Source organism: Triticum dicoccoides, chromosome 3B, assembly GCF_002162155.2.
Source record: "Triticum dicoccoides isolate Atlit2015 ecotype Zavitan chromosome 3B, WEW_v2.0, whole genome shotgun sequence".
NCBI lineage: Eukaryota > Viridiplantae > Streptophyta > Magnoliopsida > Poales > Poaceae > Triticum > Triticum dicoccoides.
Window position 1 is genome coordinate 180,779,594 of NC_041385.1, and position 70,701 is coordinate 180,850,294.

The following is a 70,701-nucleotide window of genomic DNA, read 5'->3' on the forward strand; positions in this document are numbered from 1 at the left end:
GGGAGCTTCAGCGGCAAGTGGTTTGCGTTCTGCTGCGGCTGCTGCTTCCCGGTAGATCTTGTCGGTACAGATAAGGGCATCTTTCTTGTCGCCATGGACAGAAATGACACTTATCGGACCGGGCATCTTGAGCATGTTGTAAGCGTAATGAGAGGCTGCCATGAACTTGGCGAGCGCTGGACGGCCAAGTATCCCATTGTAGGGCAATGGGAAATCAGCAACGTCAAATGTAACTCTCTCTGTCCTGAAGTTCAGCTCGCTGCCAAACGTTACTGGCAGTGTGATCTTCCCCTTCGGCTTGCTCCTTCCCGGGTTAATTCCTTGAAAAGAGCCGGTCTCTTCGAGCTCGCTGTCGGGGATCTGGAGCTTCTTGAGTACCGCTGAGGAGATCAGATTCAGGCCGGCCCCGCCGTCAACCAGCATCTTTGTGACCTTGAGGTTGCGGATAGTTGGTGAAACCAACATCGGCAAGCACCCGACCGCAGTTATGCGATCAGGGTGATCCTCGACATCAAAGATGATGGGCGTGCTGGACCACTTTAGGGGCTTGCGCGACGCAACGGACGGTTCTGCTGCATTTACTTCCCGCACCCACTGTTTGAGTTGGCGGTGCGAGGTATGCAGAGAAGCACCGCCGTCGACGCACAAAACCTCCATTGCCTTCTGAAACTCCTGCTCGTCGGCCTCATCCTCATCCATTTCTTCATCTTCATCCTCATCTTCATCCTTGTCACGGCCGCGGGGAGGCCTGTCTCCTTGCCGCTGCTTGGCCTTGCCGCGGCGCCCTTCCCGGGCGGGACGCTTCTTGCCGGATCCTCCCCCACCTTCCTGGGCCTTCTCCTTGTCGCGGCGCTCGTACTCAGCTTTCTGCAGCTCCACGAGCTGCTCAACCTTCTTGCAGGCCTGGAGGTCATGGCCCTTGGTTCGGTGGATCTTGCAGTACTGCTTGCCGGAGCCGTCCTGCTTGTCGGCGGCCACCACAGCCTCGCCGGAGTCACCAGCTTTGGCCTTCTCGGCGCCACCTCCGTTGCCGGACTACTCGACAACTAGCACATCCTTGGCTTTCCTCTTTCTGTTATTCCGCCTCCGGTTCTTCTTTGCCGGAGCGGCATCCTCACTGTCAGATCCTTCTGCTCCTACGTTCTCTCTGGGGAGTTTCCCCCCCTCCTCAGCACGTGCACATTTGTCGGCTAGAGCATATAGCTCGCTGACATCCCTGATTTTGCACATCGCCATCTCCTCCCTCATCCTGCGGTTATGCCCGTTCTGATGGAACGCGCTGATAACCGCGGCGGGGTGGACGTCTGGGATGTTGCGCTGCACCTGGCTGAATCTTTGGATGTACTTGCGCAGGGGTTCTCCTTCCTTCTGGGCGAGCAGACGAAGATCGCTCTCCTGGCCATGGGGTTTGTGGCCGCCTGTGAAGGCGCTGACAAACTGATGACACAGGTCCGCCCACGAAGAGATGGAGTTGTCCGGCAAGTGCATGAGCCAAGATCTGACGTTGGGCTTGAGCACCAGCGGGAAGTAGTTGGCGAGGATCTTCTCGTCGCGCCCCCCGGCAGCCTGCACCGCGATGATGTAGACGCTGAGGAACTCCGATGGATGTATCCTGTCGTCGTACTTCTCGGGTACATCTGGCTTGAAGTTCTTGGTACTGGGCCACTAGACCTGCCGCAGCTCACGGTTGAACGCAGGGCAACCTACCGCGTACGGCAAGTCGCCGGGTTCCCCTGGCGCATGCATATCAACAGTGGGCCCAGTGCGCTGGTCTGACTGACGCCGCGCTTCTCTTTGAAGCTCGATGCGAGTACGAGCGTCTTCTTGTCGTCGTTCTTGGAGAACTTGGCGCTGATCGCGACGAGCTCGCGAGTCCGACGACGCGGTGGAGTCGGTGTCGAGGTTAGCCCGGCGAGCTGGCGATCTTGGCCTTCGGGGCGGGGAGTGCACGGTAGTGGAACCCCCAGCGGTCTTGTTGGCGTCGGCTTGCGCCTGGGCGTCTTGTCGGGGCTTCGATGTGCTCGGTTGCCGGGGCTTGTCGCCGTTGGCGAAGACGATGAGGCTCTGAATGGTGGCCCTCCAGGCGTCAATCTTGTCTGGCGCTGGAGGGTAGTCTAGAAGCAGCTGGGCTCGGGCCAGCACTTCCTCTGGAGTCTTGGGCGGTGGCGGCGAACGACGCGAGGAGCGAGATATGCTCAGACTTCTAACATTGTTAGAAGGAGCAACATCTCGTCCAGGCGACCGTCCCGCGCTCGTGGCAGCATGTTGACGCGCATGTTGGCCTTGAGCGTCCCGCGATCCACCAGCTCGGCCTTGCTCTAATGCGAGTACGGTGCTAGGAGCACCATGGCGTTGTCGATCCTGCACCTCCTGGGAGGGGTGCGGTGTATGTACAGACGCCGAAGCTTGCGGGGCCTTGTCCTTGGACCTGGTGACGATGTGAGTCCCCCCATCGGCGCCCGCTCCTCCGCCGGTGTCCACCCCACCGCCCGTTTGCTCCGGTGACGGTAGGATCGACGTGGATGGAGCGGCCACCTCCAAAGTCTTCTTCTTCGGTGGCATGTCGATGAAGATGTTGAGGTAGCGCGCACGAACGCCGGATCAGGTTCGCACAACCTCGACGCCCCCCTACCTGGCGCGCCAAAGATGTCGTGGGAAACGAGCACCTATGGGGCAGGGCCCCTTTTGGTCTGGCAAGGGAGCGGAGAGCGCACGAAGAGCAGATCGACGCGAAGCACGCGAGGGATTTTACCCAGCTTCGGAGCTCTCCGGAGAGATAAAACTCCTACTGCTGCTTTGTGTTGGTATTCTGTTCTTGCTCGAGAGCGTAGGTGTGTTGTAGTTTCGAATGGGTCGAACCCCTTCTACGTGCGCATGGGCCTCCTTTTTATAGGTTAAAGGGGTCACCGACAGGTGGCAACGCAGGGAGAGGGATAAAAACGTAAAAAGAGGGGTTGGTACAACCGCTATCCACAGTGTATCCTACCTAACTCTGACGGCAGGAGACAAGCGCATTTAATGCCCGTCCGCCTCACCCAACAGTGGAGGGAAGCGACCGTTAGGGGCGCCACCGCCTGCCACGATGGCCTTCTCGTCATCTCCACTTGCCACCTCGCACCGCTTGGCTGCACAGCGCCCCGCCACGTGCTCCTGGGATGGTCCTGGGGCGACACGTCGTCGGATGCGCTGGAGCGTGGGTGCAGAGTGGCAGCCTCGCCGCAGCAAGCGCCTTGCCGCGGTCGTTGTCTTGCCGCACCCGAGAGCTTGTCGCTCGTCGGGTCTTGCCGGGACGCGCGGCGCGTCGCGGCAAGTTCTTTGTAGTGCCTTGGTTGGCCTTCCCGGCAAGCTCCTCTTGCCGAGGCCTTGTCCTTCCCGGCGAGTTACTCTTGCCGGGGCCTCATCTTCTTAGTTAAAATATTTTGTTCTTGAATGGCATCAACATGAGCTACGGAGGATCTTGGCAGACGCCCGGCAAGCCCTGCCACTGGGTGTTGCGACTGCCCGTGAACAAGTTCGGGATACTAAGGTACCCCTACTTTAGTACACCGACACCGATACTATAACCGCAAGGTGAAGCCAAGGTCCTTCCTGGAGGGAGATCTTGTGCTCCGGCTGATCCCGCGAACATCCGGACAGCACAAGCTCTCGGTACCTTGGGAAGGCCCTTTCATCATCAGTAAGGTGTTAGGCAATGATGCCTACTATGTGATCGTTGCACAGAAGCCCAGGGCGCGCAAGAGAGATGATTCAGGCAAAGAAACGGAGAGGTTGTGGAACGCAAACCTCCTCCGAAGGTTTTACAGTTGAAAGGAGTATGTATCACGCTACCTTTTGTACTATGTATAAAGACTCCGGGTCCCCCGAGAAGAGCTCGGGGACTGCCCTCTTTTTACCTATATGATAAGTGTCATGCCTATGAGAATGTATATTCTATTCTTTCCGCCTGGCACCAGGTTCGACCAGTCGGCCCGGAGCCTCACCGCCTTCTACTATATGCCGCCTCCTGCAGCCGGACAAGTAGTGTGTCGGCACCAAAGCTTCCTTTGTCAGAAGCCGCAGCTTGCAGAGCGGCTGCATGGCAGGCAAAGGTTGCAAAGAGGTGCCCCGCATGAAAAAACGACTAAGGAGGAAAACGCATATGGTAGCAGGCGGCCTCGCACCTTGCCGTCTGGCTGCTTGGCAGCCAGATGGCCGGCCTCCACCTCACTGCCCAAAACTCCGAATGGCTAAGTCCTAGCCCCCTTCACAAATGGCTAGAAAGCTCAAACCAGCCACGGTTCACAGAGCGGCCGTCTGGCTGGTAAAGACAAAGCCAAAGGGTCGGCGGCAAAGGAAAGAACTCCAAGGAAGAAAAAGGAAAAAAGGTTGGAGGTCGGCACAGCAAGCATGAGCAATGATAAATATTTTACATAGATAAAGGCCTCTGGCCAGCATTCAAACAAAGTTTGATATACACCCCGCGGGTGGAATTGCGCGAATTTAACAAAGTGTTCAGAGCATAAACAGAAAGTAGGTAAAAAGCCTAAGGAGCAGCAGAAGGCTCCGGCTGGGCGGTGCCGGTTGGCGCAGCAGAGGACTCCGGCTGGGCGGTGCCGAATGGCGCGGCAGGCGGCTCCGTCTGGGCAGAGGGGTCGCCGGCGGCAGGCGGGGCGTCGGAGTTCTGGACGATGGAGTCGGTGGCATCCGTCAGAGGAATGGGCGGCGGGTCCGCCCCCACCTGAGCGCCTCCAGTAGCAGGCGGCGCCTCAGCGCGCGGCTCGTTGCTTGAGGCTCAGTTAGGTTGGGGATGACCGTCCTCCCCGACCTCCGGCATGTCGACGTCGCTCTCGTCTTCCTCCTCCTGCTCCTCCTCTTCCTCCTCCCCGTCCTTCCCTTTGTCGCTGGAGTCGATAACTTCAGCAGAATCCTCGCTGTCCGCCGGGTTCAGCCCGAGAAACTCATGCGGAGCCTCGCCGCCTTCCTCGACCACCTCCGGCATGAAGACATTGGTGTCGGTGAAGTCGGCGATCGCCGCCGCCCTGTTGACGAGTTCGGCTTCCACCGCCGCCAGCTCCTCCTGCGCCTCCAGTCGGAACGTGGTTAACTGGGCTAGATCTAGCACAGGGTACCACGCCTTGACGAATTCTAAGGCCCAGCGCGCTCCTGTCCAGGCTGCTGAACCTTTCCAGGCCTCCAAGCGGCCGGTCGTCACCCCCAGCCAGTCGGCGGTCCGACTTGGGGTATGTGGAGCCGGTAGGCCCGGCCAGAGGGCGGAGACCGCCTGGGCTCCGGTGCGCTGGAGGCGGCGCAGCAGACGGTGGGCAAGCTGAGGACCTGTTTGCCAAGAGTCCGTGGGGCGTCTGCGGCGATCTGCGCGCCTCCTGCCCTTTGCTCCTCACGCTGGGCCTTGATCATCTGGATCGCGGCTACGGTATGGCCCGGGAAGAAGTCTGCATGGGCAGAAGAAGAAAAAAGGACAAGACCGTGAGCAGGGGCCGGCTGCTCAAAGCAAGAAATCAGGGGAACATAGCTTACCGTCAACCAAGTCCTCATTGCTGCCAAAGCAGGCTGTCACCTGGGCCTCCCTGTCGGCCCAGGCGGAGCGTTTGAGCTCGAACTCATCAAGGAGGCTGGTCTCCGCTGTCTCCGCTTTCTGCTGGGCCGCCTTCAGGGCTTCCGCCTGTTCGGCAAGTTGGGTAACCAGGCGATTCCGCTCCTCCACCAGCTTGCCGCACTCCACCTCCTTGCCGGGAAGGGCGGTCTGGGCCTCGCCCAGCTGCTGCTGTAGGGCGGCATTAGCCTCTGAAGAAAGAAAGAAGGGAAGAAGGCATTAGTCAAGCATAAAAGACAAAAGAAAGAAATGATCAAGGAGATTCGGCCCGACTGCTCAGCAGTCGGCCCGAACCTTGGGGACTACAGCCCGCGGGCATGCAAGCGCGCCCCCGCGGAAAAGAAGTAGCCGACAAAGGAAAAAGGGCAACTGAGGAGATTCGGCCCGAATGCTCAGCAGTCGGCCCAAACCTCGGGGACTACAGCCCGCGGGTGTGCCAACGCGCCCCCGTGAAGAAAGAAGAAGAAAGAGACTTACGCTGGCTTTCGGCGAGATGGGCCGTCTGCGCCTCCAGCTCCCGGACCTTGGAGTTGTAGGCGGTCGCCCGAAGGTTGTGGTAGTCCTGCAAAGGAAACATCAAAATAAAGTCAGCAATCGGCAATCACAAGTTAAAGTTCCGACCCGCCTGCTCAGCAGCCGGCCCGGAACTTGGGGACCACATCCAGTGGGTGCGCTTGCGCGCCCCCACGAAAGAGGAAAAGAAGAGCACTCGGAGAAGAAACTAAAAGACGGCTTACCCGGATGGCGGTGCGCGACTCCAAGTAGGCCTCGTTGCAGCGCTTGAGTGCCACTGCCTCCGCCCGGAGCTTGGCCTGGACGTCAAGTGACACCTCATTCAGGGCGCCAGTCCCGCCTCCGTGTACCCAGCCCACGGGCGAGGCACTGGTCGCCTCGGTGTCAAGGTCGGACGAGCTCGAGGCACCAATCTCCTGCGGCCGCGGCGCCGAGGCCGCCTTCTCCAGATAGCGGCACGTGGGAATGTGGACCGCGGGAACCAGGACCGTCACCATCGGAGTCCCGACCGGTGGCACAGGCGGCGCCACCGGCTGTTCGCCCTGCGGCTCGCTGGCTGGTGGTGGCGGGGTTGGCGGCACGAAGACGTCCGGCATGGCCACGTCACCGACCCCCTGCTCTCGGATTGGGTAGTCGCCGCTGGCTCCCCGGGCCGTCGCCTTAAAGTCAGGCGGAGGCAGCGTAGTATCCAAAGGGGTCACGAGTATAGGCTCCTGGCGGCGGGCGGCCTCCGCAAGTCGTTCCTTCTCCGCGGCCAAGGCCTCCGCCTGCGCCAGCGCCCTCTTGGCGGATGCCGTAGACAAGTCCGCTTGCTCCTTAGCCAGGTGGTCGGCCTCCGTCTCCTCACGCGCCTCCCGCGCGTTCCGCTCTGTCGCCTCCCGGAGGTCGGCAGCCGGGTCGATGCGCCGGCTGGTCGAAGAGGTCGCAGCCGACCTAAGGACCGAGCCGGCGCCCGAATTCTCAAGGGTCAGCGGGGCCCTGAAATCAGAAGACAAGTCAGAGTATTTTCACGACAGATTGATGAAGAACAAGGAGTAAGGAGACGATGCTTACGCTGACACCATGACAGGCACTTTTGGCTGCCTCTTGTACTGGGCCGCCTTGGTCGCGGTCTCTTTCCGCCTGGTCGCCGCGGCCGGATTCTTGGGCTTCTTGGGGGCGCTGCCGAACAGGGTCGAGCCCTATTTCCGTTTGCGTTTGCCGCCTGCGGCGGGTGGCCCAGAAGAGGGGCCGACATGTGGCAGAGCTCCGGGCGGGGCGCGGCTCGTCGTCATCTTCATCATCATCATGCCAGGCCTCCACGCCGCCGCTTCCCTCGGAGCCGCCTGCTCCGCTGCCGCTGTCCGCTCTGCCTCCGCCGCCTGTCGCATCGTCAACCAGGGCGGCTACCCCCAAGTCGGGGTCATCCACATCGCTCTCCGCCCTGTCCGCCTGGAGGTTATCACCCGACCAGGAGGGCGGCCGTTGCCTCGGACATATAAATCTGCAACCAAGAAGAAGTCAAGTCTCAAAGGGCGGCGCCGCGGAGAGAGACAAAGCAGAAGAGAGTGGCTCAAAAGATAAAGACAAGAAACTTACCGCAGGGGGCGGGTTGTGGCACGAGTACAGCCGCTTCCCGTACCGCCATTCCTTCTCCGACATCTTGAGGCCGGAGATCTCATTCACCATCCGCGAGACTTCGGTAGGCGGCATTCCCTTCGTGCACAGCCGGCACGGATCGCAGTGCCCACCCATCCGGAAGATCGGATGAGGGTGGCTCTAGAGCGGGAGGATCCGGCGCTCGATGAAGGCGACAAGGAGGTCGGAGGCCACGAGGCCCTCCGACTCCTGGAGCACCCGGAGTCGGCCGATAGCGGCGGCTGCGTCCGCCGACACCGGCTTCGGCTTGTACCCCCAGGTGGGCCGAGCCCTGGTAGGAGGGCTGGCCTCGTAGGCCCGCAGGTTGAGGAAGTCGGTAGCCGGGTCCATGTTCTCAACGTAGAAGTAGGACTGCTTCCACATCTTCACCGACTGTGCCAACTTGATGGTGGGAAAGGCGTTCCGCTTTGCGAGTCGGTGCACGGCGACATAGCCCCCGCACTCGGCCGCCGTCTCCCTGGCGGAGGTGCCGAGCTTCCCATAGAAAAACGCCGCCCACAATTCCACGGAGGGGAGGACGCCGAGGTAGCCCTTGCACGCCGTGACAAAGGCGGAAAGCAGGGTCACGGCGTTGGGCGTGAGACGATGGGGTTGGAGGTTGTAGAAGTCGAGGAAGGTGCGGAAGAAGTTGCTCGCCGGGAGGCCGAAGCCCCGTAGGAAATGCGAGCGGAAGACGACCCGCTCGCCTTCCTGCGGCGCTGGCCTGATCTCCGTCTCCAGCGGCACCCGCGCCTTGACGAAGGCCGCGCTGGGCATCCGGCGCGTGTCACGGAGGAAGGTGATGTGGTTGTCGATCACCGTTGACCCGTCCCAATCGCACATGGCCTCGGCTGGCGGCGCGGAGGGGAGAAACGCATCGGCAACGACGACAACGAACGACTACGACAGCGCTACGGTAGCGGCGGCGGAAGCAGAGAGAGAAGAAGAAGAGTGGGAGGGGGCGCATGAACTTTGCCGCACCTCCCCCCTCCCTACTTACAGCGCCCGAGCTGTGAAGCCGAGGGAGCGAGGCGTGGGATCGTGGGATTTACTGCGCCCACGTCCCCACGATCCCACCGTATCCTCGCGCATTTACCACGTCGTTAAGCGTCGTGGGGATGGCAACCGCCCCCTCTGGCGCAGTAAATCCGCCCGGTTGCCAAGGCGTGGTAGTGGCGGGCCCGGCCCGGTGTCACGTCCCATCCAGAGCGTGGGGTGGCAGGCCTACCAGGCTGACGCGCGCTGCGTGGCGCATCCGCGGCGGGCGGCTGCCTGGGAAGCATAACAGGCACGCCACTTGTTTCTCGCCTGGAAGTTCAAAAATCAACCGTGTGGCTCCGCCTGGCGGAGGCCGGCTGGAGCGGTCGGCGGGCCGCTAGGCGGACCAATATTTTTTCCAGAGCTCAGGAAGGGGAGAAGCCACTGAGACCTTGCGGCCCCTCGACCATGATGCATCACCGGCTTCGGGGACTACTATCGGAGTAATGGGCCACGGGTAGGCTCACCCGAGTCCCAAGATTTACCAAGACTTTGGGCTAGCTCTGCCTAGCTGAGCCCCAAGACGAAACTCCGCCCTCTGGGGCTGGCTGGCTCAGTGGCCGGCTGCCGGAGGGCGGGCGACCCAAGACCACGGCGCTCTGGGCGGCCGGTTCCTGGTAGCCACCCTCCAGAGAGGGCGGCTACAGGCAGGCCGCCGCCCCACGGCTGCGGCATGGCCGAGCCTCCTTTGAGAGTACGAGATGAAGCATGGCTACAGTAAGGCGCGTCGCCTCCAATACTCAGGACGAGCATGGCTACAGTGCTCCGTACAGATGGAGATCTCCGCACGATAGGGCACTATGCCATGTCTCCTCTGACGTCGCTCCGGGTAGGCGGAGTCCTGTTCCCCACGACGGCCTGTTGGTACGGCCTGCCAGAGGCGGGCCCTACCAGGCAGTGACTTCAAGGAATGCGGCGGAAGCTCGACCAAGCGGATTCAAGAGGAGCCGGCCTCCAGCAGGCGGCCATCCCTTGTCCCTACGCATGCATGCCATTAAGCTGATAAGACCAGATATGGCTACAGTAGCCCCCCGCCAGGCGGCGGGACTGTAGCCACGTAGAGGTGATCAAGCCTTCGTCACCAACGACATGGCTACAGTAAGCAGCCACCAACCAGTCGGCGGGGCCCCACCAGGCGGCAGGCCCCAGCGGTCGGCGGAGAAGCCGGAGGCCGGAGACACTGACAGCCAGGCTCGGCAGCTAGTCGGATTACCATTTTACCCCTGGGGGTAGGCCTATATAAACCCCCCAGGACACCCATGCAAAGGGTTCGACGCCATTAGCACTAGCCACCCCGTAGAGCAGGAAGAGAGCTGAGCCTTGCTCCCTCCTGCCTCTAGCATACAGCTCGAGGAGCATCCTTGTATCACTTGAGCATTAGTGATCATGCGGAGACCCCACAGAGCAGGACTAGGGGTGTTATATTCTAGGAGAGCCCCGAACCTGGGTAAAGTCTGCCGGCGTTCGTGTCTACGCCTTATCCCGCTTCCAGGCACCGGCGACGTTCTACTCGCTCCCACCATGATAAGCCATCCATTGGCATATGTCGCACCCAACCCCCGACAAACAGGAAGCCCCCAAATGACCTTGAGACTTTTTTAACAACTCTGATTCAAATACAATCAAAGTCGGACCCAAAAGGGGTTAAGCTATGATTCGAATACGATTAAGAATCCCCTAGTGGGTTTGGCATTGCGCCGATTAAGAGGGTACCGACAACTAATGACCTTGAGATTTTTTTAACGACTCTGATTCAAATACGATCAAAGTCGGACCAAAAGGGGTTAAGCTATGATTCGAATACGATCGAGCCCCCAAATGATCAATTGTTTTTTGATCATCTATGATTCGGATACGATCAAGAAGTTGTGCCAAAGAAGTTAAGCTAGATTCGAATACGATCAGCCCCCAATTGGTCTTTGGAATTATGATGATGAAGGCACATGATCATTGAGGATGAAAAGGACAGAGGTCCTGCTTTATTACTTATCATAATATATATACATCGTCAAAAATATGTACACCATCAGAGCCGGTGGCTCAAGTGTAGTAAGGCTGAAGATGAGCAATATTCCACGGCCGGCGGGTCTCCTCCTCCGACTTACGTGAGTATTTATGCTCTTGAACATCGATAAGGTAGTATGACCTGTTATTCAAGTTCTTGCTGACCACAAAGGGCCCTTCCCAAGGTGGGGATAACTTGTGTGCATCAGTTTGATCATGGCTGAGCCGGAGCACCAAATCACCTTCTTGAAAGGTTCTGGACTTAACCCGGCGGCTGTGATAACGGCGCAGGTCCTGTTGGTAAATCGCCGAGCGGGATGCTGCCAAGTCATGCTTTTCATCTAACAGGTCAAGTGCATCCTGATGTGCTTGTTCATTATCAGCTTCAACGTAAGCCGCCACGTTGGGCGAGTCATGACGGATGTCACTAGGAAGAACCGCCTCTGCTCCACAAACCATGAAGAAAGGACTGTAACCCGTAGATCTGTTGGGGGTAGTATTGATACTCCATAACACTGATGGTAACTCCTCCACCCAACAACCCGGCGTCCGTTGCAAGGGAACTAGAAGCTGGGGCTTGATGCCTTTCAAAATTTCCTCATTGGCTCTTTTAGCTTGACCATTGGATTGGAGGTGAGCTACTGATGAAACGTCAAGCCGAATATGCTCGCGTTGACAAAACTCCTCCATGGCACCCTTGGACAAGTTAGTACCATTATCAGTTATGATACTGTGGGGAAACCCAAAACGGAAAATCAGCTTTTTCATGAATTGAACCACCATTGCCGCGTCACACTTACTAACCGGATCTTGTAGGACCTTGAAGTATGTCTAGAGGGGGGGTGATTAGACTACTTGACCAATAAAAACTTAACCTTTTCCCAATTTTAGAGTTTGGCAGATTATAGCTACTTTAGGACAAGTCAAGCAATCATCACACTATTCAAGCAAGCATGCAAAGAGTATATAGGCGTGGTGCTATCGTACATCCACGTTGATGGAGACTTCAACCCACGAAGGGTAACGGCTGCGCGAGTCCACGGAGGGCTCCACCCATGAAGGGTCCACGAAGAAGCAACCTTGTCTATCCCACCATGGCCGTCGCCCACGAAGGACTTGCCTCACTAGTGGTAGATCTTCACAAAGTAGGCGATCTCCTTGCCCTTACAAACTCCTTGGTTTAACTCCACAATCTTGTCGGAGGCTCCCAAGTGACACCTAGCCAATCTAGGAGACACCACTCTCCAAGAAGTAACAAATGGTGCATTGATGATGAACTCCTTGCTCTTGTGCTTCAAATGATAGTCTCCCCAACACTCAACTCTCTGTCATAGGTTTTGGATCTGGTGGAAAGAAGATTTGAGTGGAAAGCAACTTGGGGAAGGCTAGAGATCAAGATTCATATGGTAGGAATGGAATATCTTGGCCTCAACACATGAGTAGGTGGTTCTCTTTCAGAAATGGTAAGTTGGAAGTGTAGGTTCGTTCTGATGGCTCTCTCCACGAATGAAGAGGAGGTGGAGGGGTATATATAGCCTCCACACAAAATCTAACCGTTACACACAATTTACCAAACTCGGTGGGACCGATTCAACAGACTCGGTCGGACCGATTTAGTAAACCTAGTGACCGTTAGTGATTTTCGGTGGGACTGACATGCATCTCGGTGAGACCGATTCGTTTAGGGTTAGGGCATAACGTAATCTCGGTAAGACCGATTACACAAACTCGGTGAGACCGATTTGGTAATAAGCTTTCCAGAGAGTTGGTCAGGTAAACTCGGTGGGAACGATTTGCTCTTTTCGGTGAGACCAAAATGTTACAAAAAGGAAACAGAGAGTTTACATTGCAATCTCGGTGGGACCGATCGCTCACTTCGGTTAGACCGAAATGTTACGAAGGGAAACAGAGAGATTACAACCCCATCTCGATGAGACCGAGATCCCTATCGGTAGGACCGATTTGCTTAGGGTTTGTGGCAGTGGCTATGACTTTTGGAATCGGTGGCGCCAGATAGGAAGAATCGGTGTGACCGATTTTGGCTTTGGGTTTAGGTCATTTGTGGATGTGGGAACGTAGCTGAGGGTTTTGGAGCATATCACAAAGCACATGAAGCAAGAGGCTCATTAAGCAACACCTCATCCCTCCTTTATAGTATTGGCTTTTCCTATAGACTCAATGTGATCTTGCATCACTAAAATATAAAATGAAGAGTCTTGAGATTTTGAGCTTGAGCCAATCCTTTGTCCTTAGTATTTTGAGGGATCCACTTTCATCATCCATGCCAAGCCATTCATTGAGCTTTCCTGAAATAATAGTCTTGGAATAGCATTAGCTCAATGAGCTATATGTTGTTATGAATTACCAAAACCACCTAGGGATAGTTGCACTTTCAATCTCCCCCTTTTTGGTAATTGATGACAACATATAGATCAAAGCTTTGACAAATGATAATAAGATTGAATAACATCGTCGCTTTGAGAAGTATGTGATAAGCAAGAGCTCCCCCTAAATTTGTGCATAGTTTAAGATTTGCTTTGGACTGCAAATGCACAATGAATTAGGCTCATGGGTTACTCTTCCATGTCACATACATCTTGGTGGAGCGCTCAAAATAATAAACATTGAATACATGCACTCATCACCAAGCAAAGTGAATGATCACATAAGATAGATAGGATAATATCATCAAACATGCATAAGTGTAGCTTATGATCAAACACATGATCATCAATGTCTCACAAGCATAGTATCTCAAACGATCAAAAGCAAACAAGTTTTAAACCAGCAAATAAAGCAAGAGAGAACAAAAGCAACACACTCTCTCTTGAAGCCTATGATCTATACATTTTTCAACCCCTTTGGCAACAAGTTACCAAAAAGTTCATACAAAATGCATAGTGCTAGATCAACTCTCAGGCTTGATCTTTTGGTGGTGGTGTCCGGATAACTCCAAGGACGAAGGCTTCAGTTGAAGTAGAGGGTGCTATAGTGGATGCTGGAGCTGGTTGCACTGGAGCTGAAGGGGCAGTAGCTGGTGCTGAAGTTGTTGCTCTAGTGTCTGTCACTGGCACTGCAACTGACCTCTGGGCTCTGGGCACTCTGGCAAACACATTTGTGGTAGTCTTGCCCTTCCTCTCCTGCATATCATCCTGCAGCTGCTCTACAACCGACTGAATCTTAGTTACTTTGACATCAAGGTCATGGAATTTGAGTTCCATGATTCTCTCCATGCTCTCCTGATTCTGAGTGAGGGTGGCCAGTCCCTTCTCAATCCTCAGTGTAGATGCTATCAAGTAACCAAGCTTCTCCTGCTTGCTCTTCAAGAAATAATCAGATGCCTCCTCTTGAGTTGGCATCCTTGCAGCCTTCTCCTTCTATGCCTTCTCCTTCTTCTCTTGAGCTTGAACTGATGTTGGATCATTTTCATTCATGACAACCTCATTGTCCTCAAAGTCTGGATAAAGTGGAAAGTGTTCCTTATCCAACTGATATTTCCCTGTACCCATCTTTGAGTTGATCAATTCCTGAATCTGAGGGGCATATCCACAGCTCCTCTTCTGATCTGCTGCAGTCCTCTTAATCGTTTCAATCATCAGGCTCATGACTTTGAACTTTTGTGGCACATCAAACACATGCAACATGTTGATGGCATGCCCTCTGATCATGTTATGGTCACCAGACTTGGGCAACAAAGTATGCCTCAGAATCCAATTAATGGTTGGCAGCCCTGATAGCAGAAAATGAACTGATCCAAACTTGTGAGTCTCTACTGCCTTGTCTGGGATTTCCTTGTACATGTCAGCCATGGAATTGTGATCCATATTCTTCTTTGCATAAATGTCTAGGTCATCCTCATTTTCCTTTGGGGCATTTATCAGACTTGCCCATTCTTCAACAGTTGACTGGTACCTTGTACCTTCAAACATCCAAACAATTCTTCCATCTGGGTAAAAATGTGTTCTGGAGTAGAATTGCATGATAAGCTCATCATTCCAGTGAGTGGACTTTTGTCCAACAAAATCAGCAACTCCACAAGCAACAAAGCTTTCTTGCACTCCAGGATAGTGCTCTTCATTGTCCTTGATGTAGGTCCAGTCGACCCACCTCATGTCACAAACTATGGGCTTCTTGTCCAACAAAATTGTTTCATAGAAGTCCTGATGTTCCTTTGTATGGAAACTATAGTCAACAGCAGTTCTTCTCCTTGAAGCATATGGATCTTCCATCCTCCACAGCCTCAGCCCTGAGTCCTTCCTGATCCTCATGTCCTCAGCCACAGGATGGGCATCACTGTGGTCTGGTATCTTGGGCTTGAGCTTTCTTAGGACCTGTCCTTCTTCATCTTCTTCTTCAGCAACATTTGGCACTGGGGCCTTGTTCTTCTCAGCAGCTGGAATACTCCTAGTATTCCTCTTTGGTACTTGCTTGGCCTTGGAGGCAGCTTTGGGTGCTTCCTTGGGCTTACATGTTGCAGCCCCTGATCTTATAGCATCACCCGTAAGCTTAGGTGCCTTAGGTGCTGGTGCAGCAACCTCTTCCTCTTCTTCAGAATCTCTTCTCATAGAGGGCTTTCCAAGGACCTTGGCAGTTGTGGTTCTTGCTCTCTTCTTTTTCTTGTCCTGAGCACCTTCATCCTCTGACTCTATGGTGAACTTCATAGTCTCTCCAGTTGGTACTTTCTTGGGTTTGGAAGAAGTGACTTTCTTCTCAGGTGCCTCTTTGGGTTCTGTCTGAGCTGGCACTTGAGTGGACTTTTTGGCTTTAGGCATTGGTGTCCTCTTGGCAGGAACTTTCTTCTTCAGTCCAGGCTTTGTGCTATGTGAAGAGCCATATTCCTTCTTGAGCACTACTTTCTTGGAAGTAGCCTCATCTTCTTCAGCTTTGTAGTCCTCATCCTCTGAGTCTGATGTTCTTTTCCTCCTTTGCCTGGTAGCAGCCTTAGGCAGGTTGCTAGGAGTGCTTCTACTTCCTTCATCTGTGGTTGATGGACCAGTGCCCTCACTCAAGTCCATCTGTGCTTCTGACCTGTTCTGGCTATCACTCTGGTCTGACATGCCGCAAAACGCTGACTGCTGATCCTGTGAAGAGTTATAGATGAGATAGAGTGGATGAGCATCACAAAATGCAGAGATTTTTGCAAAAGAATGATTCAAAATTCAGTTTTAGTTTTCCACAGAAAGCATTTTGGATCAACCGATTTCAAACTCGGTGATATCGAAGCAGTTTTGGAACCTAAACTAATGATCTCGGTTGGACCGAGTCACAGTTCGGTGGCACCGAGACTGCTAGGGTTTCACAGAATCCTCAAATTGGTCGCACCGATTAGTAATTCTCGGTCAGACCGAGAGTCACTAGTGCAATGGCATAAGCCAAATCGGTGAGACCGAGTTTTTCAACTCAGTGGGTCCGAGATGGTTTCGGCGGAAACCTAACCCTAAAAATTTGAATCTAATCTAATCTACAGACTACTTTGGCTGGATAGAAGTGTTTCAATCGTGGCAAGATTCAATAAGAATACAATGTGCTAGGAATCAGACGTGGATAGCACAAAGATCAAGTCCATACCCTAACTTAGCGGTGGACTCGCTACGGCGACAACGGCGGGGGCGAAATCCGTTGACGGCGGCGGAGACCAGCGACAGGAGGCTGCTGGCGACGAGGAGACGATCCGGAGACCTCCGATGGCAGAGCGAGCTATTGCGCGGGCGAAGGGTTTCGGAGAAATTTCCAAAATTTTGCCTGTGACTATATATAGCCCGGCCCTGTCGGTGTGACCAAGTGGAACAACTCGGTGGCACCGAGATGCATAACTGTGTACAGTTACAGCAAATCAGTGAGACCGAAAAGTTCAAATCGGTTGCACCGAGATTGAAAACTCAGATCAACTTAATGATCTCGGTAGGACCGAAATGGAGGAATCGGTCAGACCGAGAGTCACAAAGAGGTTTTGGAAGTTTAAGTCTATGACGAATCGGGGACTCCGAGTGCTCCTCACACAGAGTGGTTCGAATCTGACTTGATCAAATTTTGTGATGTAGCATGAATAGAGTTTGAGACGAGAAAAGCATAGATAGCTAAAGAAGGTTCTTAGGCATTCTTGTCCATCCACTTGGCAAAAAAATAAAAGAACCCAAAAAATCAAAACAACAAGTGGATGTCCTTGAATGAGTAAAATATGCATCAACATGCTCACATAATAAAATGGCAAATGAAATATGTGGCAAAGCATGCACAACCAATTCTAGCATCTATCAAACAATTGGCGATGACTAGGTCATCTATATATGAGTATATTGACTTAGGAGTCAAATGAGAACATTTGATCATAGGTCATACTCATCGTTTAAGCTCAAGTGGGGTTACCACTTTTACATAATGCATTGATATGTTCACATCATTAGAGTTGCTTTGACTCAATTCTTATAGTTAAGCTCCCCCTAGATGTGAGATCCCCCCTTAGAGGGATGAACTAACCTCGGGTTTTGTCGATGATGACTTCATGTAGGTGTTAAATATGTGGATGCTGAATGTTGATGTAGATCATTTGGAGCAATCCTTTGGAGTGTGTTGCACTTTCAACTTACCTACATGGGTTAGTCCCACAAGGAACAAACAAGAATATCCATAGACATCGAGTGATGCACACACAAGATGATGTCAATGAAATCATTAGGTTACCTTGTCCCTTGCCTTACCAACATGAGGGTTTGTGACTTCTTGAACTAGTGCAAGATGTGGAAGTTGATTTCACTCGTTCTTGCCATAATGATATGAGTGAAGAATGTTGGCTGAGTCACCCTCAAGAACTCTCTAGTTCTTCTTCTTCGGGATCCACATCATCTTGATGGGAATCCTTGGAGTTGTAGTTGTACTTGATGAAGTAGAACTTGACGTAGTCTTGGGAACCCACTTGAATGAGGCTTTAGGTTCTTCTTCAAATGCATCAATTTCTTCTTGAAGCTTGTCCTTGCCTTTGTTCTTGTGGTCTTGTGGTGGAAGATCATCTTGAGCTTGTGTTCCCTTGAAGGAAGTAGGATCATACTTGTATTGTTGAGGAACAAACTTCGTCTTGGGGTATTGATCTTCTTCCCACTCAACTCCATTGGCATTGAACTTGCGTTCAAAACCAAAACCTTGATTCTTTCGGTGCCTTCCTTGCTTGCGTACAATTTCCTCGAATTGCTTACTCCCGGCAAGGCTCTTGTAAACACCTTTCTCTATAATTCCCTTCAATAAGCTATTTTCTTGCTCAAGTGTAACTTGGCTAAGAGAATCATTAGTGGAATCAAGAGAACTACTAGAAGCAACAATATTAGACTTGACATTATTATTGTTACTACTAGAGGAAGTATCTTTCTTGTACTTGTTACTAGACTTGACTTGAGGCATGTAAGTAGATAAGAGTAAACGCTTGGCAATGTAAGAAGAACTTTTCTTGCAGAGATCATCATTGATTTCTTTTAAGAACTCATGCTCTTGCTCAAGATTGAGCTTTTCAAAACGTAACTTCTCATGAGCCCTTAAAAGTTCTCGATGATCTTAGAAGATAGTTTCATGAGCCAACTTAAGAGTGTTTAGTTCTTTAGTTAGAAGCTCAATGTTCTCCTTATCATTGTCATTCGTTTTATCTTGATTAGCATGATCAATTGACGTTTCATCATAGTATTCATCACTAGAGTTGTCAACAAGTAAATCATCATCCACAAGCAAGTCATCTTCATCACTATTGAAATCAACATACTCAGGATGTGTTACCTTTGGACCTTTGGCCATGAAGCATCTTCCAACACCTTCATTTGGTGAATCAAATATGTCGTAGGAGTTGGTTGACACAAGTGCTAGACCGGCAACACCTTCATCTTGAGTATATTCAGAGTCGGAATGATAGCTTCTCTCGGAGTGATTGTCGGAGTCGGAGCCGGATACCCATTCACCAACATGAGCTTGATGTCTTCGTTTCCGAATCCTTGCTTCTCCGTGAGGGTCTTCATTCATAACGATCATCTCTACTCCTCCTCTCTCTTGGTGGTGATTCTTCTCTTTTGCTTCTTCTTCTTGGAGAATCTTCTCTTCTTTTGTAGGGTGTCGTACACTCATTGGAATAGTGTCCGGGTCTCCCACAATTGTAGCAATTGCACTCTCGACTAGAAGATCTTTTGTCATTGTAAGACCTTGACTTGGAGCTTCTTTCTTTGCTTCTACTCTTGTAGAATTTGTTGAAGTTCTTCACCACTAAGCTCAATTCTTCATTGAAGGTTTGTTTCTCACTTGATGATGTGGGGGCTTCACTTGAGGCTTTGTAAGCACCACTTGACTTGTTGTGAAGTTCCTCTTTATCCTTGAGTGACATCTCATGAGCAACAATTCTTCCAATGACTTCCGTTGGCTAGAGATCTTTGTAGTTTGGCATCATTTGAATCAATGTGCACACGGTATCATACTTTCCATCCAATGCTCTTAGGATCTTCTTGATGATGAATTTGTCGGTCATCTCTTCACTCCCTAAGCCGGCAATCTCATTTGTGATAAGAGCAAGCCTAGAGTACATTTCAGTGACACCTTCACTATCCTTCATTTTGAACTTGTCAAGCTGACTTTGGAGCACATCCAACTTGGATTCCTTGACGGACTCGGTACCTTCATGCATATCAATCAAAGTATCCCAAATTTCCTTTGCATTCTCAAGACGGTTGATTTTGTTGAATTCTTCGGGGCATAATCCGTTGAAGATGATATCGCAAGCTTGAGCGTTGTATTGCAGCATCTTCAATTCTTCCGCATTAGCTTCACGGTTCGGTTCTCTCCCATCGAAAAATTCACCTTGCAAGCCAATACAAATAATTGCCCAAACAGCGGGGTTATGTCCGAGAATATGCATTTTCATCTTATGCTTCCAACTAGCAAAATCAGTACCATCAAAGTAAGGACCTCTACGGTGATAATTTCCCTCGCTAGACGCCATACTCTCCTATGTTGTGAAACCAAGTCTATGACCACCAAAAGCTATGGAAATCAAAGCAAATGGAGACCAAAGCTCTGATACCACTTGTAGGACCTTGAAGTGTGTCTAGAGGGGGGGTGATTAGACTACTTGACCAATAAAAACTTAACCTTTTCCCAATTTTAGAGTTTGGCAGATTCTAGCTACTTTAGGACAAGTCAAGCAATCATCACACTATTCAAGCAAGCATGCAAAGAGTATATAGGCAGCGGAAATTAAAGCATGCAACTTTCAAGAAAGTAAAGGGAAGGGTTTGGAGGATTCAAACGCAACTGGAGACATGGATGTTTTTGGCGTGGTTCCGATAGGTGGTGCTATCGTACATCCACGTTGATGGAGACTTCAACCCACGAAGGGTAACGGCTGTGCGAGTCCACGGAGGGCTCCACCCACGAAGGGTCCACGAAGAAGCAACCTTGTCTATCCCACCATGGCCATCGCCCACGAAGGACTTGCCTCACTAGCGGTAGATCTTCACGAAGTAGGCGATCTCCTTCCCCTTACAAACTCATTGGTTCAACTCCACAATCTTGTCGGAGGCTCCCAAGTGACACCTAGCCAATCTAGGAGACACCACTCTCCAAGAAGTAACAAATGGTGCGTTGATGATGAACTGCTTGCTCTTGTGCTTCAAATGATAGTCTCCCCAACACTCAACTCTCTGTCATAGGTTTTGGATCTGGTGGAAAGAAGATTTGAGTGGAAAGCAACTTGGGGAAGGCTAGAGATCAAGATTCATATGGTAGGAATGGAATATCTTGGCCTCAACACATGAGTAGGTGGTTCTCTTTCAGAAATGGTAAGTTGGAAGTGTAGGTTCGTTCTGATAGCTCTCTCCACGAATGAAGAGGAGGTGGAGGGGTATATATAACCTCCACACAAAATCTAATCGTTACACACAATTTACCAAACTCGGTGGGACCGATTCAACAGACTCGGTCGGACCGATTTAGTAAACCTAGTGACCGTTAGTGATTTTCGGTGGGACTGACATGCATCTCGGTGAGACCGATTCAGTTAGGGTTAGGGCATAACGTAATCTCGGTAAGACCGATTACACAAACTCGGTGAGACCGATTTGGTAATAAGCTTTCCAGAGAGTTGGTCAGGTAAACACGGTGGGACCGATTTGCTCTTTTCGGTGAGACCGAAATGTTACAAAAAGGAAACAGAGAGTTTACATTGCAATCTCGGTGGGACCGATCGCTCACTTCGGTTAGACCGAAATGTTACGAAGGGAAACAGAGAGATTACAACCCCATCTCGGTGAGACCGAGATCCCTATCGGTAGGACCAATTTGCTTAGGGTTTGTGGCAGTGGCTATGACTTTTGGAATCGGTGACGCCGGATAGGAAGAATCGGTGTGACCGATTTTGGCTTTGGGTTTAGGTCATTTGTGGATGTGGGAAAGTAGCTGAGGGTTTTGGACCATATCACAAAGCACATGAAGCAAGAGGCTCATTAAGCAACACCTCATCCCTCCTTGATAGTATTGGCTTTTCCTATAGACTCAATGTGATCTTGGATCACTAAAATATAAAATGAAGAGTCTTGAGCTTTTGAGCTTGAGCCAATCCTTTGTCCTTAGTATTTTGAGGGATCCACTTTCATAATCCATGCCATGTCATTCATTGAGCTTTCTTGAAATAATAGTCTTGGAATAGCATTAGCTCAATGAGCTATATGTTGTTATGAATTATCAAAACCACCTAGGGATAGTTGCACTTTCAGCTCTGCTTCAACCCACTTTGTGAATTTGTCAACCGCCACCAAAGAGGTGGGTCTTTTTATCCTTGGACCTTTTAAAAGGCCCAACCATGTCAAGTCCCCACACTGCAAACAGCCAAGTAATTGGAATCATCCTCAATTCTTGAGCCGGCACGTGAGCTCGCCGTGAGAATTTCTGACAACCATCACATTTACTGACCGGATCCTCTGTATCAGTGTGAGCCGACAGCCAATAAAATCCTTGACGAAAAGCTTTGGCCACAAGGGACTTTGAACCGGCATGATGGCCACAATCTCCTTCATGAATCTCATGAAGAATCTCTTGAACTTCCTCAGGAGAGACACAACGCTGAAACGCCCCAGTGACACTGCGATGATGCAACTCGCCATTGGCAATTGTCATTGACTTAGACCGTCGGGTTATCTGCCTAGCCAAGGTTTCATCCTCAGGCAACTAGCCCCGGGTCATGTAAGCCAAATATGGCACTGTCCAATCTAGGATGACGTGAAGAGCCGCCACCAATTGTGCTTCCATGTGAGGAACAACCAAGTCTTCCTCTGTAGGCAACTTGACAGAAGGGTTATGCAGAATATCCAAGAAAGTGTTACGTGGCACCGGCTTACACTGAGACCCCAACCGGCTTAAAGCATCAGCCACCTCATTCTTTCTGCGATCAATGTGCTCCACTTGATAACCCTTGAAGTGCCCAGCAACAGCATCAACTTCACGGCGATAAGCCGCCATGAGGGGATCCACTACAAAAAAAATACACTTCCGTGATGATACGTGTTTGTCACAGTAGGTCGCGTTTTTTGTCATGCATGTACATCCATGACAAATTTATGACAGAATCAAGATAGTCATACTTGTGCTATCGTAGAAGTGTTCCATGACATTACCAAAATTATCATCACGGAAGTGTCCACTTCCATGACGATAAATCGCGCGTCATAGAAGTGCTTTCGTCAAGGGTGACCGACATGTGGCATCCACCGTAACGGAACGCCGTTAAGATATCGGGTCGGGTTTTGGATCCGATAACCCGTTAACAGCCCCGACCAATGGGGATTTTGCACGTTCATTGGCTGGAGGAAACACTTGTCGGCTCATCATTGGGACAGATGTCATCCACTCATTGGACGGAAGGCGCCTATGATACGTCGACATGTGGCACGGCCCAACAGAGGCCCATTCCTGTGAAAAGGTCGGCCCAGTAAATATTAGCAGGACATCCCATATAAGGCCTACTTGTGTCAGGTCCATTTAAGCCCACGGCCCATACGAGATGTGCCAATTCGTCCCGTCAACGATCCGTTAAAGATTTGACACCATTGCAGCCCATCGTCAGTTCGAGCCCGTTAACAGCCCGCTATATATTTGGGCTCAATATCGGCCTGATGAGATTTCGGCCTGTTAACGGCCCATTTAATGGATGGGCCAATTTTCAGGATGTACATCTTTCGGCCTTTTAGCGACCCATTTAAATGTTGGGCTAGTTTCCGGCCTGGTGTGTCTTTCAGCCTGTTGACGGCCCATAAATCTGATGGGCCATTTGTTGTCGGACCTGAGTTTCGGCCTTTTAGCGTCCCATTTAAGTGTTGGGCCAATTTTCTGGCCCGGTGTCACTTTTAGCCTGTTGACGGCCCATAAATCAGTTGGGCCATTTGTAGTCAGACCTGAGTTTTGGCATTTTAGCGACCCATTTAAGTGTTGGGACAATTCCCGGCCCTGTGTGCCCTTCGGCCTGTTAACGGACCATAAATGAGTTGGGCCATTTGTAGTCGGACCTTAGTTTTGGCCTTTTAACGGCCCATGCCCTTCATGGTCCAATACCAGCCCGGTTTCTCTTTCGGCCTGCTAAAGGCCCACAACACAGTTGGGCCATTTACAATACGACCTGACTTTCGGCCTCTTAGCGGCCCATGGTCTTCATGGTCCAGTACAAGCCCGTTGTCTCTTTCGGCCTGCTAAAGGCCTACAGTATAGTTGGGCCATATGTATCAAACTTAGTAACGGCCTGTTAACGGCCCGTGAAATAAACTGGGGCCACCTGTTTCCCGCTTTGATGTCAGCCTGTTAACGACCCGGGAGGTAAGAGGCCGACCATTGACTTTCGGCCTAGTAACGGCCCATTAACTTAATGGGCCCACTAAAGTCCGTACATGTCTTTAGGCCAAATTAGATAATTTGAGCCCATTACGACGAGCAATTATGCACAGGACCAAAACCGATCACGCAAAGGTACGGCATACAGGGAATAACGTTGCACATCTAGCATATATTACAGGAAATTACATCCACTGGGCAATCAAAGATTGATGCCAGTGCAAATAAATGAGCAGAACCTAACCATCTACAACGTCACAATCTGCAACCTCAGCACAGATGACGCCCATAAGCATGTGGGCAAGTTCTTTCTGCTTTGCTACACTGTCTCTGAAAATATTGATCAGTTGTTGTGTCGCACGACTCTGCACCTCTGATTCATCCACCATTTCCATCATTGCTTGAGCAATTAATTGGTTCACAAACATACATTTATTACGTTGCATTCGAGACAGAGGATACTGAACAGATTGGGCAATTTTGGCAGGCTTGTATTATTGATAGTGGAGAGTGTCTCGACCACTGCATCATAACATAAATTAGGACGGGAACCAAACAGATTAATCATGAGTTATTGCCATATTACCTGGCCTAGATTTACTGGAAAGAAACAATGGGGTTGCCTTGCTGTTTTCAGAGTTTGTCTTCTTATCTTCAGCAGCCTGCACAAAATTAACACACAAGCATTGCTATCATTGGCCAAGTCAGATAATAGGAAAGCAACATTGACACAACGAACATTTGGGCAACTAGCCTACACCAAATTAACACAATATGGCACAGCTATCATTAGCCAGGTAAGGTAGTACGAAAACAACATTGACACAATGAATGAATGGGCAACCAGAGAAGCACTACAATTCAGTAATGTGCGTGATATGAGATAGTACATTCATGCAGCTAAGTATGCAAAACTACCAGGCAGTTTTCCTTACAAAAATCAACAATGTCGTGTTTAACATTTTGCTACAACTAATTTTAGATCAGATAAAGGTTAGATTCACGCTGATTAACAAAATACATGCTGATGTAAAACTATAGTGATATACAACAGGTACTTACATCAGCATTAGAGCATAGAGAATTCCCGCAAGATATTTTCCTCGAATACGATCCCAATGGAGGAAGTCTTCTATCATTTAGCCTTATTTTCTAAAAGAGAGATGGGTAAGAAACATGTAGAAAATATGGTCAGAATGCTATAAAATTTCATGATGCGAGGATACGCACACGCTTCCTAGAATGGAGTTGACATTCTTTTGCTGGACTGGAGCGGGCTAGTTCTTTGGCCACTGGAATCTGCTTATTATCAGTGGGAGTTGGGTTTCTCTGTGCTGGAGCAGTATCTATGAAAAATGGAGTTGGTTTATTATCTCCTGGCGTTTGGAACTTTTGCAAAGACCTGGTTTGTAACCCTTCAGATTCTAACATAGCCGTCTTCCCCTTGCATGCCTTATATAGAAGAATGGTGATTCAGTTATACAACATGCTACAGCAGAGATGGAATAGGTACTGAAGAATAGAAAGGCATGACATATTGACATGTATTCCCTCCATCCGGAAATAAATGGACGGGTCTAGGCGTATTTCAGTTCCAGATACATCCAGTTTTATCCATTTCTGCGACATTTAATCCGGACGGAGGGAGTATGATGTAAGAGCTAGGGATACGACAGGACAACACAGTAAAAAAACACTGAAAACCCCACTGCAGAACCAAAGTATTCAAACCCACTGATATGAGATAGTACACTTATGCAGCTCAGGATGCAAAACTACCAGGCAGTTTTCCTTACAAAAATTCAACATTGTGGCCTTTAATCATACATTTTGCTACAACTAAATTTAGATCAGATAAAGGTTGGATTCACGCCGATTAACAAAATACATGCTGATGTAAAAATATAGTGATATACAACAGGTACTTACATCTACATTGGAGCACAGAGAATTCCTGCAAGAATCATTCCTCATAAATGATACCATTGCAGAAATTCTTCTATCTGTTAAGCTTATTTTCTAAAAGAGAGATGGGTAAGAAACATGTAGAAAATATGATCAGCATGCTATAAAATTTCATGATGCAAGGATACGCACACGCTTCTTAGAATTGAGTTGACATATTTTTGCTAGACTGGAGCGGACTAGTTCTTTGGCCACTGGAATCTTCTTATTATCAGTAGGAGTTGGGTTTCTCTGTGCTGGAGCAGTATCTATAAAAACTAGAGTTGGTTTATTATCTCCTGGCATTTGGATCTTTTTCAAAGGCCTTGTTTGTAACCCATCAGATTCTAACATAGTCGTCTACCCCTTGCATGCCTTGTATAGAAGAATGGTGCTTTAATTATAAAACATGCGACAGCAGAGAGATGGAATAGGTACTGAAGAATAGAAAGGCATGACATATTGACATGTATTCCCTCCATCCGGAAAAAAATGGATGGGTCTAGGCGTATTTCAGTTCTAGATGCATCCTTTTTTATCCATTTCGGCAACATGTAACCCGGACGGAGGGAGTATGGTGTAAGAGCTAGGGATACGACAGGACAACACAGCAAACAAACTAGTTGAATGTAAAACTATATGCTAGCGGAATACATACAGAAATAACTAAGGAAACATACATGTGTATGAGTGGGAAAATAAGATGGCATTGCAACATAGCACTAGAACAGCACTTCAATGTAAAAAAACATGGTATGGCAGACAGATGAAGTACATACTGATGAATAACAATGCATAAGATATTCAGAAGCATGATGTCCAAATTAAGCAGATGGCATTGCGATAGAGTAGAATGACAGTACTTGAATTTGAAAACATGTTATCATGAATGGAATAGGTACTGAAAAATAGGAAGGCATGACATATTTACATGCATGATCAGCATGCTAAGCACATGGCATTGCAACAGAGTAGATACACTCCAGGACATTATATGCATGTTGTACCCATATCACAGGACAAGTTAGAGCAAGGACCTTGTGGGGTGAAGAGGATTCATCATCTTTCTGCAAGTCTTCTGAAGAACTGCCTTTACATGTTCCATCATATTGGGTATCATTGACATCAAGTTTATTGGCCTTTACATTGCTCCGTGAGGTTCTTGTGGATATATCAGTGTGTGCAATTATATCTAACATGCATGGAAGACAACTAGTAGTTAGATTTATGTAAATGAGTGCCTGTAGGAGACGACATAAATAGTAGGACTGGGGTTAACTAGCAACAACAGGTCTAATAAACTAAAGGGAGAACACAGATGAAAGCTACACAATATGTATCGTTTGTACTCGAGATTAACTAGATGGCACACAAAAGTATTAAAGAACAACATAGGTAATACTAGAAGTGGTATAATACTATAATCACTAGCCTGTGGGATAGCATTGGCTGATGGATGATAACTATGGAACAGCGTTACCTAAAGAACAAGTATCTTAGCTGAACTATGGAACAGCGTGAACTCCTGAACAAGACCCGTAAGAGATCAGCATGAATATACAATGAAATGTGATGATCTTTTTTCCGTGCTTAGATGAATAACGAAGCCGTAAATGTTGCACACAAGTAAGATGTCGGGGGTTGGGTGCGACATATGCCAAAGGATGGCTTGTCATGGTGGGGGCGAGTAGGACATCGCCCGCGCCTGGAAACGGGATGAGGCAAAGACATGCACGCCGGCGGATCTTACCCAGCTTCAGGGCTCTCCGAGGAGATAACACCCCTACTGCTGCTCTGCGGGGTCTCCGCATGGTCACTAAGGCAAAGTGGATACAAGCTTGCTCCTAGAGTTGTTTCTGGAGGTAGAAGAAGGCGAGGCTAGCTCTCTCCTTCCTGTGTAGTCTGTCTAATGCTAATGGATGTGAACCCTTTGCATGGGTGACCTGGGGGGTTTATATAGGCCTACTCCCCAGGGTTACAATGGTAAAACCGGCTGGGGCGGGTCCCAGCTGTCTGTCTCTCAGGTGTCGTCTTCTCCGCTGACTCCTGGGGCTCGCCGACTGGTGGGTCCCGCCGACTGGCCTGGTACGAGGGCGTCAGCCCGCGTCCGCCGCGGGCGGGTCTTGCCGGTTGCAGATTACTGTAGACGTGCTTCTAATGACGCGGGCTTGGTCATGGGGTCATGGCAACAGCGCCGCCTCCTGACGGGCGATCCCTGTAGCCACTCCCCCGTCGCATCTGGTTAATGGCGCGTGGGGCCCGTGGGAGGGGCCAACTGACTCCGGGGGGGGCGACTCTTGGCGTTCTCGCCATCTTCAGTACTCTCGCTGACTGGTAGGCCCCGCCGTCTCCAGGCCGTGCAGACAGGTCGTCGTGGGTACAGGGCCCCGCCCCAGGGGCTGATGTTAGGGCTAGCATGGCAACAATGCCGCGTCGGGCGGAGATCTCCATGGGTATGGCGCACGGTGGCCATGCCTGCCTTTAATTATCGGGGTGGTTGGAGTTGCAGGCCGACTTCCATAGTCGGCCCTCTTGGAGCCGCCTCTTGGACTCGGCTTTATCTGGAATCGCCTCTTGGACTCGGCTTTATCTGGAGTCGCCTCTTGGACTCGCGGGGCTTCATTGGTTGATATTTTCTACCATGAATTACAATGTTTAGTCGCTGCTTGAAATTTGGAGGTGCTCTGAATTTATGTTTGCAGCCTCAGAAAGGGCTAGCGAGATACCATTGTTGCCATATTATATCATGGTTGTTTTGACAAAGTGTTGTCATTTGAGATAGCTTATTATTGCTCGCTAGTTGCTTATGCTATTGATATGAGTTAACATAATTTTTAAGAGTTATTGTTGACATGGTAAGTCATAATCTTTGCTGAAAACCTGGATGCTACTTAAGCTTATTTATGTAAAAAAGAACAAAAGAGTTTGTAAAAGTTTTTTATTTATCACTTTCAGTTTGTCAACTAAATTGCTTGAGACAAGCAAAGGTTTAAGCTTGGGGGAGTTGATACATATCCATCGTATCTACTTTTCCTAACGTTTTTGCTCTTGTTTTGGACTCTAATTTGCATTATTTGAATAAAACTAACCCAGACTGACGCTGTTTCCAGCAGAACTACCTTGGTGTTGTTTTTGTACAAAAATAAAAATTCTCGGATTTGGATAAAACTTTTTGGAGAATTATTTCAGAATATATAAAAAATACTGGCACCAAGAACCACCAGAGGGGGGCCCGACTGGGGACAACACACTAGCCCCCCCCCCTCTGGCGTGCCCTAGTGGGTTGCGCCCACCTCATGGCCCCGCACACCCTAATTCCAACTCCATAAATAGCTATTTTTGGAGAAAAAAATATGATAGAAAGTTTCATCATGTTTTAAGATACGCAGTCGCTGCCACCTCCTGTTCTTCATCGGGAGGCCAGATCTGGAGCCTGTTCGGGGCTCCGGAGAGGGAATCTTCGGTCTTCATCATCACTAACCCTCCTTCATCGCCAATTCCATGATGCTCCCCACCGGGAGTGAGTAATTCCTTCATAGGCTCGCTGGTCGGTGAGGAGTTGGGTGAGATTCATCATGTAATCGAGTTAGTTTTGTTAGCGCTTGATCCCTAGTATCCACTATGTTCTGAGATAGATGTTGTTATGACTTTGCCATGCTTAATGCTTGTCACTAGGGCCCGAGTGCCATGATTTCAGATCTGAACCGTTTATGTTTCACCATTATATATATGTTCTAGATCCGATCTTGCAACTCATATTCACCTATTACGTGTTACGAACCCCAGGGTGACAGTAATTGAGGCACTTTTCGGTGATGACCGTAGTTTGAGGATTTCATGTATTCACTATGTGTTAATGCTTTGTTCCGGTTCTCTATTAAAAGGAGGTCTTAATATTCCTTATTTTCCTTATGGACCCTGCTGCCACGGGAGGGTAGGACAAAAGATGTCATGCAAGTTCTTTTCCATAAGCACGCATGACTATTTACGGAATACTGCCTACATTATATTTATGAAGTGGTGCTAGTTTTGTATCGCCCTAGGTTATGACTGTTATATGATGAATATCATCCAACGAATTCACCAATGCAATGCCTACGAATTTTCCACATATTGTTCTTGCTAAGTTACTATCGTTGCTGCTAGTGTTACACTTGGTACAAAATTATTGCTGTCACTATTACCGTTACTACTATTGTTACCACTGCTATCAAAACTATCATATTATTGTGCTACTGATCACTTTACTGCAGATATTTAATCTTCAGGTGTGGTTGAATTGACAACTCAACTGCTAATACTTGCAAATATTCTTTGGCTCCCCTTGTGTCGAATCTATAAATTTGGGTTGAATACTCTACCCTCGAAAAATGTTGTGATCGCCTATACTTGTGGGTTATCACTTTGCGAGATGAGGTAGCCGTGTTGATCATCCTCTCCCCGGCAACCTGTTGGTCCCTTCCTACCGACGGCGTCGTGTCCTCCGATCCAGGACGATATGGCAGGGGGCCTTGTTTAGAGGCAGACATGGATGGCGGAACAACTATGGTTGGCTTCATGGGAGTTGATAGAGCATGTCTTTTCTCCGACAACGGGCTACTACCTTGTCTTGGTCATGTCGATAGCAGGATATTGGCTCGCTGAGGGCCTTGATGCCCAAGCTTGTTCATGATGCATTCATAGCTTGTTAGCGGCTTGTTCGATATCAATGTATCTTTGCCATTTTTACATTCTGTTATAATGGTCGTGGTATATGGGTTGTGGCTTTATCTATAAAGCAGGGTGAATGTCTTTTGCGGTAACGTAACATCATAGATTCGTATTCACCAGAAATCCAGTTTGGCTCTTGCGAACATATACTCCTGCGCGCCAAAATGTATTTTGCGAATGTCCTTTTTTAAAAAAAAAATAGATGTGTTCATTGTACCCAAATGCTACAGGCAATTTTTTGGGGGGAAAGCTGAAGAATTTTGATCTGTGAAAAAAAAAGTCGAACATCAAATGTTACACTTAATTTTGTTTTTTCACCGGTGAAGCAATGATACTTCATTTCCCATGTAAATTGTCAAGCATACTTGTTACATTGACATGAACATCTACACACAAATTTTTAAATTTTTAAATTTCATTTATTATTTATTTTAAATTTACTGTTCATCTAGGAGCATAGCTCCCCAAAGCCAAAATGGCCATCCTATTCACATAATTTTTTTTGAAAGAACCGGTGTATCACCGGCATTCATATATTAGTAGGAAAGAGGCGGAAAATATGTTCATGATCAAGTTATCATGGTGGATTACAAGACTTAGGCATGAAAATTTGATATGTGATGGTCCTAGGCCGGATCGCCCAGAGGAGTCGCGAGGCATTTGGCTCCTGCCAGCTTCCAGCCTTCTGCATCTCTCCTGATTGCAGCGACGACATTGCATACTGGGCTTGTCTCGTGCCTGAAGGTGCGATTGTTCCTCTCCTGCCAGATGTGCCATGCAGTTAGGAAAATAATTGTCTTGAGCTTCTCTCTGAGCCTTGGTCCTTCGTGTTGGAGGATGTTTCGCAGCTGTGTGACAGAGGTGGTTGTGTCCTGGATGTTCTCTGAAATGAGCGCGAGCTTGTCGCAGTCATCCCAGGTTGCAATCTGCCTCCAAATTGCTCTGGAGACCGGGCAGTCCCAGAATAGGTGAGTTGAGGTCTCCAAGTTTCTTCTGCAAAGGGAGCAAAAGTAGTCATTTTCCCATCCTCTGCATTGCAATCTGTCATTGCACCATAAGCGGTTGCGAAGGAGCAGCCAGAAGAAGATTTTGATGTTTCCGAGAGCCTAGGTTTTCCATATGAGCTGCTTGTCATCTGTCTTCGGGCATTCCCTGAATTGCAGCTTGTACGCTGATTTGGCGCTGTAGCTGTCGGTGTTCTCAGTGTGCCATGTGATCTTGTCCTCCACCTGAGGTTGCAGCACCGGGCTTGCAGCTCGCAGCGCCCTCCATAGGACCAGGAAGCTGTGAACAAGGCCATCATTTGGGCGGAGGCTGATATCTTGCACCCAAGAGTCGTCTGCCAGGGCATCGGCTACGCATTTTTTCTTTCCTTTGGAGCGCTTGAACAGGCCTTGGAACAAAGTGGCCAGGTTGGGGATGGTGATCCATGGAGATAGCCAGAACAGAGCTGACTTTCCGTTGCCGAGGGTGACCATGGTCGCAGAATCAAAAAGAGCTCTATCGGTTTTGTCACATGGAAGTTCAGAGCCCTTCCATGGCCTTTCCTCACTTTGCCATGACAGCCATAACCATCGCTGGCACAATGCACTGGAGAATCTCTGCAAATCAAGAATGCCGATGCCACCGTTCTCCGTCGGGGTGCAAACATTTTTCCAGGCAACTTTGCATTTACCTCCGCTGAGCTCCTCATCTTGAGTCCAGAGGAACTTCCGTCTAGCTTTGTCAATTTCCTTGAACAGGAGCTTGGGAGGCCTAAGGACGAAGAGGGGGAACGTTGGGATTGCAGATAGAACTGAGCGGACGAGCACCCTCCTTCCAGCTATGGGCATGAGTCGCCCCTTCCAGCCAGCCAGTCGTGCACAGATACGGTCTAGGATGAACTGGAACAAAACCATCTTTGGCCTTCCCAGGCTTATCGGCAAGCCCAGATATTTGATGGGGAATTGGGTTATTTGGCCACCAAAGTTGTGGAGAACTTCCTGGAGGTTTATCTGCTCGCATCTGATGGGTGTGACCGAGCATTTGGTGATGTTGAGGCGCAGGCCAGATGCTTCTCCAAAGCGGGAAATGATCTCAAAAAGCTTGTCAAGGTTGGCAAAAATCACGGCATCGTCCGCGTACAGGCTAGTGCGCAGCTTTAGCTCTCTTCCTGGTAGACGTGCAAGGGTACCATCCTCGGCCGCTTTGGCAATCAACCGGTGAAGAACATCCATTGCTAGGATGAATAGCAGAGGCGATAAGGGATCTCCTTGCCTTAGTCCTCGACGGTGTATCAGTGGGGAGCCCGGGTCGCCATTCAGCGGGAAGGAGGACGAAGAGGATCGAAGCAGCAGAGCGATCCAGTCCCTCCAGCGAGAGCTAAAGCCCAGTTGCTGGAGCAGTTCAAGAATGAATTCCCATGACACGGAGTCAAAAGCTCTAGCAATATCCAATTTGATGAGCAGTGCCGGTTTCTTCTTGCGGTGCAGAGAGCGAACTGAATTCCTTACATACAAGAAATTGTCCTGCAGGCATCTTGATTTGATGAATGCACTCTGGGCAGGTGAGATTACAGCAGAGATCTTGTCAGCTAATCAGAGAGATAGCACCTTGGTGATTAGCTTGGCGAGGGAGTTGATGAGGTTGATTGTCCTGAAGTCGCCTACTGAATCAGCTCCGTCTTTTTTGGGTAGCAGCGCCACGAAAGCAGAGTTGATCTTGGCAAAGTTATCTCCTGATAAGGCATGGAATTGGTTGAAGACAGCCAACACCTCGTCTTTTATGATATCCCAGCAAGTTCTGAAAAACTGTCCGTTGAATCCATCCGGACCCGGAGCTTTCTCCGCTGGCGATGCCAGAACTGCAGCCCAGATTTCAGCTTCAGTAAAAGGGGCATCCATGCCTTCTATTTGAATAGAGGGCAGCTGAATTTCAGCCCAGTTGATGGTGCAGCCTCTTGTCTCTGCGGAGCCCATGATCTTGCTGAAGTGCTCATAGATGGTGTTGGACTTCTCATAATGCTCGATCGCCACCCGACCGTCGACACGCAGGGAGTGTATGAAGTTTTTCCTTCTCCTTGAGCAGATCTTGGCATTGAAGAATGTAGTTTTGGCATCTCCTGCTTTCAGCCATGTAATCCTAGAGGCCTGACGCCATCGAGCGCGCTCCACCGCGGCCAGCCCTACCACTTTTTGCTTGAGCAGTTTCCTTAAGCTGAATTCAGCCGGGGTTAGCTGCCGCTTCTCCATTGCCACATCAAATCTCAGAATGATCTCTGAAGCTATATGGAATTGTAGCTTGAAATCACTGAAGAGGCTTCCACTCCAAATCTTGAAGTCTCTGGCCACCCTGTCGAGCCTTGTTCTGATCCTGCTGAAGGCACAATTTTGCGTGGCCGGGCGTTGCCATGCCCTTTGCACTGTCTCCCTGAAGTGAGCGAATTTGACCCAGAAGCTCTCGAAGCGAAAACACGCTCGATGAGGGGGAGCGGTGGCGCTTGCCAGGATCAGAGGGCAGTGATTGGAGCATGATGTGGAGGCGGCTACTAGCATGAAGGAAGGGAAGAGGCCCTCCCATTCTAGGTTAACGAAAAATTTATCGATGCTAACTAGCGTTGGCGATCATCTCTCGTTGCTCCATGTAAATCTTCTGTTTTTACATTTGATTTCTTTCAGCGCCGCCGAATCTAGAGCAGTTCTAAACCTACTCATCATTGCTCTGTTCAGGTTGAGGTTATTTTTGTCTCTCGTTTCGTAGATGACGTTGAAGTCTCCGTTGATGAGCCATGGAGTACCTAATGGCGGGGCAGATCTAGCTAATTCGTCGAAGAAAGCCTCCTTGTTTGTGCCATCCGACGGGCCGTAGACCGTGGTGAGCACAAAACTTGTAGTCGAGTTCACAAGAGACACGATGACTGTGATCGAAAACTGGCCTACAGCTTGTGAAGATATGGAGACGATATCTCTGTTCCAGAAGATCGCAATGCCACCTCTAGATCCTATCGCCGGGAGAACTACGATGTCTCTCATCCAATTGCCTCCTATGTCACTAACCATGGCTTGAGACCAGATATCTATTTTTGTTTCCTGTAGACAGAGAATGGCTAGTCTATGTGCCGCGCAAACTTCTCTAACCATTTCTCGTTTTGCCGCCGAATTGAGGCCTCTAACATTCCATGACATGATAGCGCAGTTGATGTCATTCATGGGGGCACTAGAGGTTTCTCCAGAAGGCTAATACTAATATGAAGGAAGAACACATCAACTACATTCGTGGCATGTCGACGGCCACCAATAGGCCCCAACTTCCGTCGACATGGAAGCTTCTCCTCTAACCGAACACTAAACACCTGCCCTAACTCAAGCCAGTCGGAGACTGACCGCCTCTGGAGACTACAGATAAGTTGCAGTAACATAAACTAAGCTTTCTGGCCGGCGAGGCCGGCGGCAATGCGAAGGGCAGCCGGATCCTGGCATGTGAGCTTTGCCAGGCCGATGACGTCCTCCGTGAGTGGCTCGTCGAACTTCTTGATGAGGGCTTTGGCCGCTTGAGGTGTCATCTTGTCTTTTGGACCCAGCAGCCCGAGGTCGCGGATGATGCGAAGAGTGGCACGATGCGCCACCGGCACCTCCGTGCGGTTGCCTGCCTGGCGGGCGCTCTGACGCACTGGGGCTGAAACAGTCCTTGTCTTCTTGGGCGCTGACGGGCGTGGCGGAGGGAGCAGGGCGGGCTGGGCGTCAACGAAGAGGTGGCGAGGTGTAGCTGCGACGTCTTGGTCCTGGATGCCGAGCTGCTGCACCCTCTGGGTGACTGCGCCCAGCTGCAGCCCTACCGCAATGGCTGGAGCCGGGGCGCAGCAGGCCTGAGCGGAGAGAGCAGCAACTGCAGGCAGGGTGTTGCTGCTGGATGCGTTGTCGGGGAAGCAGAGCGGCTCCAACGTCGCCGCCTCGGCTTCAAGGTCGACGTCGTTAGCCACAGCAGGAGGGGGCATGGGAGGGGCCAGTGCTGGGGCGTCGTTGAAGAAGTCAGCCACTGGGTCGGATGGGTGCTTCTGGGTAGGGGAACGAGTCGACTGCACTTTCTTGCCCTTGGAGGAGTTTCGACGGTGCTGATGCTCGCGACGACTAGAGGGCGTGCGGCTGCGCTGACGTTGCTGGGGTTGGTCTGTCGCCTCACTGCCACGGGAGGAGCGCCCGCGCCCCAGCAGGGTGTCCTTCCAAGAGCGCCGGCCTCCTCCATCGTCGCCGTCGTGGCCGTGCTTGTGGCCTCCGAAGGGCATGCCGTGGCAGCCAGTGCTCACCACGGCCGGCCTGGAACGCTGAGATCGGCCATGGTCAGCAGTGGCTTGGCCATCTTCGACCTTGATGTACCAGGTGCCGGTGTAGACTGCTGGGAACGACCTGGTGTCGACCTCGGACTCGGAGGAGGGGAGGCCGCTTTGAGGCGAGGAGGAGGAGCGCGGGGACAGCGGCGTCCAGTCTTCGACGCGGTCGACGTGGATGAGCAGGTCCCGACGCCGAACCCACGATGGGGGGGCCACGTCGCGGCTCGGCGGGGAGAAGTCGTACATCTCTTCGGTCCGGCTGGCGCCGCGCTTGATGAACCAGAGGGCGCGCTTGGTCTGGATGTAGGAGACGTCCCACACCCAGACCCACACTCCGAAGGTCTTCGTGTGATCTTGCTCGAAGGTTCTGGAGTCGAGCCGATCCACCCTGCACCGGTCGCCAAGGGCCTCCTCGGCACCCTCGAGCGACCAGAGCTGCATCGGCAGGTCTTCAATCACCAGCCGCACGTGGAACTTGAAGTCGTCGTGGGTCATGTGATTATCCTCGTGCCAGGGCCTGATCCAGAGCGCGCCCCCGTCGACGATCAATGTGCCCTGGCGGACGGCCAGGTCGTGGTGCGCAGGGAGGTTGAAGCGAACGAGGAAATCCTCCGGGTGGTGGTATGTGACCCTCAGCAGGTGCGGTGGGATGCGCAGCTGCGCCTCGAGTGCCTTGACGACAGCCATGGGGTTGGTGGGGCGCGACTTGTCGACGGCAGACAGCAGAACAGCGTGGTGGCGAAGGATGGACTCCTGACGCTCCATGGCTGGGGTGGAGGTGATGATCTTGTGGCTCTCGCGGGGGCGACGCGAAGGGTCAACGTGGAAGTGGAGGCTAGCTGCCATGGCGGGTGGCGGCGGAGGGTGGTTCGGCGGCGGAGGGAAACGGAGACGCTGGTGCACCGGCGCCTTGGGGGCGCCGGGCCGCCGGCGGGGCGGTTACGGGGGTTGCGGCTACACTCTCTACCAAAATGGCCGGTGTTCTTGCAGTAGATGCAGCGGAGAGGGTCTCTACAATCGATCTGGCGATGCTCTGTGCTAAGGCAGCGGAAGCAGAGGCCATCGAAGCGCCTTAAGAAGGCAGCGCGACCCGCGGAGGCATTGAAGGCGGGGCGCCGGGGGGCGCGCCGGTGCGCTGGGGCGGCCAGTGGGGATTGAAGAGCACGCCGGCTTTTCCGCGAGCGATACGTGCTCCATCCCTCGTCATCTCCAGAAGGGGAATGGTGGCGGCCGGCGACGGAACAACCACGATGGATCTAAGCTGGGGTCGCCCAGAAGGGGGGGGGGCAGCAATATCCAGTGGAGAAACAAGTGGGGCGGCATGGGAGCACTCACCCCGGAGAAGGAGGCGTGGCGGATCCGGTGATGGGATGCGCGGCGACAGCTGCGAATCCGGGACCTCGGATGGACCGGAGGGCGTAGGGGTCGCACGCCCAGATCCAGGGGACGCCCATGCCGAACGGTCCGAAGGCGAGCCTACAGGCGTTGAAGGCAGCGGAGGGGAAGAGGCCATGGCCGTTGATGAGGCGCAGCTGCCCGAGCGGGCAGCCACGGGGGCTGGTGGCCGCCGCGGCCGGAGTGGCCCGCGGCCCGGAGGAGGGGCGGAGGAGCGGAGGAGCGAGGTTGGATCTGGTTGCAGCTCCCTCTTTTTCCTATTCACATAATTCACTCTCATCTTTCTCTGGAGCTATTTCCTCTCGTGAAATGCATATGTGTGCTTACTTTACCGACAGCAGGAGTTGTCCTTGTATGCATGCCCTTTGTGACTTCGTCTTGGGTCAAGGCATTGACACGAATTATCTGATAAATCGAGAGAAATTCAACTACTGTTTTCGTGAGTCCTTGGCTGCGAAGCAAAAGGGCGAGAATGTAAGAGCCTGAAGTAACTTGACGCATGCCACTCCAGCGATCTGGGTCAACGTCGTACAGTATATGCAGAGCGATCGAGCGGATGGAATTGCGTTCCTAGTTTAGTGCTCGTGGTGATGCTAGCACGCATGTGATGGACACACACTTGGTCCAGTGCCAGTACAAGTAGTACAACCAACCGAGTTTAATATGCGACTTTCCTCAACCAGCGTGATGCTGCTGCTGGTGGTGGTATAGATCCGCAGCAACGGTCAACCATCGACAGCAGTTTGATGTGTCTAGCATGCATGATGGCTGCACACACTATTCTATTCTCCCCCGAGAGCATCTCTAGCCGACCTGCAAAATCCCAACCCGTATAAGTCTTTTGCAATTCGTGGAAAAGTGTATATGCGGGCTGGCGCGGGCGAGGTCAGACTCAGACCCCGCAAAACAGACCCCTAAAAAAGGATATTCGGTAAATATGTTTTTTTACGGGTCGGCTACGCGGGGTCAGCTCGGGCATCGCCGCGTCGACCGGCAAACCAAAGACGCCCAATTATCGAATTTGACATCGGTTCCAACAAATAAGTTCAAATTCAAACAATAGAACACAGTTCACGCGCAAATAAAAGTTTAAAATTTTGTAGGACAAACGCAAAAGAGGGTCTTGCAAAATTGACGACCACGTCGGGCATCATCTTGGTCAATCTTCACTCCGCGCCACCGAGTCCATCGAGGTCATCGCAACCACCGAGTCCACCTCCGGCACTTGTTCCAACTCTGGCACCAAAATCATCGGCTGGTGCACTAAACGCATCGGTGACATTGGTTCCAAACCCCGTTGAGAAAACATCTCCGGCACTGTAACACGCACTGGCCGCCGCAAGCATTCTCCTCTTCAAGATTTCTCTTCTTACCATATCATTGTCATTCTTTGGTGAGGTCGTCCATGTCATTGCGGTTCATTGTCATGATCTTGTTCTCTTCGGCGAGCAACTTGGACATGGCTTTGTTCTCAGCGGCACGTGCTCTTCTCTCCTCAATGGCCGCTTTGCACAGCCCCTCTTCCTTGAGCAATTGTCATTTCTCTTGCTTCTCCCATGCCTTCTTCTCGGTCAACTCTTTCTTGATCTCTAACGTCTTCACTAACATCAACTCATTTGATTGCACCATGGCATCAATCTTCTCCCTCAAGCTCGACGCTTCGTGCTCTCTCTTCATTTTCTCCTTAGTCTTCTTGTCGCCATCGGGCTTGTTCAAGTTTCTTGGGCCATCATCATCCTCATCTTCATCCATGTTTGTAAGTGAACCTCTCTTCGGTGGGGATTCTTTGTCAATCAACTTCCACTTCTCGCACTTTTTGAGCAAGTCGCAACAATTCTCTAGTTTGAAGAATTTGCCTTCCGAAGCTTCCATGTCCTTGTATCTTTGTTGGGCCATTTTGTCCTACACAATTTGAACGATGCAATCATTTCATATGACGCAATACGATGTGCACAACTTGAACAAAGTCAAAATGAACTCACATAGTCGGATTCCACGGTTCCACTTGGAGGTGCATTGTGTACTTGCTCCAAGCAAGCTGGCCCACGGCTGCAAATAGGCTTGATCACGTCCCAACGCCCTTGGAGCGACCGAAAGGTGCGTAGAGTCCAATTGGGATACTTTGCCATCATGCGGAAGTATTGATCTTCGATCCTTTGCCAATACCTCTTGACGGTTTGAGAAGTACCCGTGCATGCATCAAGAGACATCGCACGCCATGCCTTGATCAAGATTTGATCTTCCAAGATCGTGTAGTTCTTCAATCTCTGGCTTTTTCCACTTCTTGCTTGCGATTGCTCATACGCCCCTTCATCAATCTCCTCCACTTCTTCTTCACCCCCATGGTCATCCATGCCGCGCTCCGTTTCATTGTAATCAAATGCGGCAAACAGGGCTTGATCGATGTCAACGGCGTTGGTGTCCAACAAGTTCACGAACTCGGCAGTTGCATTGTTCAAACCACCACTATAGTGAACGACAACAAGTAACGAGCTATCGCGAAAGCAAAGAAAATTTCCATGACCGAAGAGGCATACCTTCTGGCCATTTCGTCGAACACCTCGCTTGCGGTGGGAACAACACCATTGAGTGGCATCGTCGGGGAACCTCTTTCCGGGGCGGAGGGAGTGGATGAAGGAGCCGGCTTCTTTGTAGCCAGAATCCTCTTCCGCTTCACGCTGGAGGCCTTGCCGACCTTCTCCGTCGCCGGCCGGGATCACGCAGCGGCGTTGGCGCCCGAAGCGCGGGCCTTCCCGGTGGGGGCAGCCAGATTCCTGCCCTGTACGACCACGTTGCCATGCCGCTTGTGGACAGGTGCAGTGGTGCCTTGGGTGACGGCGGGGCCAACATGGCTAGCGACGAGATCCGCCTGAGGGATTGAGCGTGCACGACCTCGATGATGACGGGGGACAGCAAGGTGTCATCCATGGCAGGGAAGGACTGTCGGGGAAGATGCACCAGAGCGGGAGGTGGCGGGGGCAATGGTGGTCGAGGGTGGGGGAGCGGGAACGGCCGCGCAGAAATGTCCCTCCCGCCAAATCTCGCTGTGGATAGGGGCCGAGCTCGGGTCGTCCTCCCACCCCGTGAATCTAGTGGTCGGGGGAGATCTTTTGCCGTGCCCCGCAAAAATTTTTACTGGTCGGACGTGTATGCGGGGTCTGTTCGGGCGGGATTTTCCGCGTCGATCCGCATTTTGGCGGTTATTTTGTAGGTCGGGGATTTTTGCGGGGTCTGCTAGAGTTGCTCTAAGTACTGCTGCCTTCCCAGAGGAACATTGGGGGATCCGTTCTTAGCACCAGAACGAGTTGTTTTACTCCTCTCAATCAGCTCTCTTGTGTCCTTGTAAAAAAACACTTGCCCACGGACATGAATGCAGGAGACAACCATTCAACGATGTCCGTATGCATTCGGCCTCCCTTAATTTTTTTAAAGTCCATATGATCAAATAGTCGCATAAATAGAGTTCACATGTTCAACTAGCCGCATACAAAGAGTACATGCATTTAAATAGCTGCATGCAATACTAATTTAAATTTAAAAAGGTTCAAATAGTACATCTCAACATTGTTTCCCTTTAACCGTCTACTGATGCTCAATCAGATCTTCATCCAGCTGCTCATGAGTTAGTCGATGCCGAATTTGTTGATGAATTTGAATAAACTCTTCAAATGTGGCCGAACTCTGGTCTGGAAGTTTGATATGATCATCCATGTTCTCAAATTCTAGAGCTACGGCAGCATCCTACCCTCATCCTCGGTGATCATGTTGTGCGCGATCACACAACATGTCATCTGTCCCCACAAGGTCTTCGAATCCCATTGTTTAGGAAGTCTACAAAGAACTGCAAAATGGGACTGCAGACCTCCAACTGCCCTCTCCACATCCTTTCTAGCTGCTTCTTGTCTTTGATGGAGTGAGATTTTTTTTTGGCCAACTGGGTTAGTGATGGTGCTGACAAAGGTAGCCGACGGAGGATAGATACTGTCAACTAGTCCATGTTGTACTCATGTCCATTGACAGTATAGTGGCAAGGAGGAGTTTTCTTCCCTTCAGTCTCGCACACAATGGTGATCGCTGGAGCACATTAATGTCATTGTGAGACCCGGGCATGCCAAAGAAACCGTGCCAAATCCAAAGATCATGCGATGCAGCTGCTTCATGAATGATGTTGGGCTTCTTAACATGACCCTGATATTGCCCTTGTAAAGCCTCCGGACATTTCTTCCATTTTCAACGCATGCAGTCAAGAGATCCAAGCAAACCTGGCCACCTCTCTTGCTTCTGAGATTGCCAAGAGCCTCTTGGTGTCTACCACAGTTGGTTCACTCAGATACTAAGGTCCAAACACCTCGACCACGACAGTTGCAAACCTGACTATGGATCTACGCATGTGCTCTCAGTCATCCGTAGGTACTCGTCCGACGAATCAGTGGTCGTGCCCTATGCAAGCATCCGGAGTGCAGACGTGCACACTTCTGGTAACCAAAGAAGCCAATCGTTCCCACAGTGTCCTTCTTCAAGACGAAGTAGGCATCATATGACCGGACGCCATGATACAAACGGCCGAAGACAGTCTTACGCATCCGAAAACGCGGCGAAAATGTTCAGTGAAGAGTGCATTGAGGGCAAGGTAGTCGACCATCGGTGTTAAATGGCCGCACCCCCTGTTGCGGCTGAGCACTTCGATGACCCTTGATCGATCCCTTGAAATTTATAACATGCTCCTTCGCGTCTTCAAGGACTGCTTGCATCATCACCGTCTCATCCGTGTAGTACTCCTCGTCGGACGAGCCATCAGAAAACTCTACATAGTGCTTGTATATGTACTCCAAATCGGAATCCATTGCTAGAAAGAAGGGAAAACTTTTTTAGCTCTGAAAATCCATCGAACAGTTGTCGGACATGGTGAGTATAGCAGTAGCCCATGGTACCTAGTGGGCCGGTCGAAGTAGAGGGGTTGAACATGGCGAAGGAGAAGCGGGGTGGACGCCGGCTGGAACGATGGAGGTGACAGGGACATAGAGTTCTGATAGGGGTGTGGCGGGATGGCCGGGGTGGTAGAGCGGCGACGAAGGCCAGAGAGAAAGAAGGAAGGAGAGAATGTGGGGAGGATGGAGGCGCAATGTCTGGGAGGGGTTTTGGATGGGTCAGGGGTGTCGGAGTCCTACGTGTCTGCTGTCCGGACTCCCACAAAGCCCCCCGTCGTTTGTCTCGGGTTTGCTGGGGAAAATACGTTTGGACAGCTCGGCGGACCGATACAGGCCCGCGTTGGATGGAAAACCGTGCCCCGTCTGCCATGGAGATGCCCTATGAGATTTCAGTAGATGTTGTGTGTAGATGTATACATGATTATGTATTGTTTGTCAAGGGCTAGGATGTGAGGGTTATTCAAGGTGACAATGAAAGCCTTTTCCTCCTAAACTTTTCAACTGATAGGGGAATTATGCAGAACCCTTAGAAAGGTCACGCCCATGGGGTAATCCTTAGTTATCATGAGTTGTAACCCTCTAGGGAGAACTATGATAGTGGTGTGCGTGCCATGAAGTCTACTTCGAGTAGGACGTGTACTGTACCCGGCTCCGCCCAATATAATAGTCAACAGTGGCTCAAATATCCATCTCCTACTTATCCCATGCATAGGTGCGCTAGAAACATACCAATGGGGATTCTGGACTCCCTGAGAACGCATTACTCATCTGTTGTTCCATCAGTCACTCTAGTCACAGTCGTTTATTTACTTTTATGCTATTTCCTTCAAAGTTCGCTTCATTACTCAATCACAATTATTGACCGCCCTCACTTTGCTTCAATCTACAATTATCTGCAGGCATAAAAATACATAATTCAGTACATAGGCAAAAGTCTTATTCCCGTGCCCCCTGTGGGATCGATACTCTTACTTCAAAAAGGCTACAACTAAACCTTGTGCACTTGTAGGCCATCAAGCTTTTTCTGGCGCCGTTGTCGAGGAGCTAAGGGCTTTTGGGGCTTGCCTTAAGTTTTGAATTTTTTTGTGCTTTACGATTTTTGTAGATTGCGAGCAACTGTGGTCCTTCAAGAACAAATTTGTCAGGAAGGGGTGCAGTTAGTAGCCGGACCGGCTCGAGGAGAGAATTTTATATCTATTTGTCCTGACATACCTGTTGCAGGATTTAACTAATGAGGAGATAAAAGCTAAAATATTTTCTATTCTCTTGAAAAGGAACATGTTGAATGGCTATTGCATCGACCCGTGAGTGCTTTGAGTAATTGGACAGAGCTATCATCTGCATTCTATTCTCATTTTTACCCTCAAAGACAACTATATAAGATAACAAGGAAGATTAGCAGCTTTGGGCAGCGACCATGCGAGAAACTGGTAGATGCCTATATAAGGTATCGAGGTATACTCTGTGAATGCCTTGAATATCGTTATCCTAATTTTTTAATTGTGAACTTATTTTATGGTGGACTTGACTCAGAGAGTAAACAGGCATTGGATATTGCTTCAAAAGGTTCTTTTATGGGAACCGAAATCTCACGAGCCTGGAATCTACTTGATAGGATCCGGCACAATGTTGAAAGTTGGTACCTGTGTTCAAAGGAAAAGACAACAATTGATCATGTTTATGATAGTATTAAGTCTTTCCTTAGAACAAATAAAGGAGATGAAAAATCTTTGTCATGAGCTTAATATTGGGACTGGCCCTGTTTTACATATATTGAAAGATTTTTCTGAGTTTTTGCAGCTCTAGATAAAAAGTTTGTGAAACACACCAAGGAAGGGAAAGCGATCCGAATGGTAGAAGCAATCGTGAAGAAAATACTCCACCCCAAGACCGGAGAGAGGCTTATTTTTTAATGGAACGGGAAAGAAGAAGGGAGAATCACTTTCTACTAAGCATAAGAAGAGTATTAAGGTAGAACAACACAGAACTCCACCACATGTGCATATCGTGAGAGAACTTGCTACACCTATAGTAGTGGTTAATAAAGAAGTCTTTTTAGACCAAGATACAACCTATTACCTTAAAGGGTGTACCGGAGGTAAGGGTACAAGTAAACAAATTTATCGTGTTCCTTTGGAAGTAAGCCTTATTTTGGATTGTGTGACCCAGGATCCCCTCTTCCCCAGTTAATATTATTCCCTATACTCTTTATGAAAAAAATTATCATGAGATTTCTCCCCATACTCTTGAGCCAATTGATGTTGTTATTAAGCTTGCAGATAAGACTGATAGAAAACCCTGTGGCATCCTTAAAGATATCAAAATTATAATAGGCTCACTCATTTATCCATTGATATTTATGTATTAGTGATCTCAGAGGATAAGGATTGTCCTATTACTTTTGGAAATTCTTTTTTGAATATTGCAGGAGCTTATATAAAAAAGAAGACTATCTCTATGAAGTGGGGAGATGAGATGATTAAATTTTCATTTTCTTCCGTCTTAAGTAAACCATATCAAGAAGAGGCTCAAAATGAGGAAGAGCAAAAATTGAAACAACTAGTTGAGATTCACCTCCAAACTCCAGAAGATGAAGTTGAAAGGGTCTTGGTAAGGCCCGAGTCCTTATTTGAAGAAGATGAAAAGGAGGAAATTGAGATGATAATGGATGCTACTCCCGTAGTTTGCCCGTGTTTAAATAAAGTGTATGAGGTACTTGAAAGGAAAGGAGATGAAGAACTACCTCCACCTATTCTGAAACCATTACCTAAAGGACTATTGTATGAGTTTATGGATGGCACCGGAATATTTTCTATTATTGTTAGTGCTGACCTTTTAGGAAAAGAAAAAGAGAAGCTATTGACGGTGTTAACTAACACCGTAAGGCTTTGGGCTACTCAATGAAAGACGTAAAAGGGATAGATCCATCTAGTTATTCTCACGATATTCCCATTAAAGAAGGAGCTAAACTAGTAATTGAAAGCCAACGAAGACTACATCATGCCTCCAAGAATGTGGTAAGAAAAGAAGTAATACGTCTTCTTGACGCTGGGGTAATTTACCCTATGTCTGATAGTAGGTGGGTGAGTCCAGTTCATTGCATTCCTAAGAAAGGAGGGGTTTCTTTAGTAACTAATGAAAATAATAACATAGTCTCTACTAGGGCTATTTGGATATGGAACGTGTGTAGATTTTACAAAATTAAATAAATGGACTCGGAAGGATCACTGCCCATTACCTTCCATAAATGAGATATTGAAAATGTTGGCTAAAAACTCCTACTTTTGTTATCTCGATGGATATTCCGGATTTTCACACATACCAATCTGACCTGAAGACCAAGATAAGACCACCTTCACTTGTCCCTACGATACATATGCATATCATAGAATACCATTTGGCTTGTGTAATGGACCACCCTCTTTTTCTAGAGTTTTCCCTGACTTTGTGGAGAAAATTCTTTAAGAAGTGCATTTCCAGAATTTTCCTGACTTTGTGAAGAAAATTGTCAAAGTCTTTAGGGATAATTTTTCTGTCAGGCACTTCTTTGACAACTGTCTCTATAATCTCACAGAAGTTCTGCAGAGATGCGAAGAAACATGTTTTGTGCTGAATTGGAAAATTAGCCACTTCATGGTCACCGGGGGAGTAGTGCTGGGGCATAGAGTATCGGGAAGGAGTATCGAAATAGATCAAGAAAGAACAGAGATAATAGAAAATTGTAGCGACCCGACCCGAATGGGTCAAGTCTCTGTGCTTACGTGTCATCCCTGGATCGGTATGCTGACACACACAGTACTCGAGGATTTATAACAGAGGTAAATCACATGTATAAAGTAACGTAAATACTATTACCTCAATCCAAAATAGCAGAAGTAACAAGGTTGTGGATTCCCACCAACACCAACGGCAAAGTTGAGTGTAGAAATCGTAACCCTAACGTATCACTTACTCGTCCTAAGATCCTGCAATAGGAGACGTTGCAGCTACAAAGGGTCAGTACATTGAATGTACTGGCAAATTCACACCATAGAGCAATGATGAATAAAGTCTATCACTACATGCATATTTGGCTGGTGGAAAGCTCTATGGTTACTGTTTTTGCGTAAAGCCAGTTTTTCCCTACTGCAAAGAAATAAATTTATTTAACTATCATGGTGGTTGTTAAATATTGAGAATGGTTGACAGCATTCTCAATCCCAATTAAAAGTACTCATTAACAACCCAACAATATTAATTAAAGTAACATGATGAGATTCACATGATAATCCAAGTACTAGATACTCAAGATGTCCATAACCGGGGACACGGCTAATCATGATTAGTTTGTACACTCTACAGAGGTTTGCGCACTTTTCCCCACATGACTCGATCGCCTCCGTTTGGTTTCTTGCACTACATGGTGTTTGAGAAACGGATGACCGAGACATAGTCTTTCAGAAGCGCTCGCACCTTACGTAGAGGGTAGACCGTACCAACCTACAACCCCTACATCTGCTAGTCTACCCTGTAAGAGTTTGCATGACTTAGTCAACTATGCTAGAGCCCATAATAGCATGTGGCTGCACACGGAAGTTTCTAGTTTGAATAATCTCATGATCCCTTTGAGCCTGGGTGGCGGTCCGAAGAAAAATAGGCAAGTCCTGGAAACCCAGGTGCCTAGACAGGCAAGTCCTGGAGTAACCAGGTGCCTCAATCCACCCAAATGTGTATTAAAGTTGCCACCTTAAATAAACCATTAATTAACAAACTCACATCTGTCATGGAAAATTCACTCACCCAATCCACGTCTACTTGCATAGCATGGCATAATAAGCAAACATAGAAGTAACTACCAAGGGTTTGATAATAAAACAGGTAATAGGTACTACCTCAACTAATTCCCATAACCCACAATTTAATTAGATCCTAATTATGCAATGTTTGAGGATAGATCTAATGCATAAAAACTGGGTATGAGAAAAGGTATGATCAAAGTGTGAACTTGCCTGCAATGTTGATGAAGATGATTCGCACTCAAAACTCTTGATAGTTCTACTCGTCACACTCTGTTCAATCTATCATAAGCAAACAATAGTAACCACACATAAGCAATCACTCAAAAGATCGGAAAGAACGAAGAAGTACGATTCGGAAAACATCAAAACCAAACGAATAACTCTTGCAACAATAAACAATTCCAAACAGTACCAAAATTATGTGAATTTGGCCTTATCAGAAAGTTTAGGTCAAGAGCTTCGATTTGCAAAAAGAATCAACTAAACCGGAGTTACAAAACTCAAGTTATGATCAAACGAAGTTCAAATTCAAATTTGATCTAATTCAAATTTTAAACTTTCAAAAACATGTTTGAGTTGGATTACTGGATAGAGGAGATCATAACGAAGAAGCGGGCGGTGGTTTCGTTGAATTTGGATAAACGGACAAAAAGTTGTGATCGTTTTAAGAACATGGACTAATCTGTAAATAAAATATTCACGGATGGGTCCCTGGCCGGAAATTAAAAAGAAAAAGAAAAATCCTATCGAACGAACGTTCGCTACGAGGAACTAAAGAACGAACTCGTTCACTGTAGAAGCTAACATAGCGAACGTTTACTGATTAACTTAACTTAGAAAATAAACCGATCTAATAAGTAAAAACCAACCTAGTAAATAAAAACCGGACGAGTTAACGGTTTTATTCTGGTTCGGAAAAAAAAAACGGCAGCGGCGGTTTTCCGGCGGATCTCCGGTGCAACGGCGGCGGCGGCTGTTCGGGTTCGGCCGGGGCGGCGGCTCCGGTCGTCGAGGCCGGCGGCGAAGTGGTCGGGGAGGAGCGGCGCGGCGAGGCGAGGAGGTTGGCGGTGTCGACGGTGGTTCCCGGTGACGGAACGAAGCGGGGCGGCGGCGACGGATCTCGCCTGCGACGGCGGATTTCGAGGAGTGCGGCGGCGGCTGCGACGCGATGCGGAGAGGAAAGGGGAGGCGGCGGCGCGAGAAAAGAGAGAAAGGCCCGGGGCTACGGCTTAAATAGGCGGGGAGGGCCTCGGGAGGCGTGGAGGAGGGGTAAGGCGGCGGCGGGAGGCCAGGCGGAGCACGGCGGCGGCGATGCGTGCGCGCTCGGGAGTCGAGGACGAAGGCGGTGGCGCGCTGGGCCTTGGCCTGGCTTCGGCTGGGCCGGCCCAGTAGGTGGAGAGAGAGTTTAAAAAAAAACATTTTTCTAGCAAAATAAAAAGAAACGCAAAATAAATAAAATTTTTACATAGGTATATAATATATCAAAATTTTCAGAAAAAGATTTTCTACGACATGAACATTTTTAGAAAGTCAAATAAAATTCACACAAATTCAAATAAAACAAAGAGTGCTTCTGCTCTAGTAAAATCGAGTAAAAACCATTTTAAAAATACCAAAATTAATTCAAATTTATTTCTCTCCAATTTTTATGATGTAGGGAATCATGTTACCCTATTTTCCATATATTTGATTTTTGGAGAAGAATAATTTGAATAAAACTCAAATAACTCCAAATGGAAAAGTAAATTCAAAAGAACTTTGAATTTAATTCTTTGAAACTCCCAACTCATATTTCAAATGTTTTGAAGAAGTCATTTTATCTCCGCTCGTGAAAATCATTGAGTTGCATAAAGTTCCTGGGTTGGAAATATTTTCCAAATGAAATTCAAATATTTTCAACACCCCTTGTCATTTAAATAAATGGAAGAAGTCATGTCATCTTCTCTCCAGGGTTTTGTGGTGAAAAGAATTTGAATTCACGGAGATCAAAATGCAAAAATAAAAGTTTGGGGAAGTCTTTTTATTCCCTCTCATTTAACTTTCAAAAGTTTCAAATTTCACTCAATCAATCACACAACAATCAAACAAACAATCAATCTATCTATTTAATATAACATTCCAAAATTTAGAATTTTGGGATGTTACAAAAATGTACCTTACCCTCAATAGAAGGTTCATTAAGGATTTTTCTAAATTCATGTATGTTAGCAATGATATGTGATGTGCACTTTGTAAAAATTAACTTCAAATGTGGTGTTCACTTAAATAAAATGCACGAGATATAAATTTGTCTTTTTGTACATATCACATGATCATATATTTTGTTATGATTTTTTTATACGCACATCATATAGTGAGTTACACCCATGAATTACTTCGTAATTTTCAAAGCAAAAATGTAGTTGTCGTACTACCTTCGTCTGGTTTACACGTCTCTTTCGTACTTTGTGTTAAATTTCGGCTGTAGATTTGACTAACAAAATAAAAGTTTTAAATCACCAAATTATATTGTAGGATTCATATTCAAAAGAGATTTCCAATTATACTATTATTTTGATATATAATTTATTTTTTGGTAATTAAATCAAGGGTCAAAGGTAGACCAAAAATACAATAGGGCCAAAAATACAATAGGGCTAATAAACCCAGACAAAGGTAGTTAACAATTGAACTTGAACTTGAGCACTCTTCAGTCTTCATCCAACTTTGTAGAGTATCGCGTCTGTCCACACTTATTTGGCCACCGCGGCCTCCTTGCAGTCCTCTTTCCCGAAGGCGGAGACAGGGAAGGTCCTCCCCAGCCCGGTGGGGGTCTTGAAGGTGATCTTGGAGGGGTCGCCCTTGTCGATGTACATGTCGCAGAGGGTGATCCAGATGAGGAGCTCCTTGCTCTTGACCCCGGTCATGCGCTTCATCTTGCGGTCCTCGACGAAGGCCGTCACCTCAGTGGCGTACGAGACCTGCCTCCCGATCTGCTTGAAGGTGTGCGTGAGCGCCTTCTTCTGGCGCAGCCAGACGAAGCCGGTGGCGCGGTTGTAGCCGACCTCCTCGATGTCCGCCAGCGGCAGCAGGCCCAGCGGCATGTTGGTCTCGGCCAGCAGCTCCACCGCCTTCTCCGCGCACAGCACCGCGCCGTGGTACACCTCCGCACCCTCCCTCTGAGCCTCGATCGCCTGCGCCATCTCGACTGATTGAATCAATCAAATCTCTCAAAGTAAGCTCAGATTCAACTCTACGCGCTGGAGTTGCTGGTGCCTTTTTCGGTCTTGGGGGATTTGGTTGCTGTTGTGGAATTGTGGGTGGGGAGGGGCGGATTTTATAGCTGGATCTGGCGCTTTCCGTTCCGGGATGGATACCGTCGTCCTAGCTGGGGAGGAAGACGGTTGGGAAAGGGGATTTAAGGCCAGGGTTTATTAATGCGTGGGGAGGAAGCTGGTTGGGTCTCCGGTCTTCGACGCATTTGTGGTTTTCTTGCTCTCTTTTTTTTTTCTTTGAACTGTTCCCCTTGCATGATGAATTACATATTACCTACATTTCAGTCAGCGGACTTTTCAGTTTTGGGTCAGTCGATTTTGATTGAAAGAAGGAGAAGGAATGGCCTTGCCAGAGAGAAGGAAGGGGCTCGCCGTCATCACCACATTATCTATCTTAGGGTTCAGGGTGGGGTAGTGGTGGACGGCGATGATGGGGCGGTGGTGTGGGTTCACCGGAGAAAAAAAACTAGATGGGGTCGGGGCTAGAGGGATGGCCGGGGGCGGCGGCAAGCCTGGCGGTGGGAGAAGGTCAAGGGGAGGGCGGGGCGGCGGAGGCTGGCGGTTCGGCCAGAGGAAGAAGATGAACAGTGTGTGTCGAGTTTGAGGTGGAAGATGACTGCAGATCCATTGGATCTTGATCCAACGGTTTAGATAGAATCGACTAGTCTTTCCTGATGAATTATCAGGCTTATGTCGCTCCGGGTTTAAAAATGAATGGCTATTTCTGCGTTAATAAATTATCAGGTTTATGTCGCTCCCGGGTTTAAAAATAGATGGCTATTTCTGCGTTAATCGTTGACATGCCATGAAAACGATGGACACGGATGGTGTCGCCATAATTACGAGAGTGGTTGGGGGGTCATAACTCATCTATTCAACAGATAAACGCCACTAGAACGTAAATTAGTCTCTCTTTTTTTCTTTGGTAAACGTTTGTGACCAGTCGACCGGCTGAACGCTCGGCCGGTCACGGGCACAACGTCCGATCTGCTCGTGGTGTATGCTCGGATTTGCGTCGCATCGCCTAGCCAGGCAGGCACATGCGTGATTGTGAGTGGGATCTTATCCCCTTCTATTCTTCTCGTCCTTCCGTTTCTCTTCTAGAGCATGACCCACTCAACCCATCCCCTCTGCTCCAGATCAGCGAGAAAGCCATGACTGCTACCTACTCATCCCGACGAAGCTTAGGCAAATCGTTGGGGAGGGCGACCATGCGTCATGCGTTCCACGCACATGAGAGACGACTAGGGTGAGGCTCTCTGCCCTCGAGCAGATTGCCTGAGGAAGGAGGAGATGATGCAACAGGGGGAGCTGCAGGCTGCCGCGTGCCGGTGGTGCTGCGACCTCTCCAGTTGACCTAGAGGTCCATGCCATCAACGAAAAGAGAGGCTGTAATTGCCATGATCTAAATTATGAAAAAAAATGTCTTGCTACTTTATAAAATTGTCATTTCTCTAATTTATAATTTTACAATGAGTATGATAGTGAAAAAAAGTCGTGAGGTCCGCGAGAATAAAACTGCCATGCTAAACTTTAAAAACTGTCATTCTCTATTTTGTCTCGATAAGCCCCAAAATTAGATTTTATAGTTACATTTTCGAAAAACAAAAAGAATATCATGCTCTTAGTAAAAAAATGCATCCTCTTAATAATAAAAATGTCAATCCCGTTAAAAATAAAATCCTCTTAGATTGAAAATTTTCATCCTCTTAAAGTAATAATAATAAATCATCATCCCAATAATAGAATTGCCATCCTCATAGTAATTAAAAATGGCATCCTCTTAATAATAAAAAATTGCCATGTTATTGATGTAAAAATGTCGTGCTGTAAACAATAAATTGCCATGTGAGAAAGTAGAAAAACAATTAAAAAATTGGCATGGGCTTATAAAAAATGACACATGGCCAAAAAATAGGGTTTTTGTTGTTTCAATAAGATGATCTTTTGGGGGTTTTTACCAAATTTTCAAATGGAAAAACGAATTAAGGACACAATATACATAGGTCGTGAGTTCGAACCCTCCTCGCGCATTTTGGTTCGTGCATTTTTTGGAGGAAAAAAAAGAGAGTGGTCACCTATGAAACGGGTTAGAGCATACTACCCTAGCTTATCTACGTGATGTCGGCCTTGCAGTAAGATGTGTGCAACGGCAGCGAAGGCGTTCGCCAAGATTGACGCGAACTATCTGATAAAATCGAGAGAAATTGTACTAGTACTACTGTTTAAATTGTACTAGTGCTACTGTTTTCTTGAACCCTTGCCTCCGAAGCAAAGAGTCTTTAACTTGACGCATGACACTCCAGCGACCTGTGTCAACGTCGTGTGTGCAGAGCGATCGAGCGGATGGAATTGCATTTGTAGTTTAATATACTCGTGGCAATGCTAAGCACGCGTCTGATTGAGACTTGATCCTGTACAACTACCTGAGTTAATGTTCGATTTTCCCCGACCAGCGTGATGCTGCTGCTCGTGGTGGTGGACTGGCGTTACTCTGCAGCAACGTCTAACCATCAACAGCCTGATGCGTCCACCATGCGGCAGTATTCTGCTCTGAGTACTGTAGTCTTTTCTAGAGGAACACCGCAACCATGCCGCATAGACTGGTCTTGTGCGCGTTGATGGCTTGATGCCACTCACAACTGCTCGGACACCTGCTCCGCATGCGACCTGGTCCACAAGATCCTCCACCTTTTGAGCTCACGTGGCTTCATAATTACACATCCCTTTTCCGGGCAAAATTTCTGGACCATGGTGCACCTGCACCATGTCACCCCTCCGCTCGATACAGGTTCCATGTTTGGGTCCACAGTGCACACACAATAGATGTTCACTTGCTAGTGTGATGCATCAGTCACACCCAAATACCAAACTGGAATAAACAGTTTTGAATATAAATAGGCTGCTGAGAAATGGAAAAGGGTGACTATGAGTGGTTTTGGCTGTGGAAAAAGTGCGGTATTACCTAAAAGAGGATTTTTTTTTTACGGAGCTATGGCGGGCTTACGCCAGCCTGAACCATTTTCATTATCATAATTAAGACTGGGATACAAACACAACGGCTACACAAGTGTAGTACCCAGCAGACACAAGAGAAAATAAGGAACAACAACGAAGAACCAGGAAACAAGCTACAACAAGCAATTGACACCAAGAACTTAGCACCCATCAACACTAGGCAAATCGAGAAGAGCGGGAGCTAGCTTTGTTGGATCGGTCGAAAGGAGACCCGGTGCCGAGAAGATGTAGAGAAGAAGTCACTCGCTGCCCTATGATCACTCACACCTTGAAGAGCTAGGAAGTCGCAGCTACCATCGAAGGGCATCTCATTGCCTAGCCACGTCGCGGCAGAGAGAGCCACAGACTGTGCCGAAGGGCAATGCTCCGCCGAGAAAACCCCTGCACCTCCTCTAGGCCACACCATGGCCACCATCACAATTAGAGGGAGCCAGAGCACTATGCAAAGCAACAAAACCTCACGCGCCGTCGAAGGGCACCGAACACCAAGACCTTACCGCCGCCACGAGCTCCCAAGAGTGGTCAACCAACAACACCAGGATGACCACGGCACCAGCCGCCGCCACAGATTACTTCCACCGCCACCACCAAACATTCCAACCACCCAACAACCTCTACTACCCAAACATCAAGCAGCCAACAGCGGATTTCGTGGCTCCAAAAAACGACGCCCCCAAGGGGGAGAACGACATCGAGATGCCGTCCTTATCTGATCGAATGAAGGATCCAAGGCTTTCGCCCGAAGCACACGAATGAGCGAGCGACAGCAGCTCCCCAATGACCTCTCAAGAAGGGAAGCGGTGCCCAAAGGCGTTGCCGTCATCATTGCCGACAAGGTCGGCACAAGGCTTTCGCCTGAAGCATCCCCATCCCGGTCATCTCCGCAAATGCCAGCGCTTGATTCCAGCAGCACAAGACCACCCTACCCTCCCACCGTCCACATCGAGCGTCCCCGCCAGGTCGAGCAAGAAGCTCCGACGACACAGCCGCTCACCTCGAGCATCCGCACAAAAGGAGTTAGAGCAAGCTTGGCTGCCACCAGCACCCAAACTTGCACTACCAGCCACACATCTCCACCACTGCCACATCAAACCCCGCCGGCTGCATCCACCGCCGACCTCCCGGCCGTGGCCACGGAAAGCCACTGCCCGAGTGAGCTGTTGCCATGAGAAATACCAAATCTGGACGCCATGAAGCCTCCCAGACCAAGCACAAAGCTCACTGAGGGAGTCCTGGACTAGGGGGTGTCCGGACAGCCGGACTATCATCGTCCGCCGGACTCCAAGACTACGAAGATACAAGATTGAAGACTCCGTCCCGTGTCCGGATGGGACTTTCCTTGGCGTGGAAGGCAAGCTTGGCGATACGGATATGTAGATCTCCTACCATTGTAACCGACTCTGTGTAACCCTAGCCTCCTCCGGTGTCTATATAAACCGGAGGGTTTTAGTCCGTAGGACACAACATACATTACAACAATCATACCATAGGCTAGCTTTAGGGTTTAGCCTCCTTGATCTCGTGGTAGATCCACTCTTGTACTACCCATATCATCAATATTAATCAAGCAGGACGTAGGGTTTTACCTCCATCGAGAGGGCCCGAACCTGGGTAAAACATCGTGTCCCTCGTCTCCTGTTACCATCCGCCTAGATGCACAGTTCGGGACCCCCTACCCGAGATCCGCCGGTTTTGACACCGACAGTCATTGTCATCAATCACCAAAATACGTCAGCAGATTGAACTTATGTACGTTCTATTCTCTCTACGATGGAATGTGGAATTTATTTTGCAGAGCCGGACACTGTCCTGGTGTTCCTGATCTTCTCTGGATTATTGAAAGGAGGAACCCGCCTTGCAATGCCGAACATTATGCGCGCCGGACTTATCGTCATTGAAGCCTGGTTCAGGGGCTACTGAGGGAGTCCTAGACTAGGGGGTGTCCGGACAGCCGGACTATCATCGTCCGCCGGACTCCAAGACTACGAAGATACAAGATTGAAGACTCTGTCCCGTGTCCGGATGGGACTTTCCTTGGCGTGGAAGGCAAGCTTGGCGATACGGATATGTAGATCTCCTACCATTGTAACCGACTCTGTGTAACCCTAGCCTTATCCGGTGTCTATATAAACCGGAGGGCTTTAGTCCGTAGGACATAACATACATTACAACAATCATACCATAGGCTAGCTTTAGGGTTTAGCCTCCTTGATCTCGTGGTAGATCCACTCTTGTACTACCCATATCATCAATATTAATCAAGCAGGACGTAGGGTTTTACCTCCATCGAGAGGGCCTGAACCTGGGTAAAACATCGTGTCCCTCGTCTCCTGTTACCATCCTCCTAGATGCACAGTTCGGGACCCCCTACCCGAGATCCGCCGGTTTTGACACCGACATTGGTCCTTTCATTGAGAGTTCCTCTGTGTCGTCGCCGATAGGAAGGATGCCTCCACCCGTCTTCAAAGACGGTATTTTCGCCGAAGGGGCCTTGGCCGTCGGCCAAACTATCCGGCTAGGTGGTTTTCTTATGACCGCCCGTCCGGCCACTGCTTCGACAATGACTTCTCAAGTCGTCAAAAGCAATCTTCGCGTCAGCTCGGAATCCGCCGAGCAGTTGGATCCAATAGAGCTCTCGTCTGTTAACGAGCTCTTGGATCGCATCGCCGCCCTGGGAGTCGCCACAGACTACGATCATATCGGGCTTAAAACCGATCTGAGAGAGATTAACTCTCCCCAGGCCACCCATGACGTCGCAGTGGTAGAGGAGCAATGCGGCGACTCTTCACCTATATTAAAAACTAGTCACGTCCGGATTCCCGAACCCCCCATGCCGGATTTCCGCGGAGGGACGGGCTTCGATCGAGCATTGAACTTAAAACCATGCATCGCTCCGGACTCGCTGGATCGTGTCCAGCAACCTAAGCTTCCGAATTCGAAAACTCCTCGGCCTTTAAGCCCAAGATGGGCAGGGATCCGGATTTTAGTCCACCCACCCGCCCAGACATATGTGATCTATCTCTAATACGGCAAGAGCCCGCTCAAACAGTACATCACTACTGGGCCAGATTCCTCCTGGTCATGGACAGGATAAAGGACTACCGAGAGGAAAACGCAATCTCAATCTTCTCCAATAATTGCACAGACAAGGGAATACTAAACGCCATTGATCGTCGCAAAATTACACGCTTCACCGATCTGGCGTCCATAGTACGAAAGTACTGTGCGATGGAGAGTTTTCGGAAAACCGAAAATCAATTTGGGATAATCCGGCCCCAAACCCAGTCCACAGCAAAAGGGCGCCTTACACTCAGGCCCCAGATGCAAAAACGAAAAAACAAAAACCCAATAAGGGAAACGGAACCGTACTGGAGGGATGGTTCAATGGACCCTGTAAGCTTCATAGTACAGAGGGAACCGTCCCAACACATAGCCTTCGAGCATGTTGGATATTACGGCAGGTGGCCAAAAGTGGCGAGGAGCTTCTAGCCCCACAAAACCACTCCAACAATACCGGTACAGTATCAACAGTCTTCGAGACTTTCGCATCAAACAATATGCGAAAGCGAACAATCCGCGGACTCGCCGAAGTCTACCAAATAGCAACAGCAAATCCATGGAGCGACACAGCTATCACCTTCAACGCCAGCGACGAGCCTAAATTCCGAACAGCCAGAGCACCAGCCGCACTGGTGCTTAGTCCCATAGTGGACGGCTTTCGACTGACAAAAGTCCTCATGGATGGCGGCAACGGATTAAACCTCATTTACGAGGAAACTCTGCGGAAAATGGAAATCGATTGGAGCCGTATTGAGCGAAGCAGCACAACCTTCAGAGGAATAATCCCTAGCCGGGAAGCACGCTGCACCGGACAAATCACACTCGATGTGGTGTTCGGCTCGCCGGACAATTACAGATCCGAAGAAGTCACGTTCCAAGTGGCCCCGTTCAACAGCGGATATCACGCTATATTAGGACGAGAGGCATTCACAATTTTTCAAGCAGTACCTCATTACGGGTACATGAAGCTCAAAATGCCCGGGCCCGGCGGAATAATCACTCTCGCTAGTGATCCGGACATAGCACTCCGCGCCGAGAACAAGACAGCCGCACTGGCCCTGGAGGCACTATCCGAAGCCCTAGCGGCAGAGGAACTCACCGCGTTGCGCTCTACGGTGAACAAGGACGATGTGATACTCGATAAAAGATCCAAGTCCACCTCCTTCAAACCAGCAGATGAAATAACAAAATTCCAGGTCCATCCAATGGACCCAACAAAGACGGCCTCCATCGGGGCACAACTGAACTCCGAAGTAGACGCCGCACTACGCGAGTTTCTTCGAGAAAACTGGGACATTTTCGCCTGGCATCCTTCGGATATGCCCGGAATCCCACACAGATTGGCAGAACACAGCCTAAACATCCTAAAAGGATTCAAGCCAGTCAAACAGGCTCTTCAACGATTTTCCGAACCCAAAAGACAGGCAATGGGAGAAGAGCTAGCCAAACTATTGGAAGCCGGATTCATCAGTGATATCAAACATCCGGATTGGCTAGCAAATCTGGTAATGGTACCAAAGAAGGACAAATCCTGGCGCCTCTGTGTCGATTTCAAAGACCTCAATAAGGCTTGCCCAAAGGATCCCTTTCCTCTCCCCCGCATCGACCAAATTATCGATGCTACCGCAGGACACGATTCATTGTGTTTCCTCGCCGCATACTCTGGCTATCATCAAATCAAGATGGTAGAAGCAGACCAAGCCGCCACGGCATTCATCACCCCTTACGGACCATTCTGCTTCAACACGATGCCCTTCGGACTTAAAAACGCCGGCGCAACATATCAGCGCATGATTCAAACATGTCTGGCTACCCAGATCGGCAAAACAGTCGAGGCATACATAGACGACATCGTCGTCAAAACAAAACACGTCGAAACTCTAGTAGACGATTTAAGGCTCACGTTCGACAACCTCAGAGCATATGACATCAAGTTGAATCCGGAAAAATGTGTTTTCGGCGTACCAGCCGGAAAGCTGCTGGGCTTCATCGTGTCCGGTAGAGGATTTGAAGCAAATCCGGCTAAAATCCGAGCTCTGTCACAGTTGGACATTCCAAAAGACCTCAAACAAATACAAAAATTAACAGGATGCGTGGCAGCTCTAAGCCGCTTTATCTCCCGTCTAGGAGAAAAGGCGTTGCCCCTCTATCGCCTCCTCAGGCGCACCGAACACTTCGAGTGGATGGATGCTGCCACTGCCGGACTCGAAGAAATAAAGGCCATATTGGCAACAAATCCGGTCCTGGCTGCGCCCAATCTGGGCGAACCAATGTTGTTATACATCGCAGCAACGCATCAAGTTGTAAGCGCGGTCCTCGTCGTCGAACGAGAGACAGAAGGGCACAAATTCCCTCTTCAAAAACCAGTGTATTATGTATCCACTGTGTTAACCCCCTGCAAGTCCCGTTACCCGCACTATCAGAAGATAGCATATGTGGTGTTCATGGCATCCCGGAAGCTCCGGCACTACTTTCAAGAGTGTTCGATAATAGTGGCCTCTGAAGTACCACTCAATGACATTATAAATAACCGCGACGCAATGGGCAGGATTGCAAAATGGGCCATTGAGCTCTTACCATGCGATATAACTTACAAACCTCGGCGAGCTATAAAGTCCCAAGTTTTGGCTGCTTCGTCGCTGAATGGACCGAAGCCGAACTCCCTAAAGAGTACGGCGCATACTCCAATTGGGTTATGCATTTTGACGACTCTAAAATGTTGGCCGGACTGGCGTCGTATTGACGTCCCCAACCGGGGACACAGTCCAGTATGTACTTCAAATAATGTACACGGACTCCAACAACATAGCCGAATACGAGGCCCTGTTACATGGTCTCCGGATGGCAGTCTCCATGGGTATTCAATGCCTAGAGGTGCGCGGGGACTCAAACCTTGCAATATCCCAAAGAAATGGAGACTTTGACGCCAAGGATCCGAAAATGGCAGCATATCGTAACGCTGTCCTAAAAATGTCAGCTCGGTTTGAAGGACTCGAATTCCATCACATATCCCGAGATAATAACCAAGCGGCCGACGTACTAGCACACATCGGTGCGAAACGTGATGCTGTCCCTCCAAATATCTTCCTGGAACGGCTCTTCAAGCCATCCGTACTATGGGAAGAGGAGCCCGGAAGTGACAAACCGGAGAAAACCGCGCCAATCGGCGATTCAGCCGATGACATAACACCTTCAGCCCACGACATAATGGCAGTAATCGCCCCGTGGACAGAACCATTCCTAGCCTACTTGCTTAGGCAGGAACTTCCCGAAGACCAAAACGAGGCCCGCTGCATAGTCCGACGATCGAAAGCCTACAAGGTCCATGAGGGAGAACTTTATAAGAAAAGCACAACCGGAGTCCTTTAAAGTGTATCTCCGAAGAGGAAGGGCGAAACCTCCTGGCTGAAATTCATGCCGGACTAGGCGGACACCACGCAGCAGCCCGGGCCCTTGTAGGAAAGGCATTCCATACAGGATTTTATTGGCCGACGGCCCGGGCAGATGCCCAGGACTTAGTCCAGAGATGCGTTGGTTGTCAGCTCTTTGCTAATCAGAGCCATATGCCGCCCACCGCCCTCAAAACTATACCCATTACCTGGCCGTTCGCGGTCTGGGGGCTTGATATGGTTGGACCCCTTAAAGGGGGAACCCACAAGCAAAGGTACCTATTGGTCATGGTGGATAAATTCACCAAATGGATAGAGGCCAAACCGGTCAAAACGGCAGAGTCCGGACCAGTGATAGACTTTATATCCGGGGTAGTACACTGTTACGGAGGCCCCCACAGCATCATCACCGACAACGGCACGAACTTCACAGCCGACGAGGTTAAATCATGGTGCAAAAATATGGGCATCAAGCTCGACTACGCTTCAGTTTATCACCCTCAAACCAATGGTCAAGTGGAACGAGCAAACGGTCTAATAATGAGAGGCATTAAACCCAGACTAGTGCGGTCACTTACTAAATCTGACACGCACTGGGTCGAGGAGCTCGACTCCGTACTCTGGGGGGCTGCGGACAACGCCTAACCGTACTACCGGATTCACACCATTTTTTATGGTATACGGTGCAGAGGCAGTCTTGCCCTGCGACATTATTCATGACTCACCTCGAGTGCGCATGTACGAGGAAAGAGAGGCCGAGCTGGATCGGCAGGACAACTTGGACACATTGGAGGAAGAACGCGACGTCGCCAAGGCTCGTTCCGCATTCTATCAGCAGCAGGCCCGAAGATATCAAAGCAGAGAAGTACGGGCCAAGACTTACAACGTTGGTGAACTAGTTCTACGCCTGCCGGACAAGAAAAAGGACAAGCTCAAGCCCAAATGGGAGGGCCCTTTCATTATCGATCAAGTCCTGACCGGCGAAGCATACCGTCTACGAAATGCGTCGGATAACCGACTCGAGCCGAACCCATGGAACGCAGCCCGCCTCCGAAGATTCTATGCCTAGCGCCGGAGTAAGAGTTCGTCCCCTCCCTCCATCCAAATTTTTATACTTTGGCTGTCTTTTGTTTCTCTTTTCATAACCTTTTTATTAAAAAGCCCCTAAGCGCTTACTTTTGCATTTTTCGCATACACTTGATGTGCCATCCGCACTCATTATACCTGGGGGCTTCTTTTACAGAAGCTCAATTATAAGGGTTTCATGCCCAGCACATGTGTCAAGCTTCCACATGTACCTTTTACTCACCATTATATGCATCGATATGACTTAAGTTTTGGCCAAGCTGGGTTGCCTGGCTCCTGTGCTTACCCCTACGTTCCCGATTGTTTGGCTAGGAGGTAAAGGGAGCACCTCTGCGATTGCTACTGCCGGGTCAGCCGGATGTGTACCTCAGACTAGGTGAAGCCGAAAGCTAGCGTTCTTAAGGGAATATTCGGTCGGTGACTTAAAAGATGATTTTCTTTACCTACTCATTTATCTACCCCCAGATGTTTTTCTGCTTTTTTCGCAGTCCGGACATGCACTTTAGGGCATGCCTCCCAGGGAAAGGAACCCTTAAAGGAACTATTCTCCCTGGAAGATGTTTCTTACTAACCATGTAATATAACATAACTAGTTGGGCACTTGTCTGATAAAGCACTAATGACCCCTACGCCTGGTCTCCATGCATACCACGCTTGTTTCGTAACCAAAAAGGTATTCGGACACACTCCGGACTCTAGGGCCCCGAGGTTGAAGCGAAAAGGTCAGCAAAGACAAACGATCTACAATCCGGCTAGAAGGCATTTCACATGTCACTTCAAAGGAAAACATACATTGTCAAATTTATTGATTGTATTCCTCCTCAATCCCGTCTAACAGGCTGTCTAACTTACAGTCCCGTTGGGAAAACTTAGCAGCCAACTCTACTTGGCTGTATACTAAACTCACAGGGATCTCCTTCCCATCGGGCCCCACCGGTCCAACTTCGGCCATATGGTTGGGATCCGCCTTCTTATAACGCGTCTTCACCATGGCCCAAGCCTCCCTGGCACCTTGACGGCAAGCCGAAATCTTCCACAAACGGAAGCGCTGCCGCACTCCCTGAAGCTTCTCCGCAAGCTCCCCAAGGCCCTCGGGTAGGGAGAGGGCTGGCCATAAAGCCTGGACGACGCCGCTCATTGCCTGCCGAACTCGTTCGAGCAGTTGCAACAGTTCGGGAAGTTGATCACCCGTTGATATGGGCATCTCCTCTGCAGGACGACCTGTGAGTATACCTACAAGACATATCATGTCAATATACTTCCTCGCCGAACTCTTCTTTTCAAAGGAGTCCGCTCAAGCACTTACTATAAATGCCATGACAAAGCCGCTCATTCTCCTTAACGGAGCCGGACAGCCCGGCGCAAGGGCCTTTCAGCTCTTCTCCAAGCTTGGCGTTGGCATCCTGGAGTTTATTCCTTTCTTTCTGCACCCTATTCAGCACACTCTCGCCGGCCTTCAGCTGGCGCAGTAATCCTTGCCTGTCCGGATCTTGTCCGGTGGCACCTACACAGTCATTATTAGACTTCCGCGCACGCCGCACAACGCTTATATTTATTAATAAAAATGTGTTACCAGGAGGGGCCTCTGCGTCTCCTCCTGCGGCAGCAAGTCGGCCACAAGTTGGGCCTTGCATTCTTGCAGCTCCTGAGACAGCTGGGCATTCTTCTCGGTAAGAGCCTGCGTTTCACATGATCCTTAAATCAGTTAACATAACTACTTTAAGTCTCGGGGGCTACTGGTATATATAACCATTAAAATTCCCTTACCCGTATGTCTTTCACATACTGCTCCATGGCTCTGGTAAAACCATCTTGAGCGGCACGGAGATGCGCGTCCCCTGCGTTAAAGGCGTCCAATGCCTCAGGGGAGAAGCACGCTTCACGAAATACTGTCCGGCGGCGCCTATGGTTCATGGCGCTCTCCACCTCAGACTTGGTGGCGGACAGTCTGTCGGCGTCCTCCGTTGGAGAAGGATCCGGCCCGCGTCTTGCACTTGCCTCCCCCTCCAGGCCGGGCGCTGGAGCCTGGCTGGTGTAAGTTGGATCAGCAACTTCCGCGCCCGCAGTCCGGCGAGCGCTTTTTCTCCTATAAAGATCATGAGCACTCAGACGTTCCCTAGGAACGTTGCTCTGAAAATGCAAATACGAGCTATACCTTTGCGGCGACGTTTCCGTCCGCACCGCGCTCCTTTTCCGCCTGCTGGTCCGGACTGACCTCTGTTGGTCAGCTGCTGCGGGCTCGGCTTCCTGCCGTAAAGGCGCTTCCTGTAAATACCATCGTTCGCGAAGGTTAGAAATGGGCAAGGAAGAGATAATGGTGTCCGGGCCTCGGTCGCAGTCACCTGGGAAGCCGGATACAGTCCGGGGTAATCCGCCGTAATGGCGACCAAAGCATTATCCATGCTGAGCTGGTGAAATACCCCGTCGATCAGCTCCACCTCGATGTCCGGATCCTCTTCGGAGGCCGGATCCAGGGATCTTTCTGGATCCTCGGGTTGCGGAGCGGGACTTACCATGTCCTCCACAGTCCGGCGTAGATCCTGCGCCGAAGACATAATGTAAAGAAGCTTAAACTTCGAGAGCATGGGTTGAGCCTTTAAAGGTGTTCGCTTACCCATCCTCTAGGGTTGATCATGGAAAACCCATTCAAAGGGTTCGTTCGAAGGAAGTCCTCCTTTTCCCCCTTGTAAAGGCTGGAAAGGATCTCTACCAGATCCTCGGTCGAATCCGGCCCTTTGCGGCCATGACGGGTGGCATCGTCCTCCCGGTTGAAATCCCACATGGGGTGGCCTCTGTATTGCAATGGCTGTACCCCCCGCATGATGCATGTCGTCATGACTCCAATCATGGTCAACCCGGAATGGGCCAGTAATCTTATTCGGCCCATCAAGTAATGGACGCTCTTGTCTTCCTCCAATCGGGGGCTCCGTGGGCGCCAGCCGAGGCGTTTCTTCAGAGGAGCAGCACTAAACTCCGGGAGGCCAATCCGGACTGGGTCCGGCAGCGGAGCGTCTCCTATATAAAACCACTCTGAAGGCCAGTCTTCGGACGCCTTCTTGGGAGTACCGGATGGGTATCCGGTCCCGGCGATGCGCCATATCTCGGCGCCGCCCACTTGATATATGGACCCCTCATGAGAACGGGGTACGAGGCAAAACAGCCTCTTCCACAATGCAAAATGGGGCTCAATGCCCAGGAATAGCTCGCAAAGAGCTACGTAGCCCGCGATATGCAAGACAGAGGCGGGCGTGAGGTGGTGGAGCTGGAGTCCGTAGAACTCCAGGTGCCCGCGGAGGAACGGATGTATCGGGAATCCGAGTCCCCTTATCAAATAAGGGACGAAGCATACTCGCTCCCCTTTATTGGGGCTTGGGATAGCCTCCGCTTGCCTCCCACCTTGATAAGTGACCAGCCCAGCTCGAACCGGGACCATGAAGGCCGGAGGGAGATATCCCCCTGCTTGGAGCTTCACTAGCTCGTTGTGCGGAACAGAGCACCTCCTCCAATCCCCCGGCGGTGGGCTGGGAGCGCGTGAAGAAGAGCCGCGTTGACGGTCCATGGTGGAATGGATTTTTAGGTCAAAGGCGCTCCGATGAAGTATTCGCGGGAGGTAGATGGTGTGGTTTGGATCTGGATTTTTGCCTCTTTTGTAGGCAGATGACTTGCACCACTGGGGGGTGAAACGTAAAAGACACCCTGGCTTTTCGCATTCGTGCGACGCGTGGAAAAAGACAATTATTGGGCGTAGAAGCCGAGAAACACAGTATTTATGATGAAGCCGGACACTGTTCGGCAGGTACATGGAATTTAAAGGGAGAACCCGCCTTGCAACGTCGAAGACTATATACGCGCTGGACTTATCGTCATTGAAGCCTGGTTCGGGGGCTACTGAGGGAGTCCTGGACTAGGGGGTGTCCGGACAGCCTGACTATCATCATCCGCCGGACTCCAAGACTACGAAGATACAAGATTGAAGACTCCGTCCCGTGTCCGGATGGGACTTTCCTTGGCGTGGAAGGCAAGCTTGGTGATACGGATATGTAGATCTCCTACCATTGTAACCGACTCTGTGTAACCCTAGCCTCCTCCAGTGTCTATATAAACCGGAGGGCTTTAGTCCGTAGGACACAACATACATTACAACAATCATACCATAGGCGAGCTTTAGGGTTTAGGCTCCTTGATCTCGTGGTAGATCCACTCTTGTACTACCCATATCATCAATATTAATCAAGCAGGACGTAGGGTTTTACCTCCATCGAGAGGGCCCGAACCTGGGTAAAACATCGTGTCCCTCGTCTCCTGTTACCATCCGCCTAGACGCACAGTTCGGGACCCCCTACCCGAGATCCGCCGGTTTTGACACCGACACTCACCTTCTCCACTCCTCGTCCGTGCCACCATGCCGCACCGCCCCGCATCTCCGCCCCGCCATCATCCTCCAGACGTGGCCATCGGGAGCACCGACTGTCGTGGTTCTAAGTCTGACAGTAGAAATGGGGGTAGGTATGGAGAGGCAAGATCTCAGCTATGGTGAAGGTGTACACACGGGTTTTACAAGTTCAGGCCCTTCTCGGTGGAAGTAACAGCCCTACGTCTCGGTGCCCGGAGGCGGTCGATTGGATTATGTGTGTGATATTACAGGGGGTGCGAACCCTTCTGCCAGAGGAGGAGGGTGGCTTATATAGAGTTCGCCAGGACCTCTCCCGTTCTCCATCACAAGGGAGTAAATGTACATAAAGGGCTGGCGTTATTGGTAACGCTAGCCTTAAGTGCTATTAATGGCCTTAAAGACTACGGAGTGAATGCGTGTCCGTTGTACGCTGAGTGACTTCTGGTCTTCGGCAGGTCGAGTGATTCTCTTGTTAGTTGAGTGACAGTAGGTAGGGAGACTCCCGAGTGACATGATGTCGAGTGTATTGCACTCGACACCTTTGACCGGGGGTCTCACGGAGTCTCTTGACCTTCTTGCCTTCTTGGGTAGTGACCTTGGGTAGTACATATAGGTCAGGCCTATGACCCTACCCTAGGTCTGTATCCTCATCAGTAGCCCCCGAATGGATTAAGGTATGAGTGAAAAATAGGTTGAAGTTGAATCCGCTCCGAGCTTCGTGTCTTCACGAGTATCTTCTGCGAGACTGAATGCCGGTGTCGATTCAGTCGCCTTGATCCATTCAGTGAACCATCGATTGAACTGCCTCATGTGTCGAGTGCTGTGCTGGGGCGCGGGATCTCGGGCGCGATTGTCTGCAGTGTATCCCAGATTTCATAGGATACGAAATTTCGGGGAGAGTGCCGAAATGAGCGGGCCGGATAAGTAGCGATGCCTCGATTACCGTGCCACCTTTTTCGCCACGTACGCTGTGCGCAACTGTTCTGGGATTTGACGGGATTGCCTGGTCCCACGTGTCAGTCACTCGAAGATGTCCCTTTATAAGGCGACGGGTCCGAGGCGCTGGTACTGTGCACGCCTGCTCCTTCTTCTTTCTCCTCTACTTCTCCACCGCGCCTAGCTCCTCCGCTCTCGACGCCGCTGCTCTCCAGCCATGGTGAAGGACAAGACGGCGGCGCTAGAGCGCGCTAAGAAGGCGACGGGGGCAGCGAAAGGCAAGAAGAAGACCCGCGGGTCGTCGTCGCGTGCGGGGCTGCCGCCGGGTTGGATCCAGGGCGATTGGATCCGGTCTTCGATCCGGCAGGAGGATTTAGCCAAATTGGAGGAGTCCGGATTGATCGCTAAGGGAGCAGCGAGGCTGCCAAAGGGGGAGATGGAGCCGCAACCTCAACCGGGTGAGTGTGTCTTGCTCGCCACCCACGTCGACCGGGGTTTCTCGCTCCCTCCGCATCCTTTCTTTCGGGGATTCTTGAACTTCTTTGGCGCTCAGCTCCACCATTTTTCTCCCAACACCATCACATATTTAGCTGCGTTTGTATCGATGTGTGAGAACTTCTTGAGGTGTCGACCGCACTGGGGTCTTTTCAAACACATCTTCACCATTCGTTCCCAGTCGGTAAAAAAGGCAAAGTCAAGTGACTCAAAAACCCACGTCATCCAGATGTGTGGGGGTTTAGGTATCCAAAAGAGGCACAGGAGTGCCTTTCCCGTCATGACTCTCCCTGAATCTGTTAGAGGCTGGCAGTCGACCTGGTTCTACTGCCAGGACGTCGCAGCTCCAGGTCAATCGACTGGTCTTCCCCCTTCTCGTTTGACCGTGTTCAGACTCCTGCCCCGCTGAAAGTAACCGCTGATGAGACCATGGAGACGAAGATGTTGGCGGATAGGGTGGTCCAGCTCATCAATGACGGTGTTACCGGCATGGACTTGCTGGAAGTGTTCCTCAGTCGACGCATCCAACCTCTCCAAGCTCGCGATTATCCGATGTGGTTGTATTCTGGACCGGATGACACTGCTCGGGTCCATCCAGAAGAAGTGTCGTCTGAAACCGTAGCTTTGTGGTTGAGGGGCATCACAGGCAACCAGGACAATCCCAGAGGATCTAGGCGAGTTGTTCCCTTCAGCAACGTAAACCCACCCGAAAAGGTATACTTTTTGTTCCGACTGCTTCCCATTCATTCTCCGACTGTACTTGATATTGGCTGACTCTCGTCCGACCAATTTGTTCTGCAGGTATTCACTGAGATGCATTCAATGCCCAATGGCGAACAAGCTTTGGAACAGGCCTAGGAGGGGGAGGACAGTGCGGAAGAGAGCGACGAGTGGGATTCTCAGGGAGAAGAGGAGGAGGAGGATAGCGAGGAGTCAGACGAGGAGGAAGAAGTCAACTCGCCGCCGCGCTCCGAACATCGATCCAAACAGCAGCAAGATCCGGCTGGCGGGCGCGGGAAAAGCGTAGGTCTGAGTGCCAATACACAGGAGTGCACTCGGACGTCGACTCCAGAGCCGACGGAGAAGGTGGCCAAGCAGCCTAAAGTTGCTCCTCCCAAGGCCTGGAAGACATTGCCGCGAATCAAGATGGACGTCCCCGTTGCCTCAGGGTGAGTATCTCGCTTGTGTTTTCATAGGTCGACTGAAGATTTTCTTGATCTGACCGACCAATCCATGTGTCCTTCCAGTCCCACCTCTGCTGCCACTGACATGGACATTGGCAAGGCACCAGGAGACGAAGAGGCCACCTCACGAGCTGGTAAGTTCGTTCAACCAAGTTCTGTTTAGTCGAGTGGGTGGTCAATCGACTGAAAATTTGATACTTCTCTCTTTATGTAGCTCCGCAAGAGATCGTTGTGCTTCCTGACGATGAAGAAGAAGAAGTGCCTCTACAGGAGAGGAGGAAGAAGAGTGGAGGCTCAAGCAGGAGGAAGCTTGAAGTCCAAGTCCCTCAGTTGACACCATCGCCCGAGGCGATAGTCGAGCGCTCCGAAGGGCCGGTTCAGACCAATGTCACATTCACTAACCCGCTAACGACTGATCGTCCGTCGGGGTCGACTGCACAGACACCTGCTGCACCGGTGCAACTCCACTCGTCCAACCCGGTAACTACTTCGACCACTCTGGATCCATCCCTCTTTGCTACATATCAAACTCCAGACGACGCGCCGAGCGCAACTAGGGAAGCTCTTCGCCAGGTGAATCTTGTCATGGAGCAGGTGAAAGTGATGCATGAAGCTAGTCAGGTAGCTTACAATGCCAGCACTACCCTTCAGACCAATGTTCAGGTCAGCAAATTTCCGACTGAACTTTTGAGTGTTGCTTTATATCTGATCACCCACTGGGTGTTCCATCATTTAGAACTCAGGAAATCTTCAATTTTGCACTTTTCGAATCAGTGGGGGCACACCGAGTGCACCCACTGGGTGTAGTCCCCGAGACCACGGTCTGCTGCTGGCAGTCGACTGAGGTCTAATGATGTATCCCTCTCTTTTTTTATGTTGGGCAACTCTCACTGAGTATTGATCTGATCCAGTGGGGGCACGCTAAGTGCACCCACTGGGTGTAGTCCTCGAGACTACTGTTGAATATTTGATTCAGCAGTAGTCTTAGAGTAATTCTTCTCCTTCACTGTCGCTTATATCTGTCGACTGACATGTCTGTCTTTCTGGCTGCAGAGGTCTTGTGATCTTGGAGCTCGGCTCACCGAATTAAAGAAGAAGCATATCAGCGTTGAACTTGACCTCGAACTTGCGAAGAAGAATCTGAAGACTGCTCGAGAAGAAACGGCCATCATGGGAGGTAATCTCTCGACCATTTTGTCTGCTTTGTAGCTTCACACTTCACAGTGGTTTTTCTTTCAGTCTCTTTGAACCGAGTGATTTCACACAAGCAGATGTGCGTAGTGAAAATCGCCAACTTCAGTCTAGGCTGAAGAGTGTTGTTTCTTTAGAGAGGATGAAGGAGGCTTTGGAGCAGAAGGATCTGGATCTGGCAGCTGCTCAGAAAGAAGCACGCGAGAAGACGAAGCTTGTGGACCACAAGCTGGCTTCAGTCAGCAAATTGGAGGAGGAGAACGCGAAGCTGAAGACTGCCATCTCGGACACTAATCGAGAAGTCGAGCAGCTGAAGAAGGACAAGGAGAATCTGACCACTGAAGTCGTCGACCTCAAGACCAAGGCAGACAAGCTAGAGTCCTATCTGGAGCAACTCGCCGCCAAACTTGTTCTGAAGCTTGAAGGTATGATCAGTCGACTGTGATTAATTTGTTGCCGACTAAACTTTGTTGTCATGCCGTCGACACATCACTTTTTGCAATGGGACATAACTGTGTCAGGACTTTGAGGCTGAAACTGGGCGGGTTGAGACGGGTCTCGACCCCATCAACTGTCCTATGAAAGATGACACTGCAATGAATCTGCTTCGATTGGAGTCGCGCTTAGATGGTGCGGTTGCTTATCTCGCTCCGCTGAAGGCGGCGATGGCTCAAGTGGATGCTGAACTCTGGCCTCGGACGGAGCTGTCTCAAGACCTCGAGTCCCTGATGACTCGACTAAATCAGATTCCAGGCCGAGTGCAAGAGTGGAAGAAATCTTCAGCCCGCTGTGGTGCCGATGTCGCCTTGTCTTTGGTCAGAGTGCACTGCAAGGAGGCTAAGGAGGACAAGCTGGTAGCCCTCAAAGTGGCAAACACTAAGAAGCACTCTTTCCAGGATTTCATGGACACCTTCCTCGAGGCAGCCACTCGCATCGCCAATAGCATCGACCTCGACAGCTTCTGTGATCCGGCCAGTCCTTCTCCTGCCGAGTGACTGAAAAACATTATGTCTCACCTTTATTTGCCTCGGAATGCCGAGTGATTTTGTAACCATTAAAACTCCTTCGGGTCTGGTGCCTGAGTACTTTTAATCTACGGTTAGGAAAATCTGGATTTATCTTTGAATATGCTGGGTTTGTCTTCGAGTGAAATCTGTCCTTCCCTTGGATCTGTTTGTCATCGCCTGATGCAGGTGCTGAAGAAGAATATCTAGTCGACCGATCGGACGGTCTTCGAGCAGCATTGATCAGTTCATCAGCAAGGCACTCAGCAATGGTATTGACGTCCCTGTCAACCGATTGGGTGATCCTTGAGTAGCATTGGTCGGCTCCTCAGCAAGGCACTCAGCAATGGTCTTGATGTTCCTACCAACCGATTGGGTGGTCCTTGAGTAGCATTGATTAGCTCATCAGCAAGGCACTCAGCAATGGTCTTGACGTCCTTGTCAACTGATTGGGTGACCCTTGAGTAGCATTGATCAGCTCCTCAGGAAGGTACTCAGCAATGGTCTTGACGTTCCTGCCAACCGATTGGGTGGTCCTTGAGTAGCATTGATCAGCTCATCAGCAAGGCACTCAGCAATTGTCTTGACATTCCTATCAACCGATTGGGTGGTCCTTGAGTAGCTTTGATCAGCTCATCAGCAAGGCCCTCGGCAATGGTCTTAACCTAGGCGAGTGTCGGTCTACAATGAAGCCTCCGAGCGGGAGGATTGCTCACCACTCGGTAAGAATTTTCAAACTTAGGCGAGCACTGGGCTGCAGCTAAGCCCCCGAGTGGGAGGATTGTTCACCACTCGGTAGGATTTTTCAAACTTAGGCGAGCACTAGGCTGCAACAAAGCCCCCGAGTGGGAGGATCGCTCGCCACTCGGTAGGATTTTTCAAACTTAGGCGAGCACTGGGCTGCAGCTAAGCCTCCGAGTGGGAGGATAGCTCACCACTCGGTAGGATTTTACAAACTTAGGCGAGCACTGGGCTGCAGCTAAGCCCCCGAGTGGGAGGATAGCTCACCACTCGGTAGGATTTTACAAA

At 49.8% G+C, this 70,701-nt stretch overlaps 1 protein-coding gene across 1 annotated transcript; it reads right to left on the bottom strand.

Moving 5' to 3' along the window:
- Positions 1–49,184: 49,184 nt before the first annotated feature.
- LOC119275440 lies at positions 49,185–50,047 on the bottom strand. Its single transcript, XM_037556284.1, has one exon. The coding sequence runs from the start codon at positions 49,842–49,844 to the stop codon at positions 49,395–49,397; it is 450 nt and encodes a 149-aa protein (XP_037412181.1). The 5' UTR covers positions 49,845–50,047; the 3' UTR covers positions 49,185–49,394.
- Between the last annotated feature and the right edge of the window lie 20,654 nt (positions 50,048–70,701).

Coding starts and splice junctions, on each gene's coding strand:
- LOC119275440 (XM_037556284.1), bottom strand. CDS start 49,844: ATGGCGCAGGCGATCGAGGCTCAGAGGGAGGGTGCGGAGGTGTACCAC.